Raw genomic sequence first — 72,089 nt, 5'->3', positions numbered from 1 at the left:
AGGATAATGGAATGTAGGCGAATTAAATCAGGTTATGCTAAGAGAATTAGATTAGGAAAAAAGACACTTAAATTTGTAGACGAGTGTTGCTCTTTAGGCAGACCGAGGTAGAGAGGATATAAAATGTAGACTTGTAGACTGGCATTGGCAAGAAAAGCATTTCTGAAGAAGAGATATTTGTTAACATCAAAAATAGATTTAAGTGTGAGGAAGTCTTTTCTGTACGTATTTGTTTGGAGTGTAGACATGTATGGAAGTATGGAAGTTTAGACAAAAAGTGAATAGAAGCTTTCTAAATGTGGTGGTACAGAATAATGTTGTAGATTAGATGGGTAGAACACGTAACTAATGAAGAGGTACTGAAGGAAATTGGCGAGACAAGAAATTTGTGGCACAACTTGACGAAAGAAAGGGATCGATTGATAGGACACAGTCTGGGACACCAAGGGATCGCCAATCAAGTATTGGAGGGAACGGTGGGGGGTGAAAACCGTAGAAGGAGACCAATAGATGAATATAGTAAGCAGATTCAGAAAGATGAAGGATGCAGGTTGCAGTAGCTATTCGGAGGTAAGGAGGTTCACACAGGATAGAGTAGCGTGGAGAGCTGCATCAAACCAGTCTTCGAACTGAAGATCAGCAAGACAACAACAAAAACCATCTCCTGTGTCTAGAGGTTACATTAAGGTCCTATAGCCTGTACTGGATATTGTGATTACACCATCTGTATAATGTTTTCTTTCTTTATAAGGTCATGTGTGCTGTCATCCATCTCCCATATATCTAGTGCTTACATTAAAGTCTTTCAGCTTAAGCCTTAATTTCAATTTTTCCCTCTCTATAAATATAGAAAAATTCTATTCCGATTACGTATTCCCATTTTCTCATATTTTCCACACTTCCATATTTTTCAATATTTTCCATACTCTCCCATGCTATCGATATTTTTCCTACATTCGTTGTGTAAATATAAAACTATATTTGTGCTGTTATTGCTTATCCTACCAAGTTTCCTTAGCATCCAGCAGTGATTCAGATACTCAGAACAATCCTGAGAAAATCTATAAAAGTGCGTGCAAGATCACTTATTCCTTTTCTTTTCCCAGATGTTACTCTTACCTTGTCTTTGCGGCCTTTACGCGAATGTACGTCGGTGTTAGTATAATCGCCCTGCAGCCTGTTGTAAATGTTGGTTCTTAAACTTTCTCAGTAGTATTTCGTGAAAAGAACGCCTCCTTCGGTCCAGGGATTGCCATTTGTGTTCACGGAGCATTTCTGTAATACTCACCTATTCATCGAACCTGTTGATAACAAATCTAGCAGCAAGCCTCTGAATTGCTTCGATGTCTTCTTTTAATCCTACCTGTTTGGGCCTCCTTTGTAGATGAGCCACCATTTTCTAGAATTTTCCCAGTAAACGGAAGTCGACCATTCGCCTTCCCAGCAACCGATCTCACCCACTCGTTGCATTTCATGTCACGTTGCCACGTTACGCTTACATATACAGTTGGCGTGACTTTTTCACTCAGCACCCCACTAATATTTCATTCGAACATTACAGCATTGTTTTACCTACTCATATGCATTAATTTACATTTTTACACATTTAGAGGAAATTGCTATCCATCACACCAAATCGAAATTCTGCCCAAGTCATCCTGTATCATCCATCAGTCTCCCAACGACTACACTTTCGCGTACACTATGGTGTCGTTAGCAACCAGTCGCAAATTGTTTATCATAGTTCTTGTACATTGGTCCTGTCACACTTAGCGAAGCACTCTCTGTTCAGTAATGGTTGGTATTTGGGAGGACATCGTTAATATTGATGCGAATTACCCTCCACGATGCACTTTTCAGTGGTTTGTGAAGTATATCTGAATGTAAATATAAACAAAGGACGGTAAATTATACCGATTTTGTACGTTTATGTCAGTTACTTTCTCAATAATTATCAATACGTCGAGCATAAGGAATAACGTGAGTGCCGCTGCCTACTGTACTTTTCTGGGCTACTGAGAGAACACGTTGGTAGAGCTCTCACAGTTTGCGTCGTTACTTTTTCGCGAACACTGGTGAACTTTTGTTGTGCACAACGTATCAGCTATCGTCACGTTCGTTTATTCTACGCTTTTACAATTTTTTATAAAACAATTCGTAATTTTCACGATGTAAGTTGCTCCACTTATTGTGATATGATCTCAAAAGCAACATGCGTCATATACATTAAGCGCTGTGGTACGGAATCCAAGTTTCGATTTGAGCGGAGGTTTGTATCTGGACGCAACATGAGCATAACTCGTTGGATAGCGGCCGTGCTTTATGGCCGCCAGATAAGGCCTCTCGGCCTCTGACGCTGCATCCTACCCTTTCGCATTTGTTACTTGGAATTACAGCATTGGATTTCGGTGGCTCGCAATTTTCCTGTACCAAATTCTGTTCACATGGGTCACGTCGTATCGCTGGGTCGGCTTTAATTCGGAATTTCTTCGAGTGAAAAACAACATAAATTATTAAAACCGGAAATGGGTTTAATACGTTGCGCGTATTCAGTTACTCTTCTTGGGCGCATATCACTCTTGGGAGCGTTTAATGAGATATTATCTGTGAGCGAGAACACATGAAAGTGCGGTCAACCTACTGGGTACATTCAGGTCTGAGAAGCTTCGTAGTTTCATCCCTACATCGGTACTGAGTTCAGATACTCAAAACGAATCGGAAATATTAATCACTTTGTGTTTCGTCTTTTCCTAATTTCGATTTTGCAGCGAAAAAGAAACTATGAAACTGATGGAGCACTGTAGTTACAGGGCACTTTATTTTCTCGTAGCAAGAGAAAAAAATTATAATGAAGTTCGTAGACATTGCTCTTATCGTTCGAGATTGCTTAGCATTTAATTCCCCATTTCTGTACGCAAATGTATTGGAAAGGCAATTTTCCATTGAGGTATGCCTGGATTCTCTACATCTGCGAAATTCTTTGAACCGCGTCGAAGAGTTCCATTGTTTATGTTTACTGACTTGGCAAAAACTTGAATTAAAAAGCAAATGCCTTTCTCGCCGCCACCCCGAATTTAAGAGCTCATTTTTCTTGAGGCACTGTTGACACGTTATCAATGGGATACACTTTTCTTTCTTTTTTATTGGTAATCTTCTTTCCCCCCTCGAATTCCTCCTCCCACACACAAGCTGCTTCTCGTGTTTACACCCTTCGCGTCAATCTGCTGGCGTCCCGGCACGCGGAACATAGCAGCCTTCACTTCCCGCTGAACATACACGCCGCTTCTCCATCGTTCGGAGCGTTGCTCAATGAAATTCGTACGATATTGACATGTCTTCAAAAACTCTCTTAACAAATGTGTGAAATTCACTGATCAAACAACATTTATTTCTTAAGCTTGCAAGTGCCGAAATTTTTCCCGTAGTCCTTAAAATGTGACACGATTTGGACAGGCAACTTCTCCACGTGCTGTATGTTCGTCTTACAGCGGACTTCCTATTCACGCCGAAACAAATTATATCCTGAATCACAGTCTCGCATTACTTCAACATTTTACAGTTCGTACGCCGTCGTACGTGAATTGTAATGCATTGAGACTATTTCACTGACTCCTGCGGAAACTACTGTAGTTCAGCAGATGACATCAAATTTGTACAGGTGAGTAAATTAAAACTGTAGTAAAGGGTTAGTGGAGAAAATTAGTAAGATTTTCACAGACGAGCGATATAAGTTCACTATGGTTGTTACTTATTCAAATTTATCTTTTGTGAAGCCAATCTTAAAACTGTATTATGAGTCAGTACTGAAAATGTTACTCACCAGTTGTCGAAATGTGCAACACATTTACCACAACATGTACTGTCAAACATAAAACTCATCGTTGAGAATCTCATGTGGATGCATAATACTCTCATACGTTATAGGATAGTACAATCTTTGGTAGGGGAAATGAGTTGCCTTTAGTTTTTAACTGAGCTTTTTGAGAGTTTTTTGCGTCAACATGAGATATTAGAGGAAGAGCTTTGTATGTTAGAGAAAGCATGTTGGCGTTTATCTTTTGACGTTTTTGCCTGAAGGCATAGTAAGTATAAGGTATTGTGATACTACAGGATGATATGGTTAGATTTATATGGTTGTCGGTATGTTTACTATTGCGATGTAAAGATTTCTCTTGTCTCCTATTACAATTGTTGATAGTGGGATGATGTACTCCCGAAACATATTGTAAACATCTCACACATTTTTGACAGCTGGTGCGTAATATTCTCTATACTGACTCAAATTTATATTTCTTTGTAAAATTGTATAATTCACTGAGATCAAAATACAAAATATTTTCTACTATATTACATGGTTTTCTACCTCCTCCCCTCCCCCCTTTCCCCGCATGCCATGTGTACACACCAGTGGTAAACGTAATGCTGACATGGCTGTTTCAGTATCTGCGATTTTAGTTTTGACCGACTGTATTTGTATAGCTCGTGGTAATGGTACGCATTTCTCCAGCCTGTAAATCCATATCTCGCGTTAATATGAGCTATGTCTTTTTGATTTTGTGCATGATCACAATGGTTGTGCTTCCTAACTTTCAATGTAGTACGTGCAAGAACTCATTTAATTAAGTCTCGACTATATGTAAAACGATATTTTTACACATTATGAACTGTGGGACGGCAGAGGAGCCGGAATTACTTAAATTTTGTGACGTTGATTGGTTCTTTGAACTTATTACCGAAGTCTTGTTCCCAGTTGTCAAGTGTAACGTACCAATTGCCGCAAGTCAGTTAAGGCGAGTTAATTCTGCTACACGTGTAACGCCTCTAAATTAGACAGTTTATTTAAACGAGATATCAGAAACACTAGTTCCTCATTCGGTTTGAGATTATTTGACAGACAATATTTGAAACAAACTGGTTACAGGCGCAAGAATGTTTCCACCTGTAGTGCGAGTATTATGATGTAAACTACACACAAACTGCTTTAAATTCTCATTTAGCATACACTTTTGCAATGTACTTTACAGAAACTGAGACTTACTGTGAACGTTGAACCTCATGAAACTATGACTCGTAAGTGATGAGAAGTTAAATGCCAGAAAGTTTCATTCTGGTGACCTGAACAATGTTATCTCACATTAACGTAGACATCAATAACTAGTTCACTGAGGACTACTCAGAACTAACCACACCTTTTTCATAATCTTTCTTTGCCCATGTCTTAAGACTAACTCCTTAAAAACAACTAAGACAACGCAAACGCCGGCCGAAGTGGCCGTGCGGTTAAAGGCGCTGCAGTCTGGAACCGCAAGACCGCTACGGTCGCAGGTTCGAATCCTGCCTCGGGCATGGATGTTTGTGATGTCCTTAGGTTAGTTAGGTTTAACTAGTTCTAAGTTCTAGGGGACTAATGACCTCAGCAGTTGAGTCCCATAGTGCTCAGAGCCATTTGAACCACAACGCAAACACAACAACATGTCTCTCGACAGTGCACAGGAAAGATCAGATACATTCACACATACAACCTTTTGCCGTAACTCATTATTGTTATGAGTAATATTTCGAACTTTCAAATGAATAAATCTGAAAATGATATTGATTGAGTTTAAATTTCCAAATTACAATAACGCAAAATATTGGAAACTTTAAATGCATTTAATTATTTCTGTAAGTCCCTGTAATTCCTTTTAAGAGACAAAATCGGTTCAGCTGTAGACCAGGTACAATTTCTTATCACAGTTTTAGTGCTTCAGGACTAATATGTTTTGTTACAAATTTATCGTTTGGGAACTATATTGATACAGTTAATAATTTCACTGGCCATCTCCACACAAAGTAAAGTGTATCAGTTACGATCCACTTGAAGTTTGGCAGCTTCTGTATTTTTAATTTGCACATTCAGAGGAAAGCTATCTACAGTACAGGAAAATCGATTTTTTTCTGTAGTAGGGGAAAAGGAAAAATGAACAGTAAAACGTTGTTATGTAGTTGTATCTTGTAATGTTATAATCTAATAGCAAATGACTCGTTTTAGTACAGAAGAAGTAGTTACCAAGAATAAAAAATTGTGACATTTACACCGAGAAAAATTTAAGGAAGCAAATAAAATGTAATATGAACTACAGGAATTCCAGTGAAACTGTTAGTAAAATGTCCAGTTGTCACATTACATGTCATCCTCACGGTCAAGACAAATAAAAGATTCAACATCTTCAGAATATCACAAAGTTACATATTCTTCATGAACATATTTCATGAACGTCATCAATAGCCACATATCTGAAACCTGATCACTTTGAGAGACTTTTGAATACCATGGTTCCTTTCCTTTTTTCTCTTTTGGGCACTACTAATCCTGGTTGCTTTTCCAAGCAATTTACTTCTTTAGTTTGAGAAGTTTTGGTTTTGTCCTTGGTACATCCTTTTGTTTTTTCCTTTGAACCACCAACGTTTGTAGTTTACCTCTTTACGCTGAGAAGTATTGTTTTTGTCCTTAGAACATCCTTTTGCTTTTTCCTTTGAACCACTAACGTTTTTATGGGTTTCCTTTCCTGCAGACAAAAATTTCGAAATAATTTTTCCTTGCATTTACAGCCTCGCGTCGTTGTTCTCTTTTTTGACGCAGTTTTGGGTTAGATATAACGCCTTGAAAATATGTAACGTATGCAATAGATACTGTTGATGTTTCTCTGTAATTTCTCTTTGACGGTGTTTTATAAATGTTACTGATCGAAGAAATCCCTGACATTAGATCAAGAACTTCACCAAGACCAACAACTGCTGCATGCTGCGTCATCGTGTGATACGCCACATACATCATGGACGAAATTTATTTCAATAGGACACTCCGTTAAAATTGAAGGTGCAAATGTGGATTCGACATTTTTTTTGGGATTGAAAGGAAAAATCCTTGTTCCTATGAAACCAGGTGTTAGATTAGCTGGTGTATTGCACTCAGCCAGACACTTCCAAACAGCTCCCAGTACTTCACGTGTGTGGCAGTTCTCACTGCTGCAGTTGTCACGTAATTTAAGACTGCATCGTCCCAGAAATCGTCAGACGGTTTGAGAATACACTTGTCAAGCGGCTGAAGTTCACATGTAGATTTGATTGGTAGTCAGAAGAAAATTATGTCGCTTTCTTCAGCTGCGCCAACAACATTAGCGTCCAGATGCGATTTAGCTCCATTAAAAACGAGTAGGTTTTTTTCCAGGGCTCTTGTGTTTAGAAAAATGTTCAACCAATTTACAAAGGTACCGGCTGTCATCGAACCCTTTTTCGTCATCTCAAAACAGGTACCGGCAGGTAAACTGTCACTACAATCACCCTTACGTCTCTTCCCTTTGTACAGAATCGTGGAAGGGATACTTTCGCCCACAGCATTTCCACATCAAACTATTCTTATATATTGGCGTATTCAGGAGCAGTAATATGAACCGTTTCTGGTCCCTTCTGAGCAAGCACTTCCTTTTGCCTATGAACTGTCAAGCGGTAAACCCTTTTCATCCACACTGCATATATTTTGAGGTTTTCCTATAAAGTTGTTATTAATGATTACCTTTCACAATTTTTCAAACTAACTTGAAACAATAAATCTGTTTCATTTTAAAGCTCTGCCTAAATTCATTATCTAAGTTCTACTTTTTGCAACTTCAGGATGATGCTAGAGAAACAGTCTCAACAATGCTCCATCAACTATCAAAAATGGTTCAAATGGCTCTGAGCAGTATGGGACTCAACTGCTGTGGTCATTAGTCCCCTAGAACTTAGAACTACTTAAACCTCACTAAACTAAGGACATCACACACATCCATGCCCGAGGCAGGATTCGAACCTGCGACCGTAGCAGTCGCACGGTTCCGGACTGCGCGCCTAGAACCGCGAGACCACCGCGGCCGGCTCCATCAACTATCATTTTTATTTTATCGAAGGGTGTTGTACTATTATACATTCCACTAAAACTAAAGACCTACTTTTTTAAAAGTTTGCTTGTTAGAGACACACTTACACACTGAGATGACAAAAGTGATGGGATAGCTGTATGCACACACGAGGTATAAAAGGGCAGTGCGTTGGCGCAGTTGTCATTTGTACTCGGGTGCTTCATGTGTAAAAGTTTCCGACGTAATTACAGTCGCACGTCGGAAATTAACAGACTTTGAATTCGGAATAGTATTGGGAGCTAGACGCATGGGGCCTTCCATTTCGGAACTCGTTAGGAAATTCAATATTCTGGGATCCACAGTGTCAAGAACGTGCCGAGAACACCACATTTCAGGCCTTACCTTTCACCACGGACAACGCAGTGGCCGACGGCTTTCACTTAACGACCGAGAGCAGCGGCGACTGCGTAGAGTTGTCAGTGCTAACGGACAAGTGAAATAACCGCAGAAATGCGGCAGCGGCAGCAAACGACCGCCGTTGCTAACAGCACGAGATCGCCTTCACTGCCCCTTCTGCGCTCCTGACCGTACCGGTTGGAACCTAGACAATGGGAAAATGATTCCAGTTGGTAGTATCTGATAGTAGGGTTCGAGTGTGGAGCAAAGTTGTCGGCCGGCCGGTGAGGCCGAACGGTACTAGGCGCTACAATCCGGAACCGCGCGACCGCTGCGGTCGCAGGTTCGAATCCTACCTTGGGCATGGATGTGTGTGATGTCCTTAGGTTAGTTAGGTTTAAGTAGTTCTAAGTTCTAGGGGACTGATGAGCTCAGAAGTTAAGTCCCATGTGCTCAGAGCCATTTGAACCATTTGAACCAAAGTTGTCAACAAAGCAGTGTGCAAGCTGGTGGTGGCTCCATAATGTTGTGGGCTGTATTTGCATGTAGTGAACTATGTCCTCTGGTCCAACTGAACCGATATTTGACTGGAAATGGTTATGTCCGGATGCGTGGAGACCATTTGCAGTCATTCATGGACTTCATGTTCTAACGATGGAATTTTTGCAGATGACAATGCGCCATGTCATCGGGGCACAATTGTTCGCGATTGGTTTGAAGAACATTGTGGACAATCCGAGCGATTTGTTTGGCCACCCATACCGTCCGACATCAGTCCCATCTAACATTTATGGGACATAAGAGAGAGGTTAGTTCGTGCACAAAATCTCGCACCGGCGACGACTTCGCAGATATTGACATCTATAGAAGCAAAATGACCCAACATTTCTTCAGGGGATTTCCAACGAGTAGCTGAGTCTATGCCACGGCGAGATACTGCACTACTCTAGGCAAAAGGAGGTCCGACAGGATATCAGGAGATGTCTCATCACCAGAGTGTATGCCAGACAGTCTAAATATTCTCCCACAAAGTTCCTTTCCTTGTTCCGAAGTTAGTATCGTGGGTCTACCAATGTTCCATTCACCGCTGCCACTTTGATTGTAATGGTGCAAGGTTCGTCGAGGGATTCGGAATTCCTTAGCAGCGGTAGTCACACTCCTTGCATCTACAATTGCATCTATTGCTATCCCTCAAACTCCCTGTGCCTCTGTCCTCGCTTTTTGGCTTCGTTTTTATCACTCGTGATTTTTTCTTAAATGGGGGCACAAATGTTATTAATTTAGGCTTATTTATTTCACAAATATAAATTAAAATCGGCACCTCTATTCTTCGTAACAACCTTCCCGTCAGAAAAGTGTTCACAGGTGCCACTTGCCACGTAAACCACGACTAATTACTTCAGAGGACAGTATGATATATAATGTGGTAGTAATGAAAACTAATCACTCTTAGTATTACAACAGAAGTAATAAGTAAGCTCACACAGGCCATATTAGCGACTCCCTACTTTCCCTTATCCAGTTTTTGACTGCTTCCATATCACTAACAATTTCGCAAATTTAGTTACACAGTGTTAAGGACTACTAAACAAGCTCCCATGGCTTATGTAACACGTAGTAGATTATTTATAAAGTGCTGTTGCCCCATAGAACGGAATTCTGGGTGAACGTAATTTTTTTTTTTTTTTTCAATTTTCCCCGGCAAGCATACAGCTGAGCTAAGTCAGGTTCAAGTGCAGTATCTGAAACCAGGAAGGAAAGCCAATTTTGCAAATAGTCACACAACACTCGGGCAGAGTGCGCAGAATGCGACCGCAGCAGAATGACTACACTACAACTTCATTCTGAGAGCACCGCAAGGTGAATTATGACCGCGTAACACACACGCAAGAGTGCTTCCGCAACATTCACACGTTACAGAAAGTGCTAAGCCGAAGATCTGAAACCCGCAGTTGGGACACCACGGTGCGAGGTAGAGCGCAGACAAGGCTAGAAAACGGGTCCAGAATCGCTCATCGATACGGTTCGGTAACGTCAGAGATACGAGCTAACCAGTATAAATCTTTGGGCTTCTGAAGCACAGTTGGTATCACAGACTCGTAGATACAGTGAATCTTCATCGAGCTGTTTTGTGCTGTACCGCCTGTCGTTTCTCTGATGACTTCAACTACAACACACCAACCAGGAAGCTTGATGCACTTCACAGCCGTGGATTGCCTTGCTGCCATCCTTGCTGCCACTGACGTGGGGACTTCAACACTTTCGACTAGTGACCCATTGGGGGTCAATCGAGGGTCACCCGCGAGGTACTACCCTCACGTCTTTGGAAGAGGTGCATTCGTGTTGCCCCTTAGTTGCACCTGTGAGCAGTTACCAGTGTCTTGATGGGAGCCCAGGACATTCATCCCACACTGAGCTGTTGGCCGCTGTAATGGGCGCAACCCACAATGACCACGATGCCGTCTTGGTGGAACGGTTCACCAAGCTGTTACCGTCCCGGCTGCTAGGGCAATTTAATTATCAGTGTAGTCGTACAGTTTCTGGATGTCTCTGTAAATTTATTCCGTTTATAGTAGTCAGACTTTCTTAAATGGTTCAAAGGTTATATAACACAAAGTTGTTACTTCCACACTGCCCATTTTTATATCCCTTGTTAATTTCGTTGTTTCCTGTGGTGAAACATACATTATAAGGCAACGTTTCTGAATCATTTACGGATTATTAACTACTATAAAGGGAATAAACTTACAGAGACATCTAAAACCTGTATGACTACGCCCATAATTACACAAAGGAAGACTGGAGACACTTGGGTAACTATGGCGGAAGTAAGGTATATCTTCGTCCAGAAATACCGTGTAACTCATGGCCAATCCTCACTTGTATTTTTTACGGTGTGATGCCGTTTGCTAATAGCCGCGCAAAGCTCACAGAGGGAACTTATATCAATTATGTGGCTGTCGCCTGTCTGGATACCGTTCCTGATACATAATACGGGTTGCATAAATCTAATCTGTAGGGGCAGCTGAATCACCCCGTACATTATCTTTACAACGAGTAAAACATAAATAATTATTTATCTTCTTAACAATAAAGGAGAGCATTTTCCACATCGAAGTAGAGAAAATTCCATACATCTTGTGTGCGTTTAATATTGTTTTCTCTTTTTTACAAGTTGAATCTCACATAAAGTTATAAACATGATTTTATGTAATTTACAGACAAAATTATTTGTTCTTACTCAGTTTCTGATTAGTTCTCGATAAAAGGTTTTTTTTTATTCAGGCAACTAGTCACGGTGAAGCTATGGTAACTATAACCCTTTTCACGATCGTCAGCACTTATGTCTCATCACTGCATCCATATTTTGAGAACTTTCTTAAGATTTTTAAAATATTTGTTACGTTATGGCCGAGTGGCTGACATGGAAATGTAGTGTAGCTGAAAAATGAACATGTCTGTAAAATACGCTTAAGCCCTGCTTTGGTTAAAACTTGAGGAAGAGATTCCAAACTTTTGAGTCGCTGTTCTGGTGTTTATCTGGACAGAATGACGTCATTCTGAAATTAGATGAACATGACGGAACTTGCGACCTCACTTGTTTAAGAAAGCGTCCAAATAACCTGGTATTCATACGAAAAAGTGTCTCTCAACCACCATTATTTTTTCATTTATTGATCCAAGGGAAGTTGAGGGTAAGGATCGGTTAAATCAGTTTTAGTAACTAGACGATCCATAACCTCCTCAATATACGGAAGCGCGAAAGAATTAATCATCTGATCGACGGATGTTGCTTAAAAGCCTGATTTTTCCCTTCGATTATCTTGTAATAACTGAGAAGCAGAGAACGGTTTGAAGACACCAATTTCTTCTAATATGATGAGTTCAAAAGCAGCGTTTTAGCAAACGGTGCGAGGTGTTAGGTACAGGATGTGCTTGATAAAAACTCTAGTTGAGTGTTATCTCTGAGTGATTCGTGCACTTGAAAATTCTCTGCACGTCCCAGAGTGCCATCGAACAAATGTCCATATGTTTCACACAATTAATGAACCTTGCCATCCGAAACTTGCACATCAATAACATGCAAATTGGTCTGAATATTTAATCCAAACAAACCATCTGCATCTACGCCAAAAATATTGGGAATCTAGCGTGACTGACCAATTGTAAATGGCACTGATGCAATTGTATTTCGATATCCTCCATGCAAAGAGCACAACCCAAGAGCAGAGGTACTTTCGCCGTTTTAGGCTGTAAGGCGCAGGAGTGATTTTTGCAGCTGAGGCTTTCCCAAGTTATCGTAAGTAGTTTTATTAATCAACTTGACTGAAGCACCAGTATCTAACTGAAATGCTGCAGATTGATCACAAATCTGTAAAATTATGAATAGTTCGCGGCTTGTTCTCTGAATATGACAGCCAGTTCTGAATTTACGAAGACTGCTTTTACCTGTTTTGTGAGAGACAGAGCCTTTATTGTTTGCCCATATTCGAATTAGCCAAGTTTTTGAGTGTGCGTGTGTCTTTGTGATTCGTGCGCCCACGTCTACAATTACTGTGAGTATTACCAGGAGGAGCGGGTAAAGATTCAGAATTTCAGATCATATTAACCTCCATTTGTCCAAATCTATATTGAGGGGGAACGAAGTTTGCTTTGTGCTTCTTTTGCAGGCACACTTGCTGTGTGTGTTCTGTACTGTGACAGTAACAACATTAGGCTTGGCGGAAGAACCAGTGTAGGCGATCGTGCGTGGCCCAACACTTGACACGAGACTTCAGAGCGTATGAATTTGCAGTATAAGTGGCTGGGCTCCTCGTGTCCCGCTCACAGCATGGCTTGTCAACACGAGGTACGCAAGGTGAGGCACACTGACATCAATTTCCGCGGAGTCTTGTACTTCCTGAGCTTAGACTACTTCAAGTACCTCACTGAGACAACGTCTGCGATGCTTTTGAATCTCAAAGCATATTCTTTTGTCTACAAAGTTCAGAATAATTGCATCGTGAAGCATTTCGTCTTCATAAGAAGCTTCACAAGTGCAGTGAAATGTACAGTTACTAGTCTTGCCCTTCTATTCCTTGTGAGACTGATGATTATGATGACATGAACGAAAAAATTTGAAACGAGCAGCACGTATATGAACCTGCACTGCAAGTAATTCATATAGCTTCCGAACGACTTCCCCACAGCGTAGGGTTTAGGCCTGTACTTGAGGGAACAGTTTGTTACATAAACGAAACATGTGCATTCCTATTCAGGAAAATAAGAAAAACGTCGTGAGCAACGTGCACTTTTGTAGGCTACGAAGTGTTCGTCGAGTTGCATGTAGCCCTCGAAAGTCTGTTCTTCAGTCGTTGCTGATTGCTGGGCTTCCACCAGTTTACTTATGCTTTCTAGCAAAATTTGGATTTGTTGATTCTAAAACTGAGTAAGTATAGTGAGTGCCTGCTCTCCAAAACTAATCATTGCATACAAAATTTAAATCACTTCAAGAATAGACATAACAAATTTACGAACACTGCGAGAATAATGAAAAATGAAGATATCTGGACACTTTCTGCTCCTCGCTGTTTCTAGAAAAGAAAAATTTTAAGTACTTCTACCGACACTAAAAGAGATATTGAATATTTCAGTACACAGGAAAATCGAATCATTTTCCGCTGATCCAAGTAATCACAAATCACAGACTCGGCGTTAGAGATGTCTGTTGTGTCCGTCGAGGTAATTATGGCGAAGAACGCTCTGGAACACATCAAGCACTATACAATGATTAAAACTCAAATCTATACATTTACCACGTCTATATCTCTGTCTCTGCTCTACTAGTACTGGTTATCAATATTCGTTGGCAGTCTGAGTAGCAATAGCGTTGTGCTGGGTTCGTAAAATCTCACTGGCATCATACTAGGTTCGTAAGGTGTCACTGCACTGCTGCCCGAAAACTCGTTGTGATGTGATAGTGGTATGTGGATAATCTGAGGTGAAGCTATGTGTGCGGCGGCTTAAAAAGGTGCAAGAACCAATCACGATTGCAGGCAGTGAGGTGGTGCGAATTTGTCGTTTTCTGGTGGCATGAGTAGCGCCACCTGGCGGTGCATGGCGAGCCCTCCATAGCAGCGGCTCACGGTGGGTCATTTAAATGGCTCTTCTGGGGAAATGAGAGCGGTGCGTGACGCGCCGTGTGCAGTCCACGATGACACTTTCGATATGAGTGCTAGGCATCTCACTGAGGACCTGGCTAGCCCTCGGTATTCCTAAACCAAAAGACAAAGATGGCATTAATAGAGAGAGTCAGTTGTGTTCTTTACATGTATCGGAGGACGGTGTTCGGTCGTAATTGGTATAACGTTTTCATGCATTTCCATAAGACGGATGCCATGCAAAAATCATGGGAAAATCAAAACACCAGATAATCATTGTAAAATTAATTTTGTCAGCACATATATATGAAGAGTCATGCTTATGAGCACAAACCTCATTGCTTAGTTGTGGCATTTCAGTCATCCGAAAGCAGTCACCTGCCTCCAGAGCACTTATTATATCCATGAAGTGGTTTAAAGTATTTTCACCCATCAGTGGTGATGGTATGCTGCATCTGTAGCATAAGAAAATTAATTAGATCATTCGTATACACGAACAAACACATGAACATGAAATTTGTTTGATATATACTTGCCAAGAGATCGCATGAAGGATTCATGGCTGATAGAGTAATGCTGTAGTGAATTCAAGCTTTACAACATATCCTATATATACCAACAAGTGGGTCGGCGGGTCGAGTGAAGCGGGATGGAAGATGGGTGTGCAACTACCTCATGTTGGTAGGAGCTAGGTCTTATACCTCAAGCCAGTTGGATAATATCCCACCATTTTGCCAGCCAATATGAGAAAGGATGTAGAGGGGCAGGCGGAGGATGCTGACGCATGTTTGTGTGATAATGAATGCAGCAACTGTCCAGAGGCTAGATACATCCATCATATCGTCTATTTATTTAGGTGCACTGAACTTGTGTAAACATCCATTAACGCACTGAATGCAGTTACCATCTAGAGGATAGATAGAGGACTTATTGTATGCATTTGACCTGCCTGGAGAAGCTATAAATTTGCTGACGTCTGGTATGTACTATTCAACGTCTGTACCATGGCATGTGTGAGAGCCCCTTAGTGTACTGAACGAGCCCATTGTCAGGAGTTTACATAGAGGCATTATATGGTCTAATTATGCAGATGCATCGGACTTGCAAGAGTGTCCCCTTGTGAATTAAACCAGCTAACTTGGGGTACGTTAGTTCATCACCGTGTATTACTCTGGCTGCAGCTGCTTTGTCAGGGGTTTATAATCTCTAGCCATACTGAAGCAAATACTCAGATAAGAAGTGTCTCCGCCGTCTAACAGCGAGCGTGATGAATGATATAACTCTTGACTGATAGACGAATCAGAAGAAGCTTCAGAGCACACATCTGATGAGTCGGTTGGCAGTGATGCGACTGTGTGGACAGCTGCAGTCAGCAGGGGGTCGCTGAGCAGTAACAGCCTACGGTACAATGAAGTGGCTGTCTATAAATTTGGTGCGGTGCCGATCGCCGTGTGTGCCCCTTAATGTAAGCAGGGGTGATGGTAGAAAGCCATGTAAAACAGTGGTCTACTTTGAATGGCGCACTCCTGTCTCTGTGCAGCGCATTGCGCCACTGCCTTTCTCTGTGGCCCCGCCGTGCAATGTATTTGACGCTCTTTTAAGCATTTGAACGTTAAATACAGCATACGTCTAGTACTGATAAAGTTTTCTGCCACAAACACAACCTCCTTACAGCAGCTACGTTATTTCTATAAGAAGTTCATGATTCATGATAAACAATGATAAAAGTTACAATACACCAATAATTGATAGAAACAAGCAAGATATCTTGCATTCCATACCATTTTGTATTTATGCCAGTGTTTATCGTTCCTAAACAAATAGACGAAACTCCCTCACTTTGATTTTTTCTTTATTTCCCGCCATTTTTGCACTGGACTATGTCTACTGTAATGCCATAGTGTCGGACATGGGCAGCCATGTTTGATAGACATGTCACTGTGTATCAACCATGCTGGATCATAAATTATAGTGATAAAGATAAGAGTGACATAAATATAAAGGCAGCCACCTTGGTCGCGATAAGAATAATTAATTAGGTAATAAATTAAAACGTAAATAAACACATAATCTGCCCTCCAATCAATCGGATAACACCAAAGGATCGTAAATAAACACAGAACAACAGCTGAAGTGACCTACAGGGAGAGGGGAGGATATGGAGGGAGATAGAGGGGGGAGATAACGGTGACAGGTGATATTTCATTACGTAAAGGTTATAAATGATTGTACCAACACCCGCTCTGTTCCACTACTTCAGCGTATAGTTGTTTGCATCTGTTCAATGAAATTTCTTGAAAATAAAAATGGCCTGTGCATTTTTCCAATTACTTAAAACGATTCATTTCCACAGTGACGGACTACAGCCAGGAGTGGAGTTAGATCTTTCCCATACCATGCGTTAAGTCGTATAGGTAACCCATCACATAAAGTCGCCTTTCCACTGCTCGGTGACTTCACTTGATTTTCTTATTATGTAGTTACTTACCTCGGCAATGTACTACAATCCTCCTCAGTGAAACTATTTCGAAAAATGGAATTTAGTATTTCAGTCTTCCCTCCTGTCATCCTTCGTTCCAGTGACAGTAAAGATACGTTTAGTATTTTAGCATAAGACTAAAACTTCTATGGATCTTTTGTTAGGTCATTTGATAGAATTTTACATTAGATTTCTCTGAAAGTTTTTGCTAGGTTTAGGGTTTATTTTTCAAGGTTATTAGCTTTGTTGCTGCTTGCACGACGCTGGTACTTAATTCTGTAATTATTCATATTCTCTTGAAGAATTTTTATGAATACGAATGCGTCGAATTTTCTGTCAGATACAACAGTGAGCTAGGAATGTAAACAGGTGCTCATCTGATTTAGTGCGTAGTCAGTCGCTGGAAGAGTTGCTGCCAGATTGGAAGGTTCAGTTTCACAGCCACAGAAACTGCCTAATTTCCAATTCGCTCCGTTTTGCTCAGAGAAATTTCTCTCTCGCAGTGGTAATATGTCATTTAGAAGGAAATAAATTAACTTTCTGCTCGAATTTCTGCCACCCAGGGGAATAAGTGCTCATTTAATTACAATTGTCAGCAGTCTTTATCACAGCGCTAAGACGACTGGACAGTGGACACTGCAACGCGATATTGCATATAAAAGACCGCGTAGCAAAATATGTGCAGAGTTTTGTAAACTGATGCTCCGCTAACAAAGCAGTGGTTACGAAAGACAAATACGGTTACAGTTTTTGGAGTATCTGTGCGACATTACGCAGCACAAGGTTTCGGAATGTGTTAAACGCTGTCCACAGCGTTCGCCTCGAATACAGTATCTGACAGATGATGGATAAAGATTTCCTAATAAATGTAGTTTTTATGTCGTTATTGAGATATCTTCAAATTTGTTTATTGTCCAGTGCAGTGGTAGAGCTGCGCAATGCAGGTGTCTGAGAGAGTTAGGCCGCACCTCGTGGTCGTGCGGTAGCGTTCTCGCTTCCCACGCCCGGGGTCCCGGGTTCGATTCCCGGCGGGGTCAGGGATTTTCTCTGCCTCGTGATGACTGGGTGTTGTGTGATGTCCTTAGGTTAGTTAGGTTTAAGTAGTTCTAAGTTCTAGGGGACTGATGACCATAGATGTTCAGTCCCATAGTGCTCAGAGCCATTTGAACCATTTGAGAGAGTTTCCTATCGATTATTATCCAGTACCGAAAGGGCAATACAAACTGATAAATAACTGCATGAAATTTCAGTGTGATGCTCTCAGCACTGGCTTGCTAATCATTTACTTACAAATGAGACAAAGAACGGACCAAGCGAACACGACCGCAAATGACTGCTGAACATCACATGAAGTTATGTTCTTTTTACGCGAGAAATATCAGGTTTTTGCACTCAGGAATAGAGAGTCTAGACGCCGTACTAAAAGAGATATTCGGCAATTACTATCAAATTATGTTGCAATGGTCTCTGCATGAAGCTGAAGCGCGCGGCATACCTAAGCAGCCTTTAAGAACGACAACGCGTGAATGCAAGTAATCTGGCTCTCAGAGAGTGCAAACTGTCAAGTGATACATCGATGACATTCCGTGTACTTTATTAGTGGTTCATGGGCACTTCAAAGAGCCTCGTGGCGTCAAAGTTTAGCCACATTTGCAAATGAGAATTTGATCCTCGTGTTCATACGGCTGTCGACCGCTGCAAATCCTGTTTTTTCAGACATGCATGCATTTCTGAAGGGCATCAGAAAGTACATTAGGACAACACAGGCACTGGAATTTAGTATGTCATGCCTAAAAACTGGGCTTCGACTTTAATCATAATATGTCTTTTCCTCTGCGAGACGCGTAGTACCTGAGCTAGTATAGGAAGTAAACGACAACGATGACATATGAAAGTTTGGTTCGGTCTGGGGAGCGTGTTTGGGTGCTAAGGCGGTCAAGGCGAACCCTCACCTGAAGCGGAAGATCCGGATTCGAGACCTGACCCGGCATAGATTTTCATTGTCACCCATATATAGTCAGCCAAAGTTTAGTTACATTCGATAATGCGAATATGATTCTTGTATTTCATACAGCTGTCGATCGCTGCAGTAAGTGTTCCTTCAGACATGTATGCATATGTGAAAGACATTTCAAAGTGCATCGCAAGAACACAAGCACAGCAATGTACTGTAACAGTGCAGTGTAATAAGGAAACGGAGCGCTTTATCTGACGTCCAAATGGCATGATTATCGGATTTCGGGCCAAGGGTGGAAGGATTTTCGAAACGGCTAAGTCTGTAAACTGTTCGCATGCCTCCGTGGGTTAAGTATATCGTGCATGGCAAAATGGCGCTATCCAAAATCGGCGTCGAGGCAACTGTTATTGATGACAGGGGTGAACGACAGCTGCGGAGAACGGACGAGTAACTGTTCAGCAACTGACGGCCCAGATGAACCGAGGGGCTACCAACAGTGCCTCCTCAACGACCTTTTCTGCGAATGTTGCTGGGTATGGGCCTTCGCAGCAGCAGCTGGTTTACGTACCCGTGCTGAGTGCTGCCCATCGGCGACGAGGGCTGGAATTTGCACACCAGTACCAAAACCTGATGTCCACTGAGTGGCGACAGCTGGCCTTTTCAGATGACTCGCGTTTTATGCTTTATCGGCGAGAAACGTCTGAAAGCAGTCACCCTGCACGAATTGTCGGAAGGGTCCAGGCCTAAGGAGGGAGTGCTATGGTTTATGGAATGTTCTCGTGCCATTCCTTGGGTGATGTCGTCATCCTCGAAGGCACAGTGGATCAACACAAGTATGCAACTGTCCTTGGGGACCACGTCTACACCTATATGAAGTCTGTTTTTCCTCGGCACGATGGCATCTACCAGCAGTATCGTACAATGTGGCACATAGCTTGCAGTATACGTGCGTGATTCTGAGAGCACTACGATGAGTTTATAGCTTACCCCTGGCCAACAAAATTCCCGGATTTAAACCGAAACGAGAGTCTGTGGAACCACCTCGATCGGGTTACCCTCAACCGAGAAACCCTGCGCAGCTGATCACGGCATGGCTGCACATGCCTGTCAGGACCTTCCAAAACCTCACTGACTCTTTTCCTTACTATTCAGGCTTTTGACAGATCAGATGATCACATTAATGTGACTGAACAGTGTAGGTAGCTGCATCATCTGCAAAAAGTCTGAGCTTACTATTAATGTTGTCTGCCGGGCTATTAACGTACGGCATGAACAGCAAGAGTCTGAATTCACTTCTCTGGGGAATGTCTGAAGTACTTCTACTTCTGTCGGTGACTTTCCATCCAAAACAACATGCGGCGTCCTTCATACCACTCTTCGGTCCAGTTATAAATTTCAATTGCCACCCGATTCAGTCGTACTGTTAATAATAAATAATAAGCTACTCCTACTTACATACAGGGGTGGTACAGTGAACGGAAACCTGTCGCGTCTCAGTTCGTCATCCTACTTTTATGAAAAGCAGTTCTCCGTAATGATAAAATTAAACTTGTGGATAAAAAGGTGAAGGTTTCCAGGATGCTCCGTTAGCAACACCTAAGTATGCTGACCCATCATCAAACATAAATTACGATGAGAAAATGCCAGTTCTGTTAGACGTGAATCTATGCTGGGTACTTAACAACTGGGCACGAACTATTCCTTTCCATGCCCTAGTTCACTATGATTTCTGCTGTGCATCTCTTGCGCTTGCTGTGGGTGGGATACTAAACCAATCCAATGAAACATCATTTATTCGCCATAGCCAAAAAAGTATAGTCTATTAAAGAAACGTGCAGAGCACTGAACTCTCATCATTCTTCTATGCCAAATGACTCGTGAATGTAGGAGATCAACGTCGGTTTTACTTCTCGCTATCGGCATGGACAATGCACGACCTAACTTGTTGGCTCGACTCTTTATGATATCATAAGGTCGATCACGTGCCGTCACTTTAAACCCCATATATTTGTTACAGAGTTGGTCATTAACCCTACTAACAAGGGAACCTCCCCATCGCACCCCCCTCAGATTTAGTTATAAGTTGGCAGAGGGATAGGCCTTGAAAAACTGAAAACAGATCAATCGAGAAAACAGGAAGAAGTTATGTGGAACTATGAAAAAAATAAGCAAAATATACAAACTGAGTAGTCCATGCGCAAGGTAAGCAACATCAAGGAGAGCGTCAGCTTGGGAGCGCCGTGGTCCCGTGGTTAGCGTGAGCAGCTTCGGATCGAGAGGTCCTTGGTTCAAATCTTCTCTCGAGTGAAAAGTTTAATTTTTTATTTTCAGACAATTATCAAAGTTCAGGCACTCACACATAATCAACTTCGCTCTCCAAAATTCCAGGACATGTTCAGATTTGCTTGGACATATGCAGGATTTGTCAGTCTACACACGGAAACATTTGAAAACGTAAAAAACATATGTTTTGACAGAGCACAGGGAAAACCGTGCGACTGTGAAACTGTTGCATTCATTTGTTGCAGTTTATGTGACAAACTCTTATGTTTTCATCACTTTTTTGGGAGTGATTATCACATCCACAAGAAAACCTAAATCGAGCAAGGTAGAAGAATCTGTTTACCCATTCGCCAAGTGTGCAAGTTGGGTGGGTCGACAACATATTCCTGTCATGTAACGCACATACCGTCACCAGTGTCGTATAGAATATATCAGACGTGTTTTCCTGTGGAGGAATCGGTTGACCTATGAACTTGCGATCAAATGTTTTCGGTTCCTATTGGAGAGGCACGTCCTTTCGTCTACTAATCGCACGGTTTTGCGGTGCGGTCGCAAAACACAGACACTAAACTTATTACAGTGAACAGAGACGTCAATGAATGAAGGGTCAGATCGTAACTTTGCGAAATTAAAGAAAGGACTTGAACCAAGAACCTCTCGTTCCGCAGTTGTTCACTCTAACCACGGGACCACGGCGCTCCTCAGCTTTCGTTCTCCTTGATGTTGCCCATCTTGTACGTGGACTACTCAGTTTGTATATTTTGCTTATTTTTTAATAGTTCCACACAACTTCTTCCTGTTTTCTCGATTGATCTGTGTTCAGTTTTTCAAGGCCTATCCACTGTGTCAATTTATAACTAAATCTGAGGGGGGTGCGATGGGGAGGTTCCCTTGTAAGTAAATAGAAACGTTAGCGAATAATATATAGACAAGTGAAGTGACTGCCTAAATCCTGTAGGATTAATGATATTGATGAAATCAAATAAACGTTTATTGACTCGTAAGTACGTGGTAGCCTCCTATACACTCATTTTCGGATACAAATGAGAAACAGTTAAACATTAATTTAAGTATGCAATGCGAGCGAAGTTCATTTAATTGCATATTAATTCACCAAAATCAATAGCAAACCGAACATTTTCCTACAGTTGATCGCGACGTGCATTACATTCCTAATCCACTGCGAAAACATGTAGCAAGTTCATTACACAGGAATGTAAATCTCAATTGCAGCAATTAATTATAATTCACAGCAGCTTCGAATCTTGTAAACAAAATTAAAGTTTATAAAGTCGCGCAACATCATTCACCGAAACACAGGCAAATAATCGAAGTGCAGTGATTAGTTAGAGTGCATAACTCCCGCTCACAAAATTATTGAAAGTCCAATGAAAAGTTAAACTCGTATTCACAAAAATTATTCCAAGTCCAGCGAACAGTAAAAAAGCGTGTAACTCAGGTGTTCAGTCGGTCAAACAGCCCCCTCGACTAAAGCACACAGATCACAGCTGCTCTTTAGTTCGAACAGGTTTTATTTGTCATATTTTATTCATTATAGTCCTCGGCTACTTGACGGTATTATACATTTTTGTTACTGGCCATTTGCATAACATTTAGTCAAAGCATATCAAATAGAAAATTGTGGGTACTCAGGCACTAGGAAGATTAAGTAAGCACCTAGGAAACTGATGCCGCGTGGAACTGGGGAGTATTTATATTATTGGCTCATTTGCGTCAACTTTTAAAAAACGAGTCTGTAATTCTTTATAAACATGCGTGGTTTAAAAAGTGGCTTAGAGTGTTCAGCTTCCATTCTACTTTTTATACACACATCAACAAAAGTTCTGCATCACCCCGATACGTCGTACAGATGAGCTGCTATTATGACTGCTCCTACACGATCGGAATATCACCCGTCAATTTGTTTGTAAACATTACCTTCATCGGTACACACTCGTAGAACGCAGCATTGGAATTGATTGCAGCATTTCGTTTGAAAGTAAAGCACTGGTAGGGACGCATTACAGCAGTGTATGGAACAGCAGAATGAATTTCCAACGTGCCATGAAGGACAGTCGTCGCCAGTGATCGGGTCGGCATCATCACGTTACGTGGAGAAGTCTTGTCAATCGGGAAAGCTGTTTGACTTGTGCACCGGAGTCAGGTAGATGTGGTGCGGGCATGGAATCGGTTCCAATTGACAGGATGTGTTGAGGACAAGGCGTTCACGATCGACAAGTTCACCGGATGATCAATATCTATGACTTTTGAGTCAAAGGAACCGTGGGCTGCCGGCCGATGTGGCCGAGCGGTTCTAGGCACTTCAGTCTGGAACCGCGCGACCACTACGGTCGCAGGTTCGAATCCTGCCGCGGACATGGATGCGGGTGTTGTCCTTAGGTTAGTTAGGTTTAAGTAGTTCTAAGTTCTATGGTGCTGATGACCTCAGATGTTAAGTCCCATAGTGCTCAGAGCCATTTTGAGCCGTGGGCTGAGTGCTTCAAAGCTGAAGTGGCTACTGAACGTCATGTATCGCATACAACTTTTAGGAGACGATTGCATGATGCGAATCTCCATTCACGACGACGACCGTGGCGAGCACCACGTCATTATATACGCATGCCTCAGCACCGTGGACTTCGTTAGTGACAGGCAAAAAAACATACAGAGTGGACAGCCCAGGATTGACGTCGAGTGTTGTTTATGGTTGAAACTCGGATCTATTTGTATCCTGATACTCGCAGTCAAAGTGTTTGGACACAACCCGGTTCCATCGAACGCTTCCAGTACTTTAGTGTCACCTGTGCAATAGGGCGGTGGTGGAGTGATATTTTTGGGTGGTATTACGTGGGGCGACGTACTCCTATCTTGGTTATTGAGAACAATCTCATTGTTCTACGCTACGGGGACGAGATTCTTCAACCAATAGTGGGGTCGTATTGCCAACATTTTGGTAAGAATTTCATCTTAAGGATGATAACTCGTACGCTCACCGTGCTGTTCTCGTGAACACGTAGCTTCGCTTTGCTACGATGGAGTGGCCTGCCTGCTCCCCGAACGTGAACGCAATCGAACATGTGTGGAATCGATTAAAACGAGCTGTTTTTGGACGTCAACAACGACCAAGTACTCTGCGCGACTTACGTAGAACACCTACGGAAGAGTGAGACAATTTGGACCAGCGATGTCCTGGTGATCTCATCGAGGGTACGGCACGACGGATTTTAGCCTGCATTCGAGGAGGGGAACGCTCCACACGTATTGGCGTTGCTCAGGAGTGCTGTGAAAAACCACATATGAGAAACAGACGATTTTATCGTTACACAATTGAAAATGAATATATACGCATGCCTCAGAGCCAGTTTTTGTTTTCCGTGCATTGAATTTCGAAATAAAGGGTAGCGCAAAACTTTTGTTGGTGTGTTTATTATCAGATCGATCCAGTGGTTCAGTTATTATTAATTTTATAATCTGTCGTAATTAAAACAACTGCAACTTTTTAAAATGTGCATTCTAGAATCGTGCAGGAAGCTGCAATGAGCTCGTCCCATCGTCACGATTTCTCTGGTGAAGATGTATTTTCAGTGGCAAGTTTGTCTGTATCGTAGGTTTCGTTGAAAACACAATAGTCATCCTTCGTACCAACCACTTTAGCCGCCATTTCAACCAAGTGCGCGCCCTGCAATCACGGGAAAAACCCTGCGTCCCGTGCTCAGCCACGAGCACCCAGCACAGCAAGCCGGCTTTTCCTCGAGTCACGTCTCTGCCATCATCTGCGTCTGCATCTCTACACCGCAAGCCACGAGCGGTGTGTGGTGGAGAGTACATAGCGTACTACACTACTGGGCATTAAAATTGCTACACCAAGAAGAAATGCAGATGATAAACGGGTATTCATTGGCCACATGTACTATACTAGAACTAACATGTGATTACATTTTCACGCAATTTGCGCGCATAGATCCTGAGAAATCAGTACCCAGAACAAACACCTCTGGCCGTAATAACGGCCTTGATACGCCTGGGCATTGAGTCAAACAGAGCTTGGGTGGCGTGTACAGGTACAGCTGCCCATGCAGCTTCAACACGATACCACAGTTCATGAAGAGCAGTGACTGGCGTATTGTGACGAGCCAGTTGTTCGGCCACCATTGACCAGACGTTTTCAATTGGTGAGAGATCTGGAGAATGTGCTGGCCAGGGCAACAGTCGAACATTTTCTGTATCCAGAAAGGCCCGTACAGGACCTGCAACATGCGGTCGTGCATTATGCTGCTGAAATGTAGGGTTTCGCAGGGATCGAATGAAGGGTAGAGCCACGGGTCGTAACACATCTGAAATGTAACGTCCACTGTTCAAAGTGCCGTCGATGCGAACAAGAAGGTGACCTAGACGTGTAACCAATGGCACCCCATACCATCACGCCGAGTGATACGCCAGTATGGCGATGACGAATACACGCTTCCAATGTGCGTTCACCGCGATGTCGCCAAACACGGATGCGACCATCATGATGCTGTAAACAGAACCTAGATTCATCCGAAAAAATGACTTTTGCCATTCGTGCACCCAGGGTCGTCGTTGAGTACACCATCGCAGGCGCTCCTGTCTGTGATGCGGCGTCAAGGGTAACCGCAGCCATGGTCTCCGAGTTGATAGTCCATGCTGCTGCAAACGTCGTCGAACTGTTCGTGCAGATGGTTGTTGTCTTGCAAACGTCCCCATCTGTCGACTCAGGCATCGAGACGTGGCTGCACGATCCGTTGCAGCCATGCGGATAAGATACCTGTCATCTCGACTGTTAGTGATACGAGGCCGTCGGGATCCAGCTCGGCGTTCCGTATTACCCTCCTGAACCCACCGATTCCATATTCTGCTAACAGTCATTGAATCTCGACCAACGCGAGCAGCATTGTCGCGATACGATAAACCGCAATCGCGATAGGCTCCAATCCGACCTTTATCAAAGTCGGAAACGTGATGGTAAGCATTTCTCCTCATTACACGAGGCATCACAACAACGTTTCACCAGGCAACGCCGTCAACTGCTGTATGTGTATGAGAAATCGGTTGAAAACGTTCCTCATGTCAGCACGTTGTAGGTGTCGCCACCGGCGCCAACCTTGTGTGAATGCTCTGAAAAGCTAATCATTTGCATATCACAGCATCTTCTTCCTGTCGGTTAAATTTCGCGTTTGTAGCACGTCATCTTCGTGCTGTAGCAATTTTAATGGCCAGTAGTGTAGTATCGTTCCTCCGTTTCTAAGCGTTCCCCAGAGGGTTTGGAGAAGAACGACTAGCGGTACCTCTCCATATGGGCCCAGATTTCTCTAATTCTATTATTTCGTTCGTTACGTGTGATAACTGTTAGAGGACTCATTTAGGAGCGAGCGCTCTAGGAGTTTTGTAAAGTTCTCTTTGATGTTCAATTCGATTCTTGTAACATCTCCCACTGCAGTCTGCTGAGCGTTTCCGTCATACTCTCATGTTGAATAAACCAAGCCGTAATGAATTGTGCGTCTACCTCCACAGCTAAGTGATCAGCACATCTGACTGCCATGTGGATAACACGCTGTGGCGTGTTGATAAGCAACGACACTTAGAAAGCGGTCAGATTTGTCTCAGTGGCTGTTGCCGGCTGCTGTGTGGCATCCGTCGTTCTCTACTGGCCTACGCTCACGCATACTCTCTGCAGAAGATCGTTTACTTTACACACTTACCCGGGAAATAATACAAACCGTTGCCATACACCAATTAACTTGAATTTTTGTAGAGCTTTCCAGAGTAACTGTAGTTAACTGTTGTCCGAAGTTCATATTTTAAGTAGTTTCCGAAATGTTAAAAATTTCCGGCCGGTGTGACCATGCGGTTCTAGGCGCTTCAGTCTGGAACCGCGTGACCGCTACGGTCGCAGGTTCGAATCCTGCCTCGGGCATGAATGTGTGTGATGTCCTTAGTTAGTTAGGTTTAAGTAGTTCTAAGTTCTAGGGGACTGATGACCACAGATGTTAAGTCCCATAGTGCTCAGATCCAGCCATTTGTTAAAAATTAACATAACACTAAAATTCATAACTGCCACTACAATCAGACACTTTAACATGTTTTTGTTCATGCATTCGAGAACGACAAAAAGTCAGTATACAACGAAAAGTTACTGAAACAATATTTTGCTAATAGCATAAACTGCACATTGTTCTCAGCTTTAAACAATTAATAATATTATTATTGTGTTTCATGTTATTATTTTTATGTGTTATGCTGTTTCAATGAATCGGTTAATGAACGTGACATGCATGTAAAGCAGAAATTATCGAAATTGCGTGAGCATGGGAATCTGATTGTACAGCCTTGAGGTGAGTCATTTACAGGAGGGAAAATACGAATTGTACAGGAGCCAGTTTTCAGAATTGTAGAAAAATGAAACTTACTTCCCTCCTTGAAACGATTAAAGGTGCGATCAATTTGTTTTCATTTTCTTTTTGGGAGTGCTTTATTGCGTAATCTTATCTAAAGCGACGTCTGAACGAGGAATTGTCTGAGGCTAATGGTTGTAGGACTCAAAGTACACTCTAAGACAAAATAAAAACATACCGAGAAGAAATTATCCGAATGGGACGGAATCGGTAAGTGTGCTACGCATGTACAGGCAAACAAGTGATTAGAACTTCACAATTGGATGATTTATTCGAGAGAAAGATCTTCACAAAGTGATCAAGTCAATAATGCGTTGGTCCACCTCTAGCCTTTATGCAAGCAGTTGTTTGTCTTTGCATTGGTTTATCAGTTGTTGGATGTCATCCTGAGGAATATCGTGCCAGATTCTGTTCAACTGGTGCTTTAGATCATCTAACTCCCGAGGTGGTTGGAGGAGAGATCTGGCGACCCCGGTGGCGAAGGTAGGTTTTGGCAAGAGCGAAAACAAGCAGTAGAAACTCTCACCGAGTGCGGGCGAGCGTTACCTTTCAGAAATGTAAGACCACTGTGGCTTGCCATGAAGGGAAACAAAACCGGGCGTCGGAGCGGGACTCATCACTGCAGACAATTCTACTCCAGTCAATGAGATTCCAGGCCGAAGACGTGTCTGGAGACGCCTCAGACAGCGGTGGGATACCAACCTGACCGTCTCCCCTGCACCCCTGGATACAATCATGCTCCCGTAGGACAACTGCAGACATTTTTATGTGGAGGCAGTGACCGTACTGTCTCACAGAGGGATATATTTATTAATAGTTCTGGTGATTACTTTTGAAATAATAAACGACTTACTTACTTTTTCCATTTGTCTCGTTTTATTCGACTGTCCCTTATAGGAATCTAATTGCCTCTAATGGTTTTCGGTTCAGAGACGAGATATTTCTCGTGCTTTGGTACTGGGACAGGGATTTAACGCGTAAACTGAGAAGAGCCTTATTGCGAAAAGCGATGTAGACCGAAGTTCTATGCAAGTTTATTAAGCCTGACTAACAGTGAATTTTTGGCGTTTATGATTTATCAGCAAAGGTTTGAGATCAAACGTAGATGACTTATACAGAAATCTCAGATATTTTCTGCGAGTAGTAAACCTCTCTTCTAGAGGTCAAAAATTTCGCATGGCATGCTGTACAATCGTATCCGTGAACTTTCAGAGTCCAAAAGTGATGATTGAGCGAGTCTTCTAAACCTTTAAATACCGAGTATCTTTACGGACCATTCATTAAGGAACAACTTCAGTTGGAAAGACCACATAGATAACATTGTGGGGAAGGCGAGCCAAAGGTTTCATTGGCAGGACACTTAGAAGATGCAACAAGTCCACTAAAGAGACAGCTTACACTACACTCGTTCGTCCTCTGTTAGAATATTGCTGCGCGGTGTGGGATCCTTACCAGGTGGGATTGACGGAGGATATCGAAAGGGTCCAAAAAGGGGCAGCTCGTTTTGTATTATCACGTAATAGGGGAGAGAGTGTGGCAGATATGATACGCGAGTTGGGATGGAAGTCATTAAAGCAAAGACGTTATTCGTCGCGGCGAGATCTATTTACGAAATTTTAGTCACCAACTTTCTCTTCCGAATGCAAAAATATTTTGTTGAGCCCAACCTACATAGGTAGGAATGATCATCAAAATAAAATAAGAGAAATCAGAGCTCGAACAGAAAGGTTTAGGTGTTCGTTTTTCCCGCGCGCTATTCGGGAGTGGAATGGTAGAGAGATAGTATGATTGTGGTTCGATGAACCCTCTGCCAAGCACTTAAATGTGAATTGCAGAGTAATCATGTAGATGTAGATGTAGAACCTACATCTACATCTACATTTATACTCCGCAAGCCACCCAACGGTGTGTGTCGGAGGGCACTTTACGTGCCACTGTCATTACCTCCTTTTCCTGTTCCAGTCGCGTATGGTTCACGGGAAGAACGACTGTCTGAAAGCCTCCGTGCGCGCTCTAATCTCTCTAATTTTACATTCGTGATCTCCTCGGGAGGTATAAGTAGGAGGAAGCAATATATTCGATACCTCATCCAGAAACGCACCCTCTCGAAACCTGGCGAGCAAGCTACACCGCGATGCAGAGCGCCTCTCTTGCAGAGTCTGCCACTTGAGTTTATTAAACATCTCCGTAACGCTATCACGGTTACCAAATAACCCTGTGACGAAACGCGCCGCTCTTCTTTGGATCTTCTCTATCTCCTCCGTCAACCCGATCTGGTACGGATCCCACACTGATGAGCAATACTCAAGCATAGGTCGAACGAGTGTTTTGTAAGCCACCTCCTTTGTTGATGGACTACATTTTCTAAGCACTCTCCCAATGAATCTCAACCTGGTACTTCCGCACGCATACTCCCAGATATTTTACAGAAGTAACTGCTACCAGTGTTTGTTCCGCTATCATATAATCATACAATAAAGGATCCTTCTTTCTATATATTCGCAATACATTACATTTGTCTATGTTAAGGGACAGTTGCCACTCCCTGCACCAAGTGCCTATCCGCTGCAGATCTTCCTGCATTTCCCTACAATTTTCTAATGCTGCAACTTCTCTGTATACTACAGCATCATCCGCGAAAAGCCGCATGGAACTTCCGACAGTATCTACTAGGTCATTTATATATATTGTGAAAAGCAATGGTTGCATAACACTCCCCTGTGGCACGCCAGAGGTTACTTTAACGTCTGTAGACGTCTCTCAGTTGATAACAACATGCTGTGTTCTGTTTGCTAAAAACTCTTCAATCCAGCCACACAGCTGGTCTGATATTCCGTAGGCTCTTACTTTGTTCATCAGGCGACAGTGCGGAACTGTATCGAACGCCTTCCGGAAGTCAAGAAAAATAGCATCTACCTGGGAGCCTGTATCTAATATTTTCTGGGTCTCATGAACAAATAAAGCGAGTTGGGTCTCACACGATCGCTGTTTCCGGAATCCATGTTGATTCCTACATAGTAGATTCCGGGTTTCCAAAAACGACATGATACTCGAGCAAAAAACATGTTCCAAAATTCTACAACAGATCGACGTCAGAGATATAGGTCTATAGTTTTGCGCATCTGCTCGACGACCCTTCTTGAAGACTGGGACTACCTGTGCCCTTTTCCAATCATTTGGAACCCTCCGTTCCTCTAGAGACTTGCACCGATGAGAATAGCGGTTCTTACAGTGTCAGGTCTGAGTGAAAACCTTGACGTGGCTACTAGAGAGAGATCATGACAACGATTAGTCTTTGTGGAACTGTACGCTGGGACAGGATAGCGAAATGCGTGTACAAAAAGTGACAATAGAGAACAAAATTTCTTAGCTAGGACTTTCCTTCTTTTAGTACTAGTACTGGGCCAGATCGAGGAGTGCATTAATGGACGTACCGCTCTTTATTGAATCTTTTCTACCTCTTTCTTCGTCCATCTTGGCAAAGATCCCACACTAACGGAAAGTACACAAAAATTGATCAAACGAGAATCTTTTAAGCTATCTCTAGTGTGCGTCAGTTATATGTCCTCAGGATTTTTATAATAAATTTGAGTATGGTATCTGGCTTAACCACGGTCAGGTTTATGTTGTCTTTCTAACTTAAATCAAGCCACAGTATTGAATGCTTGAAGAATGAGACTGATTCCACTGAGTTTTCGCCGACCACTCAGCCGAACGCTAACGAACCTTTTACTCTCTATAAGCGCAGTACGTAGCAGTTATCTACGACAACGTGCTGAAAAGTAATGCCTCCGAATTTTTATGTAAAAACTCTTAAAGCTTTTAAAAGGAAACAAATTTTACTAACATTCTACGTCTTTATCCTTCGTGTTTACATATTTACTTCTCAACATAGTCATCCTGGCGACGAACACATTTCTCCCAACGAGAGACAAGTTTGTTGATACCGCCACTATAGAATGTTACACTTGTCTGTCAGAGGTACAACCTCACCTCTGCTCGCACCACTTCATCACTATCAAAGGAAAGTCCTCGGAGGTGTTCTTAAAGTTTTGGAAAAAGATGAAAATCGTATAGGGGTAAGTTGGGACTGTATGGAGTACGATCGATGTTAGCGAACCCAAAGCGTCTGATTGTTGCAGACGTCGCAGCGCTCGTCTGTGTGGTCCGGCGTTGTCATGCTGAAGGAGAGGGTGCTCCGTGTGTGGACCAACTTTTCCAATTCGTGCATTCAGTTTTCTGAGGGTCTCTCACTCTCCGACATAGTTACGCTACACGTCGCTTCGTTACACGCTACAATTCGTAGCCATCTAGCGACAGAACGTTGCAACTTGCGTCAGCGAAGCGGCAAAGTCGACCAAGTAACATGCATTACATCCAGTACATCAACCGATACTGAGAACAAAATAAAGAATTCGGAGGAGTTACTTTTTATCACTCCCTCGTTCGTTTCGAATTTTTGCACCAGACGCTGATCATCTTACTTAAAATGCAGTAAAAAATGCGATCTAGCGAGACGATCGATTGAAGGCTTTCTCCTGTAACACGCACGGACGTCGGCTTAGATACAGAAATAGATGTGGCACGCACTTTTAGGTTAATTCTCAGCCATTATAATGTATTCATTTGTAGAATATACTCTCAGTTGGAATATCGAGAATCAGTATCTGCAGCAAAACTGGGAAACGGCGGGCCATTTCGTTGGCTCACAACAGTGTGAGCTAAGTGGCTGAAGGGCTCCGGCTTATTATCCCGTTGAGCCGAAGACGTTGCACAACACGTTACCTAGCGTAATCCCGCGGGATAAGGAGTTCTCATTTGGGAGAATGAGGCCGGTTCAGTTGTCTGTAGGCGAGTAGCATTTAATTAGCTGCAGTGGCCTGCGCGCGCCGAATCCCGGCCAAAGCTCCCTACAAGTGCGACGACACCGTCCCAACAAATCCGGCCGGCTTGCCCACCAACTCTAATTGATTTAATTACATTGTGTTAATTAGGAAGGCTGTTTGCGTATTGAGAGGCTCTTCTCCTCCAAAATGCATAGTGTTTAGTGCACCAAATGGTCGATTACGTAATGCCCGAGAATGTGCTGTTTACTGGGGCAAGAAGAGGCATTGAAACAGATGAACGGGATTACAGTCCCCAATTAATGACGATTCATTAATTGACCGCTCCTCTATCGTAAGTCTTATAATTCTGATTCCTCCTGTAGTAGTAGATGCGGAAGCGTGTCAGCTGTGTCCTCTTCACGACAATCGTAGGAAGCTGATAGAAGAAAGGCAGACCAGAATTTTGTTTAAACACCTTTAAATGCACGGCCTGTACTTTTTACTATATAAAAACTTCTACCGGACTTTATTTCCTCCATGTTATCGCTCTCGCTCTAGCTTTTTTTGTATATAAAATAAAACCTCAATGCCGTTTTTTCCACTCATTCTTTGGTTTTAAATTTGTTTGTTTGATCGTTTTCAGATTGCTTCATTTTCAGCGGAACGTTAAAACATAGCAAAATGAAGCAACCTCACTTGCTCTGGAATCGGTTCTGAGTGAATTTTTTCCATGTTGTAATTTGCTTACAGACAATAGTTATCTAATAAATGTCAAAATTATTTCTCAGGAGAAGTTTTCGAAATTCTTATTATTCAAACAGTAATTTATGTTTTGGTGATTCCTACAATGTAGCTTATTTTACCGGGCGATTTTTATTTTGCAAACCTATACGGATATGAAGTACTAAGGCCCCTAATTACCTATATGTGTTTCATTATACGTAATGAGCAATATTATGGATGTTTTTAATGCGAATATTTGATTGTTTATATTGAAAGATGCCAGCTGTTCTTTCAATTAGATTTAACCATACGCATTGATGCTATTGATCGCATGATTCCGTTTGATTCTGAGATTTAGTACTACAGAAAATATGGGACACATCTCTCACCATATCTAATGGACTTTTTGAAGCTACTGTGCTTTTTATAGAGAACAGACATTCCCTGTCAACTGGTAAGTTTCACTGAGTCCAATGTCGACTGAAGTTGACATAGGAATGTAATGAGATTTGGCCCAGTGATTTAGGCCCTATCGATAATGCGCAAAGGAAACTGGCTAAACGATTTCGGCACGACTGATTTGGAAAAGAGTTTCATTAATAAGTAAATAAAACAAACATTTTTCAATCAGGGCAGCTATTCTCACTAATCACAGGAGGTGGAAATGAGTGATGGAATGCACGCTGGGGAAAACACTGGCAACTTATACTCCATGAAAAAGGACATTTATTAACACGAGCAGTGCTCTCCTCGATTTTCTGCATTCATTTAACATAACAAAAATCGTCTTAATATTATGATTCCTTACGAGGGATGATTTCTTAAAAAAACTCTCTAGACACTTGTGAACGCATTAAAACTAAAAAAAAATCCCCACAACTGTGAAAAGAGTCAATACAAAAGTTCACCATTCAAAGAAAATCTTAATAATTCCTACGAAACGCCAGCATTTGCCGTAAAACCTGGCTTGTGATAATTAATTCTGCTCAAGAAAAATCGTAGAGCACAATGGACAAATCCAAAAATGGACGAATGCTGAAAACAAGTCGCCCTTCCGAAAACGGAGTTGAAATCCGATAAAATTTACGCACGCGAAATTTAGCCTCTTAATGTCCTTGATAAATAAATCGAATTACTGCACAGATTACTTACATTATAAAACGAAATATCTAGCCGGAATCTCAACCAAACTGTTTTATCCCAAGCGCACTCAGAAGCAGCACATGTTACTCGCCACACTGTCAGACCACGACTCTCAGAACACATAACTTTCTAAAACTTCCTAGACAATGTGGCCTGGTGCAACATCCCTGAATGGAGGCAGCAGGCAGCCATCTAACTGTGATTACATTATGAATAAATGGTAACACTGGATGACGATATAAAATAAAATCAGTAAAGCTGGTTCCCTATGAAATCCTTCTCCAAGACATGACTATATGGTAAGCAAATAATCGAAAAACAAAAGGAAGTGTTACTCATGTTAGCTGTAATAAATGTTTAACTATGAAATTAAACACGAGTAAGAAGTTGTAGAGGGTGTCTTGAGGAACAAATTGAGGATAGGTACCTGTTATCGGGAATGTCATCCAGCGACGCTACAGAGTGTTGAAGTTAACGGCGCCAGCGCCTGACGGTAGGCCACCCCTTCATCAGCAAATGTGACTTTGCACGCTGACGGACCGTAGGCGCATCGTCTCTCAGAGTTCGCGACTGCCGCGAGTGCCAGTGGAGAGGATGGAGGTAGCTTCTGGGTAGACAGGTCTTGTCTTCAACGAATGCGATGCTCTGTTGCCTAGGTGGATGACATTTCGGATACAGGTGTTTATCCACAGTTTATATTTCTCCTAGAACCCTCTAAAATATGTTTTTCCGTATACAGGAGAAAAATAGACTGTGGATGGAAACCCGTGTCCAAAACCGTCTTCCCACTGGCGATCGTGGCAATCAGTCGCGATCACTGAATAACGAACAACATTGCGAGACGTTTCACCTACAATCCGTCAGCGCACAAGTTCAAGTTTGCTGCAGAAGGGGTGGCTTAGCGGCAGACACCGGCGCCTGTAATACGGAAGCTGTGTAGCTTCGTTGAATTGCGTTTCCAGACACGGGATTATATCAGCAATTTGTTCCTCAAGACACCCCCTGAATGCCTTAGAAGCCTGTCGGTATCGTTTGGTAACACCCTGTATATTGTCCTAAGAGCCACAGGAAGCTTTTGGTTTTTGCAGTCGGAAGCTAAGTCTAATCTTGCCTGAGTATGTGAGCCGAGTTTATTTGCGTCTCGCTCGTTCCTCTTATACGGGGGTTAGAACTTAAATAGTGTTAACTATTTATTCACAACCGATACAAAAGAGTTGCATGTTTGCACCTGTTACTGTCCTTCAAAGTAGTCACCAGCGTTGTGTAGCAACCGTTGCCAGCGATTTGGAAGGCGTAGTTTACTGTTAGCAGAGCCAGTTCTGTTGATGGTGCGTAAAATTGCAGAGCGATATGAAGTGGGACAAGCATGTAATGGCAGTTGTAGGGAAGGCTGATAGTTGTCTTCGGTTCATTGGTAGAATTTTGGGAAGATGTGGTTCATCTATAAAGGAGACCGCTTATAAAACACTAATACGACCTATTCTTGAGTACTGCTCGAGCGTTTGGGATCCCTATCAGGTCGGATTGAGGGAGGACATAGAAGCAATTCAGAGGCGGGCTGCTAGATTTGTTACTGGTAGGTTTGATCATCACGCGAGTGTTACGGAAATGCTTCAGGGACTCGGGTGGGAGTCTCTGGAGGAAAGGCGTTCTTTTCGTGAATCGCTACTGAGGAAATTTAGAGAACCAGCATTTGAGGCTGACTGCAGTACAATTTTACTGGCGCCAACTTATATTTTGCGGAAAGACCACAAAGATAAGATAAGAGAGATTAGGGCTCGTACAGAGGCATATGCAGTCATTTTCCCTCATTCTGTTTGGGAATGGAACGGCGACAGTAGATGCTAGTTGTGGTACGAGGTACGCTCCGCCACGCACCGTATGGTGGATTGCTGAGTATGTATGTATATGTAAATGTAGAATGGAGCGGTCTACTGCCTGTCGAATCTCTGGAACAGTTCAAATGTTCAAATGTGCTGCAGTCATGGACTGTGCGGCTGGTCCCGGCGGAGGTTCGAATCCTACCTCGGGCATGGATGTGTGTGTTTGTCGTTAGGATAATTTAGGTTAAGTAGGGTGTAGGCTTAGGGACCATAAGATTTTACACACAGTTCTGAAGTGAATGCCACGAAGTGGTTTCTTCATCTTCGGAATCAAATCAAAGTCACAAGGACTTATTTCCGGGGAGTAAGGTGGATGGTACAGTACTTCCCAGTCCCATCGACCGAACAGAGCAGCAACAGCTTGCGCTGTATGCGCCCGCGCATCGTCGTGCAAAATGATGGGTCGGTTGCGGAGAAAGTGTCGCTGCTTCTTTCGCAAATGTGGTCGGAAGTGATGCTCTAAAAACGAACAGTAATAGTGTGCATTGACGGTCTGCCGTGGAGGAACGTAATGCGTTAGGATAACACCATCACAGTCGTACACGAGAACCACCATAACCTTCACCATACTGGGGCTCTGACGCACTTTCGACTTTCGCCGCGACGATAATGACGCCATTCGTTGGATTGGCGTTTCAGTTTTGGCTCGTACGATGTGGCCCATGCGTCCTCTAGTGTTACGATACGGAGTAAGAAAGCCTCTCCTTCGCGCTCATAGGCTCCAAGTGCGTCTGAGCAGCGTCGTAACGCATCCATTTCTGGATTTACGTCAAGTCATGCGGAACCCATCGTGATGCAATTTTTCGCATGCCCAGGTGTTCCTTCAGGATGCGAAGCACAGTCCTATGCGCTAGTCCGGTTTCGTGGGCGAGCTCACGAATCGTATGGCGTCGATCACTGTCCACTAACACGGCAACAGCACGCACTTCTTCTTCAGAGACGCTAGGACGACCTGCCCGATGCATGTCTGCCACAGTTTGCCGACCGTCGTTGAAGGCTTTTACCCAACGTGCCACTGTTCTGTACGGCAATGCCGATTCCCCGCATGCGTCTTGAAGACCTTGATGACACTGTCGTGCTGTACGACCTCTGGCACATTCAATCTTGATCCAACTCCATTGTTCCTGTTTCGAAAACATAGTGACACCGTTATGTTAGACCGCTCGCTCACAGGTGACTGTGTTTCCCTCGATTGTGCCCACGCCGGTGACGTGGGACGGAGGTAAGGTAGGTATGTCAACAACGTGTACTGTCAGCGACAATAGTAGATTTCATTGTATAGTGCCTCCACAGCAGTGTTGCCACTATTCAAGTTCCAACCTACGTAAAAGCAAGTTCCTTCCTACGCAGCTATCAATTGTAGCACTGATCACGGCACCCCTATCTACATCCTATTTAGTCTACTAGCTGACCATTTTGGCATATCGTGGTTGGTATTAGTTTTATTTTATATTCGAGATTACATAAGAATTCATGCTTACAAGATCAACAGTGTCCAACGTGTTTCCATTTGCGTAAGCCACCGCAGACGCCGAGCACTGGTGTTTCACGAACGGAGGTCACGTCGTCTGCGTAGATATGCACTATGTGACCACTTGGCTGAAAATCACTTACAAGTTCGTAGCGCCCTCCACCGGTAGTGCTGGAATTCAATATGGTGTTGGCCCACCCTTAGCCTTGATGACAGCTTCCACTCTCGCAGGCATACGTTCAATCAGGTGCTGGAAGATTTCTTGGGGAATGGCAGCCCATTCTTCACGGAATGCTGCACTGAGGAGAGGTACTCGTATCTATGTCGGTCGGTGAGGCCGGCCACAAAGCCGGCGTTCCAAAAAATCCCAAAGATGTTCCATAGGATTCAGGTCTGGACTCTTGCAGGCCAGTCCATTACCGGGATGTTATTGTCATGTAACTACTCCGCCACAAGCCGTGCATTATGAACAGTAGCTATCCCCGAATTGCTCTTCAACAGTGGGAAGCAAGAAGGTGCTTAAAACATCGATGTAGGCCTGTGCAAAACAACAAGGGGTGCAAGCTTCCTTCATGAAAAACACGACCACACCATAACACCACCGCCTCAGAATTTTCCTGTTGGCACTACACACGCTAGCAGATGACGTTCACCGGGCATTCGCCATACCCACACGCTGCCATCGGATCGCCACACTGTGTACTGTGATTCGTCACTCCACACAACGTTTTTCCACTGTCCAATCGTCCAATGTTCACGTTCCTTACACCAAGCGAGGCGTCGTTTTCCATTTGCCGACGTGATATGTGATTTATGAGCAGCCGCTCGGCCATGAAATCTTAGTTTTCTCACATCCCGCCTAACTGTCATAGTACTTGCAGTGGATCCTGATACAGTTTGGAGTTCCTGTGTGATAGTCTGGATATATGTCTGCCTATTACGACTTACGACCTTCTTCAACGGTCGGCGATTTCTGTCAGTCAACAGACGAGGTCGGTCTGTACACTTTTGTGCCTAACGTGTCCCTCCACGTTTCCACTTCACTATCACATCGGAAACAGTGGAGCTAGGAATGTTTAGGAGTGTGAAAATTTCGCGTACAGACGTGTGACACAAGTGACGCCCAATTGCCTGACCACGTTCGAAGTCCGAGAGTTCCGCGGAGCGACCCATTCTGCTGTCTCACGATATTTGATGACTACTGATGTCGCAGATATAGCGTACCTGACCGTAGGTGGCAGCACAATGCACCTAATATGAAAAACGTATGTTTTTGGGGGTTTCCGGATACTTTTCATTATATAATTTATATCAACAATGGACCTTGCCGTTGGTGGGGATGCTTGCGTGCTTCAACGATACAGATAGCCGTACCGTAGGTGCAACCAAAACGGAGGGGTATCTGTTGAGAGGCCAGACAAACGTGTGGTTCCTGAAGAGGGGCAGCAGCCTTTCCAGTAGTTGCAGGGGCAACAGTCTGGATGACTGACTGATCTGGCCTTGTAACACTAACCAAAATGGCCTTGCTGTTCTGGTGCTGCGAACGGCTGAAAGCAAGGGGAAACTACAGCCGTAATTTTTCCCGAGGGCATGCAGCTTTACTGTATGATTAAATGATGATGGCGTCCTCTTGGGTAAAATATTCCGGAGGTAAAATAGTCACCCATTCGGATCTCCGAGCGGGGACTACTCAGGAGGACGTCGTTATCAGGAGAAAGAAAACTGGCGTTCTACGGATCGGAGCGTCGAATGTCAGATCCCTTAATCGGGCAGGTAGGTTAGAAAATTTAAAAAGGGAAATGGATAGGTTAAAGTTAGATATAGTGGGAATTAGTGAAGTTCGGTGGCAGGAGGAACAAGACTTTTGGTCAGGTGAATACAGGGTTATAAATACAAAAGCAAATAGGGATAATGCTGGTGTAGGTTTAATAATGAATAAAAAAATAGGAGTACGGGTAAGCTACTACAAACAGCATAGTGAACGCATTATTGTGGCCAAGATAGACACAAAGCCTACGCCTACTACAGTAGTACAAGTTTATATGCCAACTAGCTCTGCAGATGACGAAGAAATTGATGAAATGTATGATGAGATAAAAGAAATTATTCAGGTAGTGAAGGGAGACGAAAATTTAATAGTCATGGGTGACTGGAATTCGTCAGTAGGAAAAGGGAGAGAAGGAAACATAGTAGGTGAATATGGACTGGGGCTAAGAAATGAAAGAGGAAGCCGTCGTGTGGAATTTTGCGCAGAGCATAACTTAATCATAGCTAACACTTGGTTCAAGAATCATGAAAGAAGGTTGTATACATGGAAGAACCCTGGAGATACTAAAAGGTATCAGATAGATTATATAATGGTAAGACAGAGATTTAGGAACCAGGTTTTAAATTGTAAGACATTTCCAGGGGCAGATGTGGACTCTGACCACAATCTATTGGTTATGAACTGTAGACTAAAACTGAAGAAACTGCAAAAAGGTGGGAAATTAAGGAGATGGGACCTGGATAAACTGAAAGAACCAGAGGTTGTACAGAGTTTCAGGGAGAGCATAAGGGAACAATTGACAGGAATGGGGGAAAGAAATACAGTAGAAGAAGAATGGGTAGCTTTGAGGGATGAAATAGTGAAGGCAGCAGAAGATCAAATAGGTAAAAAGACGAGGGCTAGTAGAAACCCTTGGGTAACAGAAGAAATATTGAATTTAATTGATGAAAGGAGAAAATATAAAAATGCAGTAAATGAAGCAGGCAGAAAGGAATACAAACGTCTCAAAAATGAGATCGACAGGAAGTGAAAAATGGCTAAGCAGGGATGGCTAGAGGACAAATGTAAGGATGTAGAGGCTTATCTCACTAGGGGTAAGATAGATACTGCTTACAGGAAAATTAAAGAGATCTTTGGAGAAAGGAGAACCACTTGCATGAATATCAAGAGCTTTGATGGAAAACCAGTTCTAAGCACAGAAGGGAAAGCAGAAAGGTGGAAGGAGTATATAGAGGGTCTATACAAGGGCGATGTACTTGAGGACAATATTATGGAAATGGAAGAGGATGTAGATGAAGATGAAATGGGAGATATGATACTGCGTAAAGAGTTTGACAGAGCACTGAAAGACCTGAGTCGAAACAAAGCCTCCGGAGTAGACAACATTCCATTAGAACTACTGACAGCCTTGGGAGAGCCAGTCCTGACAAAACTCTACCATCTGGTGAGCAAGATGTATGAGACAGGCGAAATACCCTCAGACTTCAAGAAGAATATAATAATTCCAATCCCAAAGAAAGCAGGTGTTGACAGATGTGAAAATTGCCGAACTATCAGTTTAATAAGTCACAGCTGCAAAATACTAACGCGAATTCTTTATAGACGAATGGAAAAATTGATAGAATCCGACCTCGGGGAAGATCAGTTTGGATTCCGTAGAAATGTTGGAACACGTGAGGCAATACTAACCCTACGACTTATCTTAGAAGAACGATTAAGGAAAGGGAAACCTACGTTTCTAGCATTTGTAGACTTAGAGAAAGCTTTTGACAGTGTTGATTGGAATACTCTCTTTCAAATTCTGAAAGTGGCAGGGGTAAAATATAGGGAGCGAAAAGTTATTTACAATTTGTACAGAAAGCAGATGGCAGTTAGAAGAGTCGAGCGGTATGAAAGGGAAGCAGTGGTTGGGAAAGGAGTGAGACAGGGTTGTAGCCTGTCCCCGATGTTGTTCAATCTGTATATTGAGCAAGCAATAAAGGAAACAAAAGAAAAGTTCGGAGTAGGTATTAAAATCCATGGAGAAGAAATAAAAACTTTAAGGTTCACCGATGACATAGTAATTCTCTCAGAGACAGCAAAGGATTTGGAAGAGCAGTTGAACGGAATGGACAGTGTCTTAAAAGGAGGATATAAAATGAACATCAACAAAAGCAAAACGAGGATAATGGAATGTAGTCGAATAGGGTCGGGTGATGCTGAGGGAATTAGATTAGGAAATGAGACACTTAAAGTAGTAAAAGAGTTTTGCTATTTGGGGAGCAAAATAACTGACGATGGTCGAAGTAGAGAGGATATAAAATGTAGACTGGCAATGGCAAGGAAAGCGTTTCTGAAGAAGAAAAATTTGTTAACATCGAGTATAGATTTAAATGTCAGGAAGTCGTTTCTGAAAGTATTTGTATGGAGTGTAGCCATGTATGGAAGTGAAACATGGACCATAAATAGTTTAGACAAGAAGAGAATAGAAGCTTTCGAAATGTGGTGCTACAGAAGAATGCTGAAGATTAAATGGGTAGATCACATAACTAATGAGGAGGTATTGAATAGAATTGGGGAGAAGAGGAGCTTGTGGCACAACCTGACTAGAAGAAGAGATCGGTTGGTAGGACATGTTCTGAGACATCGAGGGATCACCAATTTAGTATTGGAGGGCAGCGTGGAGGGTAAAAATCATAGAGGGAGACCAAGAGATGAATACACTAAGCAGTTTCAGAAGGATGTAGGCTGCAGTAGGTACTGGGAGATGAAGAAGCTTGCACAGGATAGAGTAGCGTGGAGAGCTGCATCAAACCAGTCTCAGGACTGAAGACCACAACAACAACATGGGGTGATCGATGATCTCTGCCGATTTATTTGTGTACCGTGTGGTACTCATTGCTTCCGTGTAAAGACAAACGCACCACCTAGGCTTCAAAAGCCGACGACTGTCTAGTGTCCATTTGACGACATCTCGACACAGAGCTCAACGACTGGCATAGGCACGGAGTTATTGTCACTGGGCCATAGAGCAGCGACGTCCAATGAAACCCAGTTTCAGTTGTATCGAGCTACTCGGTGCTTGTGAGTGTGGTTTATGTCCCATGAAGCCATGGATCCAGCTTGTCAATAAGATTGTGTCCAGGCAGGAGGTGACTAGGTTCGTATTGAGATTAGTGCGGTGTATCAGATTACGTTAAGCAAGAAGTTCACAATCTTAAAAAATGAAAACTATGCCAAATTCGTTTGCTGTGATGTAATATCTACTAGCGGAGTACCTGGTGGTGCTCTGGTGTGTATTTATTCCAATCTTCTATTAGTCTGTCTCTTCCTTCCCCCTCCTCCTGAACGTCTCCTGTTGCCCCCCCCACCCGCCCCCCGTCTCTGTGAATATCCCCGTACCTCTCTCTCTCTGACCATTTTTCCTCCCCCCTCTCTGTCCATCTGCTCCTCTCCCCTCTGCCCATCTGCCCCTTCCCCTTCTGTCCATCTCCTCTGTCTCCCTCTAAATCCATCTGCCCCTCCCCCTCTCTTTCCTCATCTCCTCCTCCCCCCTCTCCCTGTCCATCTCCTCCTCCTCCCTCTCGCTGTTTATCTATCCTCCCTCTTCTGTTCGTCTCCTCCTCTTTCCTCTCTTCGACTATCTCATCTCTCCTTTCTTCGCCTCTCCCCTCTTTCTGTCCATTACCCCTTCCAATTCTCTGCCCATTTCTTCCTCCCCCTTATCTGCTTCCATCTCGTGTTTTCCCCTCACTGTATGTCCATCTCCTCCACGATAGAAGGCTGGTGTTCCTTATACCCACAGTATTTCTTTCCAGGTCTTAAGTAATATGTTTTCCATATTTGATTGAAATCGTTGCAAGGGTCTAGGATAAGCTTTCAAATTTCATTGAAATCGTTCCAGGGATTTAGGATAAGCTTTTTACCCGTGGCTTTGCCCTTATACGCGCATTTCAAATATTTCACTCGTATTTGTATCAAGTCTGGCTGAAATCGGTCCAGTGGCTTAGAAGGAGATGTGGAACATACATACATACATACATTTACATACGTGCATCCTCTTTTTTAATGTATATGGATTTACGTTCCAGACGCGTTTAGCCTTTTGTGTTATAGACATCATCAATAAATCTTTTAGCTACTTGTTTGTCTTATACCAAAATCTGCATTTTTTCTTATCTAGTAATAGATTAGTTGAAGTTGCACCCATTAAACTATGACCAGATGAGAGGAAACTCACATTTTGGCAATCCGCCGAAGACGCCTGTAATGTTAAAGGTGAAACACTTCTGTAACGTAAAGAAATAATAAACTGCAGCGCGAGAAACGAGTTTTGAAGCTATAAAATGAAAGGCTATGTCGTCTTACTCAAAACAGTAAGAGGATGAAGAAACCAGACAGAAACTTTTATTGGGTGGACATCGGACATTATCATTTGAGATGTCGGATTCTACAATGAGTGAGACAGAGATAGTTTCACAAGCATACCAAGCTTTTGAAATGCTTGTATAGTTCGAGAGATGAATCAGAAACAAAGATAGTTAATAGCGAAAATATCCGCATCACAGAAGTGTTGTCAGACGAAGTGTATAACCCCATATGAAATAAGATGAAAGGAAATACGCCTGAAAGAGAAGGTGTCCTATGGAAATATTTACGGGATGTCTCCGGATGAAGATGATTCTTCAAAACTGGAAAAAACGCTATATTTGTTCGAATCCACATGAACGAAGCCAGGCAAGACATAAGAACTATAGAAAAATCAGCCACCACTCAGTAATGTACAATATATTCACTAAAATTAGAAAAATCAGCCACCATTTCGTAATGTACAAGATATTCACTAAAAGTATCTCTATTAGTATAGGTAAATACCAAGCAAAGGAAAGAGGTGGTTTAAGAGGTGAATGTAGCACAGTGCACAACTTGCAAGTCGGAAGTGAATTTATAATACCAAGTAATGAGTACAAATTGACACTTTTTCTGGGATTGACACATTTTCAGAAATATTTTGACCCAGTTTCACCAAAATATACGTTAACGTCCCTTGAGAAACAAGGCACTGATTCAACCTGTTTCTGTATAGTGAAGACCATGTACATCAATGTTATTGCTTCTGATGGGCATTCTGAGGATAGTGGAAAATGCAGTATTGAAATAGGACTTAGCTGAGAAATTCCATATCATCGAAACTATTTTCAGCAACAATAAAGTAGTCTTTCAAATGCTAATACTTGGAAAAGTAAGAAGGAATACTTTCCTTTCGCTGACAACATTGTATTGCTTAACGCTTCTGTGAATGAACGTCGACAATTTATATAAGAATTTAAGGGAGAAAGTTTGAAAGTATACCTGAATATCAATTACAACAAGACTAGAATAAAGTACAATCAACACACTTAAAACAAAATAGGACAGATTAACAAGGAACTAATATAAGCTCTTGATGAGTTTTTTGGTCTCATAATTAAAGAAAGAACGAGTAAAATGACCTGGGATGCTTTTTGTATAATGAATGAACTTAAAGAAATATATTGCCAGTGGGTCTGATCAAATTAAATGTCGTCTCCAATACAATGCTTTCGATGTGTCTGCAGTCAGTATGTATTATTAGTTTTAACATTAGCCTGTGAGACATGTACTTTTAAAGCGATAATCATTCAAGTACTGAATGTAACTCAGCGAAGAATGGAGGGCTTGGTTAGAATAACTTGGAGAGACAAAATAAGAAACAAACAAATCATTAACAGAATACTGGAGAGGGAGAATTAATTATGGCCGCAATGAAAATGAAATGAAGGTGCGCTGGACATGTAGCACGCGAACCGATGGAAGATGGACTGAATTCAGGTGCATAAGAAAATACTGACACAGCTATCGAAGATTAGCAGGGTGAGTGGCTTTAGAAACCGCGATGGAGAAAAATTAGCAAGTAACGCTGAAGACCACATGCATGAAAAAGTCTAAAGGAGGCATTTATTTAGCAGCGGCTGATCAAGACGATTTTGCAGATTGTGCCATATCACTAGTGATATGCCCTTAGTCACGAGATAATTCCTTCTCGAAACTACGAATGCTGAGTAATATGACTCTCTTTTTTACACTTAGGTACTAAATAAAACGGTAACTGAGACATCCTAACGAAAGAAACCCATCTGCCGGATCTGTACTCGAACCCAGAACCCAGCACTTCCCGCGAAATGTTCTTGCCTACTGAGATAATCAGGCACGACACACAGGTTCAGTTCTTCCGGAAGATCTTTCTCACCTTCCAAACAGCGTAGAAGCTTTCCTACAAACCTTGCGGTGCTCGTACACCATGAAGGAAAGGTACGGTAGACAAATAGCCTACTGACAACTTAGGGAACTGTTTCCAGGATGAATATTTCACTTAGAAGCGGAGTGTATATGATCTGTGGTCGAGTCTAAGCAGGCACACAGTTTAAAACAGCGCACAATTAGATTCACAATGAAATATTCATTCCGCGGTTAGTAGCTGTTCCTTCAAACGCACAAAAAAGATAGTTCTTTCGAAATATTTTAGACTGATGACAAAAATGTTCAGTTAAAGAGTCAGATGAGAAAAAGATCGAAGTACAGAGTAGCGCTAGTCTGTACTTTGATGTCTTTATCATCCGACTCTCACGTATGATCTGTAGTTTACATACGGCACGTTGCCAGTTAGCTATATAAGGCAGCTTCTCTAGTTCGTAGTTTTGGAATTCATTGCCCTGTCTTTTTATGGTTTTAAAATTAGTTGGACTTAGGCACAATCTTCTTGGATTTTATTCCTGAATTATACCAATTACGTAGGATTTGCCTCCGACAAACAACACGTTGCTAGTCATAGATGTAAAGCCGGCCGAAGTGGCCGTGCGGTTAAAGGCGCTGCAGTCTGGAACCGCAAGACCGCTACGGTCGCAGGTTCGAATCCTGCCTCGGGCATGGATGTTTGTGATGTCCTTAGGTTAGTTAGGTTTAACTAGTTCTAAGTTCTAGGGGACTAATGACCTCAGCAGTTGAGTCCCATAGTGCTCAGAGCCATTTGAACCATAGATGTAATGCAGATCTCTGCCTTGTAATTTTAATGTCATTGTTATCTTTTCAACTTTGAAATTAATTTGGACATAGAAATAAGCTGTATAAGATTTCTGGTCTAACTCTTTCGACAGGTCTACAACCTGACTTTCTCGTGGTGATGTTTTTAAAGGACTTGCTGTTATTGTCTTGGTATCTACGAATGCATGTTATTCTACGACTGTAGCTAATGAAGCTTTTCACTGTATATTCACCACGTTTCCACATTTTGAACGGTTTGATTTGTCAAATGTTCACTTTTATTTTAGGAATTGGCTCTCTATTATATTTTTGCTTAGCTTTTTTGCAGTGTTTTTGTATTCTACTTGACTGGACATAATTTTCTTACGCTACGTTTCCTCCATATCTTACAGATCTGAAGATGGTTGCAGATAGCAACCGAAACTAGTTATTGTACTTTAACTGTGATAGGAAAATTGCGGTTTAGGCATTAAAAGATTTTTTTACTTAGAAAAAATCGTTTAATAAACACATCAACACCGCCATCTCCTCACTGACAGTGTTAAACTTCACTGATGTTCTAGGCTACAGAGCGATCTAACAATCCGCATTGTCAATCGACAGTGTCTTTAACACTTCAGCCATTCTCCCAGAATACAGTTAATGGTGCCGGATGTTAGGTGGCCCACGTCGTTGGTGCCGACAAGAGAGTTTAGATGCTTCCGGGATGGCCTCTACGATCTGGAGTACGATTCCCCCTCGCATACACAGCGGATGGTCATTTCATTCATTTCCTTCTTGTGACACCACTTCCGTAGGTCTGTTGTGGAAAGCTCAGCTTCCCAACATAAGAGAAGCTTCATATCTAGACTCTTCCAAAAATAGACTAAAGAATGTGCATAAGTAACTGCAATCATGTAACTTATTACCTCCTTCCGCTACTTTGTTTTCTCTCTCTATCTCGGTCTGTACCTAACGAGTTGGAACAGCGTCTAGAACACTGTTCTCGTGCCCGGACTTAAGCCCCTGTCGAGCCACTCTCACGCAATTTTTCTCAAACCCTCGCTGCGATAGTTCACCTCAAAAGAACTCACGGCCAAACCTCTGTCCTACACTTGTCCAATATGAGCTTACGCAGCATATCCATTCTTAGTTATTACGAAATGTAGGAAACTGTGAAGATAATCGGTGCTTTGGAAAAGATTATTTACTTATTTGTTTATTCTACATAAAAATGCGTATATGTAATTCTACAATGGATCATATTATCTGACTACAGTTATATTTCTGCATTCACTGTAGCTAAAATAACGACACAATGGTTAAAATAAAGAAAAATATCACTGTAATTATTTTTATACTGGAACTTACTGGCAGATTAGTAATGTGTGCCGGACAAGCACATACTTTTAATATCACATAAAGTTCCAAACCGGGGCAAACTACGTTGCAAAGTGGACGAGTCATTCCGGATAATTCTAGTTTTACCACCGTCACTATTGCAACTACTACTATTTCTATCTTTGTCTACCTAGTTAATTATTATTTGTGTTTCTATTGTTTTGGATAATCGCAGAAAACTGCATATCCACAGAGTGTGTGTAGTGTGTATTAAACAGGGGATCTAGAAACGACGGAGAGACTTCGTCCCGCCTTAGCCTTCAGTGGTTCACAACCCCACAACAGGCCACAGCAGTCCACCCACTGCACCTCCCTCCCCACACCGAACCATGGTGCTTGTGCGGTTAGCCCCCAGTGGACCTCCCCCCCCCCCCCCAATCCTGCTGTATTCGTGACGTTGTTGGAAACGGTTGATTCTTCTCGGTACTTGTACAAACGTCCGTAATAAAAGCTGACTTATTGCTTTCTTACAAGCAGTAATATATGCAACAGAGCTACAAGTCGACATAGTCCGGTCATGTACCGATTTCATTAGTGATCTGTTATCCCTTACGGGATAACTTCTTACTATGTGGAAAGGTGGAAAGATCTTCGCTAATCGATCTGTTCCCAGTGGATATGGGGTCACCTCGACATAATGGACAACGAACTTGCTAGCCAGCTTGCCAAGACTAGGTAACAACTCACACCCATTTTAATATCCTTTCAGCAAAGTGACTAATAACGACTGCTTGCAGCTAAGACAAAGGGAGGCTATAAGGTAGATGTTAACTTCAAAGGAACATGGTACCAACCTATCCAAGAGCCTACATCTTAATTCTGGTCTCAGGCAGAACATGGCTGTCAACATCAATGATTTAAGAGTAGATCACACACACACACACACACACACATATATATATATATATATATATATATATATATATATATATATATATATATATATATATAAAATGAAAAACCTTTTAAAGTTAACACCCTCTTCGAATTACTGTTAGTTTGCAGTTGAAGAGGGCGTCGTGTATTTCTTTAGTTGAATGTGTAAGATACAACAAAGGGAAAAAGCACATGATGTTATTAAAATCGTTGATTAGTTCTTAATCCAGTTATTTCTAAGTTCTTTGACAAATCAAGTTATAAATGAATATGCATGGCCAATAGAATTTTTTAAAAGAAATTTTACTGTTAACAAGTTTGTTTGTGTGGCCATCTTTTTTGTAAAGAAAAATCTCCTATTTTCTTCCTGCAATGTATTTTATTTGTTCCGGACACGTTTCACCTTCTACGTTAATAAATCTTCATTGGAATCTAGGATGATACAGTTTTGCTTTGATATGCGATATTTGTAGATTATAAGATAGTAATGTCTTATTTTTTACGTAAAATGTGATTACTTCGAGTTATTCGAGTTTGATTGGCATTTGCGTTTCCTCACAGCTGGTCATATGCTGGAAGTCGCTCTGTAACTTCAGTTACGGAACATAAGCATATTTTTACGTTACGAACTTTTCCTTCACATTTCTCATGTTCTTTGCGCTAACTGCTGTTGAGCACTGTTGTTCCTGTCACTCTCTGTACATATTTTACCGGAAACTGCGGTTTAAACTACTGTGTGTTTCCTTTATGTGTCTTCCTATTTGGTTTGTGTATGTATATGTTGCCAACCTAGTATATGCTGAAAACTAATATCTTTTCATTTCTTTACCTTATATATATATATATATATATATATATATATATATATATGTGTGTGTGTGTGTGTGTGTGTGTGTGTGTCTGAAAGAGAGAGAGAGAGCGCTGTGGGGAGAGGGGGGGGGGGGGAGGGTTAGTAAGGGCGAGCAGTAGAAAGTTGATTCTGATGTTAAAAGCTGTCAGAGAGTGTTTGGAAGTTATGGTGTTCAGTTGATTTGAGTTTTGGTTTAAATGTTTTGTGGAGGAGTTCATGGAAAAGTTACAAAACTAGCTTTGCTGTTAATTTAAGTTTTTACTTTATTTAATTTGATTAGTTTCTGGTAAATGTTTAGTTTTGAATGGCCCAATTTTCACTGTCTTCATATTCAGGGGAACACAGTGTATGAATCTTACTTTAATGTTTTTGCAGATGCTCATTTCCTGTTTACGAAGTCACTAAAATTTAATCATTTCTCATGTTTTCTTAGTTTTGTATTTGGTTGTATGGGCCATTATCCGAAAGCATTTAAACTAAAATAAATAAATAAATAGCTGTTGAACTCTGGAGGGTAAAGCACTGTGGTGATCAAACCAACCTTCTGCTTGATTACCGTTTTCCTTTTCGTACACAAATGAATGAGAACTAATGTCTGTGTTTCAGCAGGTTGCAGCCGAGGTAAGTCGGACAAAGTATGTGTGGTGTTGCCAATAGAAGCCGCTTGCACATATAATAGGATTCATGTTGCACGCTGGCGAACACACGGAGCAGCGAGGCCTACGTCAGCGGAGGCGGGCGCAATGGCGCGGGATGCTCAGTGAGGGCGCGAGTAAATCACCACACCCCTTGCCGACTATCTCTTGAAATCCACCCAAATTTCCTTTATTACCAGAAGCCGATCAAAGTTTCTCTCTGCCTCCCTGAGCTCGTGCTCCCTTTTTAAAATATCGCTTCACTTTCAAGTGTTTCGCAAAATAAACTCTATATCTTCTTTTCCACGCCATAAAATCCTTAAAGAATGGGCGCACCAAGACAATTGTACTAAATTTCATTACAGATTATCGCCATATATATGGGATGAGGTTAGAAAATGCCTAAATAAGTGCAACTGGTGAAGGCGGCGTTGATATAGTGTCTAGTTTACGAGGGAATGCATTTTAAACACGATTATACGGCGGCGGCGGTCTTATTATGCGGGTTAAATTATAGGGGGCCCAGCAGCATGCAGCCACTGTGAAACAAGAACGAACGCTGTTATTTTTCTCGAGATTGAGAGAAGTCAAGGACGACGCTTAAGTCGAGGTATAAGGCGGATGATGTAGTGTCGCCGGCGGCAATATTCTCTCAAACAGCCGTACATCACAAACACAGGCGCTGGAATAGAATTTGCATCGCGAGAAGCGGTAATGAGGTCTTTCGGGACGCGTATCGCGTTATATGCGCACACATACTTTACTTCCTTATTAAAGGAACTGCGCGTCAAACTTGAGCCGTAATAGGCTCTGTCATAAAAGTGAAACATAGTTGCGGCCGGTGCCCGCACGTCGGCTACAGATACAGCGCGCATTTTTTTTGCGAAATCCGATCCACTCGCGCACAAATTATCTACTGTTTGCACAAGTACGGTGCAATGAAGAAGGACATACGCATAAAAATTTCATTCAGTGAAAACTTTATTTCATAGGTTTTTGGGTGGTCATAATCAGCCGTCTACAAACGTATTAGATCTTTAAAAAAATAAACTAAGACAATGCGTAGTAGATAAGTACATAATTTCAGTAGCATAATAACTGATGAAAACTATAGTAAATAAGATTACAACGTTAAAATCATTTCATAAATGTCTGTTACACAGTTACTTTCGCTTAAATTTTAAGTAGCTGTACACGATGACTCAAGTAAAACTTGTACCTCTTTTGTTTTGTGAACAATTAAATATATCGTAAACAATTTGTCGGCAAATAATAATAATAGGCACAGGTTCACATTATTTTCTTGTTTGGGTAGTACTTTTAACTATTGTACCAACAGAAATATCGAAGCAGTATTTTTTTATGGAACGACGTACTGTTTTTAATGGCATTCGAAAGTTCTTGAAAACACGAGCACAGTGATGTAAGACTAGTCAACATTAGCGTCGAAACTTTTCCAATAAATGTCCGAAAAATGTTCTAAAAGTTAAAAAACGAGGCGGCTGAAATTGGCTATTGCAGTGTAAGTGGGTCTGACTCCACCGTTGTACCAAGACTTCCACAAAAGTTGTTTCGTAAACATCAGTAGGCACACTCATTTAAAATAGTTTTCCTAAGGCCATAGACTAGAATTTGGCGTATGGTTAGCTGACCCTGTGTCTGTACAATATAAAGTAGGACCAAAAGGCAACGCGTTGTATCTCAGCATCTTTTTGCTGTATACAACAGTGGAGATTGACATGAGAGCTACACTTGGCAGTGTTTACAACGTACCAGCCAATTCCGACAGCCTCGTCTTTCAATTTTAGCACATTCTTTGGATATTTTTACAAAATGTTTCATCCTCAACAATAACGAGCATTATATCACTGTACTCGTATTTTCAAGAGGTATCGAATGGCGTTAAATATTATATCGTTCCATTGGTAATAACACGCTTACTCCAATATCTCGGCTGATACAAGAATTAAAAGTATTGCCCAAGCAACTAAATTACGTGCACCTATGATGATAACTTAGTTTCGGTCTCCTGAATAAAATGGGTGATTTAGCGTGTATAATGTCACATACGAGGTGTGTTTAAAAAGTAAGGTGACTTTATATTTTTATGAAAACATATTTATTTCCGCATCAATAGTCACGCTGTCCCCTTCAAAGTAATCCCCCTCCGATACAATACACTTGTGCCAACGCTTCTTCCAATCCTCGAAGCACTTCTCATAAGCACTTTTTGGTACAACCTTGAGTACTTTCACCGATGCAGTTTTTATTTCATAGGCCTCTTCAGTTTTGGAAACAGGAGATAGTCGTAGGGGGGCAAATCCGGTGAACATGGTGGCTGAGGCATAATTGTCGTCTAGTTTTTGGCAAAAAAATCTCTCATAAGCAACGATGACTGAGCAGGTGCAGTGTCGTGATGCAAAAGCCACCAATTGTTTTTCCACAATTCCTGAATTTTTTTGCGTATTGCTTCTCGCAGACGGCTCATAACGTCAAGGTAATACTTCTTATTGACGGGACGACCGTGAGGCAAAAATTCATGGTGAACTACGCCACAGCAACTGAAAAAAACAATGAGCAAAACTTTGACATTTGATCGAACTTGGAGTGCTTTTTTCGGCCTTGGCTATCCGGGATACTTCCATTGGGACGATTGGGCTTTTGTTTCGAAGTCATAACCGTAAACCCATGCTTCGTCACCAGTTATGGCCCTTTTGAGCAACTCAGGATCATCATTCACGTCATTCAAGAGCTCCTGGGCGATGCTCATGCGACGGTTCTTATGATCAAAATTGAGAAGTTTTGGTACAAACTTCGCTGACACACGTCTCATACCCTAACCATCCGAAAAAATTGCATGACACGAGCCGACCGATAGGGCAACATCTCTTACGGTAATCTGACGATTTTCCAAACAATTTTCTTCACGGCCTCGCCGTTATCATCTATTGTTGAAGTGCAGGGGAGTCAAGAGCGACGTTCGTCGTTGGCATCTTCGCGGGCACCTAGGAAGAACTTGTACCTCTTGTAAACTTTTTTTTTTACTTAGAGCAAAGTCGCCTATGCCACTGTCAACAATTCAAAATGTTTTAGAGCACTTGATTCCATTTACACTTAAAATTTCATGCAAATTCATTGCTCCATTTTCATAATAACTGAAAATCGCCGAGCAGACTAAAACACGTCTAACCTTTCTATCTGTCAAAAACAAAGTATGCTGTACACTTGAAACTGTGAACATATGGTCGGGACATATGTACCAACATAACAAAAAAAGATCGATAATCGAATGTACGTTGCTCGTGCAATTTGAAAAGTCACCTCACTTTTGAACAGCCCTCGTACATTAAAAAGTCTGACAGCACAAGGATTCATGTTTCATACAGCTCTTGTCCATTATTAACAATTTATATGCAACCAAAGAAAAGGTGCTTTGTATCTTACTCTTCACCGAAGACGTACACATGTGACGGCATGATGTTGTTCCTTGGAAGGTGTTTTTTGAACAGATTTTTATCAAATGTCGTTCAGTATTTAAAGTCACGCTACCGAGGTATGGTTGGTAATATCAGGGCACAGTGACTTGCCCTTATCGTCTGCGGGTCCCTTCTTTCTGTGTCCCACACTTTTCTGGCTCCATACTTTATCCTTGGATCAAATCTTCCGATGGTACTAATTTATGCCCTTCTTCGCCATCGTAAATAGCTTTCGTAGCAGGAGTGAAAACTATTTTATTGCCTTTAATGTCGGTACGTGCTTTTATCCAGCTAACTGTGTTATGGAGTTCCTTACTAGTGTCTCGACGCTATCGAGTAGGCTTTTAAATTATTTGAATTCCCTTCTTCAAGTTTTGAAGCACGTTAGAATGATGACACGCTTTTCAATTAACATAGTAAGGCGGAAGTGAGTTCCGCGTCCGTGATGGAGGCGTCATTATTCATTTTTAATTGTGATTCGTACCATAGTGTTTGAGTCCCACGATGCAAATCTAGCGCCATAGTTGTCCTTTGTCAGATCCGTATATAATGTTCCAGCTTGCGAATGCTCTGTTAGTGGTCCACTGAGCTTAGTCATGCCTCCAACTTTTGTAAAAGAAGATTGATTCACTATTAGGTCTGTCTCAAAGACAGCATCGCAGAATTCTTTCTCAAACTGTAACATTCGCCGGGCGGATCATGATGAGTGTACGTCAGGGATAACATGAAAAAATAAAAACTAGTTCCGTTTGCAAGTAACGGCCACGCATGGCATGGAATTTGATCATTTAATTGCCAGTAAACTTTCATATATTTTATGTTATCCACTTTACGGACTTTACTGAGACAAAGTTTCTCGAATCATTTGTTATATTTATTTAGCGCACAGCGCACACTAAATGAAATTTAATATACTACTTTTCATTTTCTGGACGTTCGTTGTCAATAGAAATCGTGGTTTCATATGTGCATCATAAAACTTCATTTTTACTCGCAAGGATATTTTGTTGTATAAATAATTAGAGTACGAGGAGGACTTTTGTATATATGAATTCCTAGAGTAATGGAATCTTTGTTACACACATTTCGTAACGTTAATCTATTTATGTTTTTAAATTTATTGAATGTGTTAATTGATTCAGTTTCTGTTTTCGAAAAGTCATGAACAATGGTTTTTGTCGTAGTTATCGATCTTTGTTTGTAATATGTTCAGACTGTTGATTTGTTGTATCGCTGACATTATGTTGTAGGACCTAAGTGCAAGATCATCAGTAAAAGCGAAATAATTAATTCTAAATTATAATATTGTCCATTCTCACCATTTATTTTCATTTGTGTCTTCCGATAAGTGAACAGGTTTTCAGGATCTCTGTTACACTGCTACGGAGATGCGCTCTCTCCTCATAACTCAGAATCCTTAGATATCTTTCTCGAAATGTATTTTTAATATTGATTTGTTATTTGATCATTGTTTCCATAACCGTTCAAAACAATGCTAATTTGTGAAACAGAGCAGTTCTATCTACAGGCTCAGATGTCTCACATCTTCATTCATTTTAGTGGTATATCTGGTTTATTTTTAGATAGACGGCTTGCTCGTAAATCATATATTTTACTGTAGGCTCCATGAAATTATTTGTTAATATGTTGTTGTTGATGCTGATATTGCTGCTGATGATGTGGTATTCGGTCCTTAGACTGGTTTGATTCGGCTCTTTACGGTAGTCTGTCCTGTGAGAACCTCTTCGTCTTTTATAACTTTCGCAACCTACACCGACTGAACCTACTTACAATAGTCAGTTCTTGGTGTACCTCTACCAGTTCCCTTCCCCACTCTCATCATACTCCCTCCACTAGTAAACTGACTTTCCTTGATGTCTCAGGATTTGTTGTATTAACCGATCCATTCTTTTAGGTAAGTTGTACCATAAATTTATTTTCTCCAGATTTCTATTCAGTACTTCCTCTTCAGCATTCTTCTGTAACAACACATTTAAAAATCGTTTGTCCTCTTATTGTCTGAACTCTTTATGTTCCACGAGCCGCTTTCACTCTGTAGATAAATATATTCAGATTATGCTTCTTAACAGTTAAATTTGTGTTCCATTACAACAAATTTCTCTCAGTTGAGGAACACTCTTCTTGCCATTGAGAGTCTGCACTTTATTTTCTGTCTACTTCTGCCATCGGCTATCATTTGACTGCTCAAATACCAAATCTCATCTACTCCTTTTAGTGTCTTACTCCCTAATCTAACTCTTTCAGTGCAGACTGATTTCATTCGAGAACATTCTATTACGCTTGTTTTACTTTTGTTAATATTCATTTTATGGGCTGTTTTCAAGAGGCTACACACTCCATTCAACTGGTCTTCCAGGTCCTATTCCGTCTCTGATAGAATTACCCACAATTTTTTTTATTCCTTCACCTTAAACTTTATTCTCCTTTCCAGATATCTTCCTGGTTTCCTTACTGCTTTCCCCGTAGTACGGTTTGATTAACAACGGAGATACGCTACAATCCTTTCTCACTCTCTTCTTGTGTACTGCTTCCCTTTTACATCCTTCGACTTATCTGCGCCACCTACTCAAATCAACATCGTCAAAAGATTTCTGCAAATCTACAAATGCTATGAACATAGATTTTCCTTTCTTTGACCTATCTTCTAAGATATGTCGTAGAGTCAGTATTGTTCCGTGTATTTGCTACATTTCTCCAGAACTCAAACTGATCTCCCCCATTCTCTCTGTTATTCTTGTCAGTAACTGTTCCACAGATCTTATACAACTCAGAGTATGGATTAAAAATGCTGTTAGAATGAGGCTTTCATTGGAAGTAGAGATGACAGCCTGTTGTTCTAGGGTTACCGAACCATTTCTCACTGAGTAGCGATCTAAAGGCCTATGTGTTATCGAAAATTTTCTCTTATGGGACACTGTTTGTCCAGTCCTGCCTGTCTGCATTTGCGATTTATACCGACAGCTCTGACGAGATACTTTTAATCAATATGTTTCAGGCTATGTCGTAACTTTTACTTGTTAACATGATTTATATAATACTTTTTCTCCTACTTTACTCCTGCTTTTCAGTCTGGTAAGGATGCCTCATGTCTGTTCACCCTATATCTTGCGGTGTACTGCTATGTTTTATTAAGAACTATGACACGGTACACTGAATCGCTTTGTGATCAGGCCACGTTGAACATAATGACAGTTAATACGTTTGGACGAAACGTGTCAGGAAATTATTAAAACATTTTTGGCCCAGACTAAAATACAATTAAATTATGAAAGAACACGCTGAAGGGCTACAGAGGGTGAACATCAATAAAATTGACAAACTACAGCGACGGATTGCTGACTGGAAATGGAGAAGAAAAGGTCTTACAACAAATCTTTCCGGAAGATAGTATAGAGCTGTATCGCATCCACGTGACAACCGATGTTCACACTGGTTTCCACGGGATTGCAGGTGATAGGGATGGTAACGGTTGCCATGCAGGATACACAAAATCGTACTTTGGCTCCATCCCTGGAACAAACGAAAGTAGTAATTTCTCGGTGTCAGCAGAAAGAGCATGGCGAGGTCGTACTTGGTTGACACATTTGTGGCACAGTGTGCCGTCCAGAAGCGTCAACTCGACCATGAATCCGACTAGGAATTTTGGATATTACTGCCAGGAACCAGTTTTGGTGACCCACTTTTCTAGTCCATTTGGGCTGTATTAATTAGGGCGATGCAATTTTTGTCACAGAAATCTGATGTAAACTGGGAATATTGTCTGTGGCAACGACGTCAGACAGTCCTTTAATGGGACAAATGCAAGATAAGGGGTCAATAATCTGACTAGTTGATGTGGCGGACATGTGGGAAGCATATGGGACCCACTGGCCGCATCTGTTGCAATGAGAAAGGGTGGCTTAAGAAAGCTCCCCCGAAATCTGAATGAAGACTGGACCAAGGCTGAGTCTAGCCAAGGGAAGAAATGGTGTGGAGGGGCGGCCTGCTTGCTGTTGGAGCTGTTGAAACAGGATAACATTTGAGTTCAAATGGCTCTGAGCACTATGGGACTTAACTTCTAAGGTCATCAGTCCCCTAGAACTTAGAACTATTTAAACCTAACTAACCTAAGGACATCACACACATCCATGCCCGAGGCAGGATTCGAACCTGCGACCGTAGCGGTCGCGCGGTGCCAGACTGACGCGCCTAGAACCGCTCGGTCACCTCGGCCGGCAACATTTGAGTAATAGTAGTGTTTCTAATAGGCATGGTGATGGGCCAGACGTTTAGTAAGCACGCGGAGAAGTGCTCCACGTGGAGAAGTGACATAACTCGCTGCAGGAGAGATTTAGGGAAAACCACCCGGGTGTGACTTTTTTCTCCTTGAAACATGTCATTCGCCATTGAGAGCTCGCTCTGATGGTGCCAGTAGGCCTGAGCCACCGTCTGCCGCATCTGTTTGCGGCCTGGCAGCCATGCACGCATTCCAGGTGGAGGATCTCTCTGAAGGCCATGAGCTTGGCGTCTAGTGAGAGGTTGGCCACAGCTTCTTCCACAGCAGTGTCCAGGTGGAAACACACTTTGTGACTCTTTTCGAACACCACTTCCATACCCAGGAATAGGCAGGAAAAAAAGCTGCAAGTGGGTGCTGTGTTTAGAGCGACACTGAATATCATAATTATAACTAGGCTGGAAAAGGGCCCACCATTGATGGCGGCGTCTGGGACTCAACCTGAGATTTTTTAGGTCTCTGTGGTTGAAGAGAGTAAAAAATGACTCTGATGTGAGGAGAAGGATGTGGATGTGATTTTAATATAGGGATGAGACTCTGGGTTGGCTTTTTGGCCTGCTTTAACGCTTCTTCACGTGTTTACATGAGTTTGCCGAATAGCACATAACCTGATTTATCATTTGAGTACGTGTAAACGTAGACGAGGCTTGTGACCTCACACTATATCTAAATGCTCCAAAACAAATACCAGAACAAATGGCCACACCTATCTGTTATAGTTAGAGTATACAGAGTAGATGCCCTTCAAACCATGAAAGCAGCCAGCTCCTATTGCTCTAAGCGAACTCTTAGGTTCAGTTACACATGAAAATGGAAATGACAACCAGAGATGAGTAGATACAGGCAAATACACACAGGAAATCACTAACATCAGACTAGAGGTATATACAGGCAACTTTTATACACTTGTGAGCCAAAAAGTTATGACCACCTGCTTAATAGCTTGCTTTCCGTCACTGATTGTGCTTGTCAGCTATCCGACAGTTTGTTGGAAGGTGTGTGGAGGTATGTGGCATTGGATGTCTCCTCACAGGTCGTGTATTCGCGCTAAATAATGGGACGCTAATCTGCGTACGCGGTGATGGCGTCCGATAACGACCCAGATGGGTTCCATAGGATTTACATCAGGCGAATTTGGTCGCCGAGACATCAACGAGAGTTCACTATAACGCTTCTGAAACCACTTAGCACGGTTCTGGCTCCGAGACACGGACAAGTGTACTATTGAAAGATGACATCGCCTTCGGGGAAGACATCAAGCATGAAATGATGCAGCTGGTTCGCATCTGTGAGCGTGTCTTCGATTACTACCACAGGTCCCACGCAAGCGGAGGAGAACGTCTCCCACAGCATAATACTGTTCCCACAAGCCTGTGTCCGTGGTGCGCTGCACGTTTCAAGCTGCCGTTCACCTCGATTATAGCTTTTCTGGGGACGACTATCGACCTACTGCAGCAAAAATGTGATTCACCCGAAGAGCCGACACGTTTTCATCGATCGACAGTCAAATCCCGATGGTCCCGTGTCCACTGCAACTGAGGTTGTCGTTGGGTCAATATGTGAACACGTAAGGGTGGTCTGCTGCGTAACTCCATGTTCAGTAATGCACGAAAAATAGTGTTCTCCAAAACACTTGCGCTTGCACCAGCATTGTGCTCTTTCGACAGAGATGCCACAGATCACCATCTATCCTACTTTACTGAGCAGACAAGCCTCTGGGCCCCACGTTGTGTGAAGAGCAGTGGAGTTCCAACCATTTAGCGGCTAGTGTCCTTCTACCTCTTTCTGTAGATGCTCGCAACAGTAGCACGTGAACATTGGACGAGGTTCGCCGTTTTCGAGATATTCGTTGACAGGCTCTGCGTAATAATAATCTGCTCTTTAAAGTCGCTTGTCTGAATGGATTTCCCTATTTGCAGCCCGTATCTTCGCTAGGGTGATCCCCTTCCGTGTCTGTTCCGCTTACATACATTTGCTACCGTGTCACGTGCCCGCAACACCACCAGGTGGCATCCAACGCCACGGTGGGCAGTGCTCATAATGTTTTGGCTTATCGGTGTAAGTACTTTGCAGTGTCCAAGGTCAACTGACAAGGGGAGGCCGCCAATTGTGAAATTCAGATTCGATTCATACTGCGCATAATACACTCCTGGAAATGGAAAAAAGAACACATTGACACCGGTGTGTCAGACCCACCATACTTGCTCCGGACACTGCGAGAGGGCTGTACAAACAATGATCACACGCACGGCACAGCGGACACACCAGGAACCGCGGTGTTGGCCGTCGAATGGCGCTAGCTGCGCAGCATTTTTGCACCGCCGCCGTCAGTGTCAGCCAGTTTGCCGTGGCATACGGAGCTCCATCGCAGTCTTTAACACTGGTAGCATGCCGCGACAGCGTGGACGTGAACCGTATGTGCAGTTGACGGACTTTGAGCGAGGGCGTATAGTGGGCATGCGGGAGGCCGGGTGGACGTACCGCCGAATTGCTCAACACGTGGGGCGTGAGGTCTCCACAGTACATCGATGTTGTCGCCAGTGGTCGGCGGAAGGTGCACGTGCCCGTCGACCTGGGACCGGACCGCAGCGACGCACGGATGCACGCCAAGACCGTAGGATCCTACGCAGTGCCGTAGGGGACCGCACCGCCACTTCCCAGCAAATTAGGGACACTGTTGCTCCTGGGGTATCGGCGAGGACCATTCGCAACCGTCTCCATGAAGCTGGGCTACGGTCCCGCACACCGTTAGGCCGTCTTCCGCTCACGCCCCAACATCGTGCAGCCCGCCTCCAGTGGTGTCGCGACAGGCGTGAATGGAGGGGCGAATGGAGACGTGTCGTCTTCAGCGATGAGAGTCGCTTCTGCCTTGGTGCCAATGATGGTCGTATGCGTGTTTGGCGCCGTGCAGGTGAGCGCCACAATCAGGACTGCATACGACCGAGGCACACAGGGCCAACACCCGGCATCATGGTGTGGGGAGCGATCTCCTACACTGGCCGTACACCACTGGTGATCGTCGAGGGGACACTGAATAGTGCACGGTACATCCAAACCGTCATCGAACCCATCGTTCTACCATTCCTAGACCGGCAAGGGAACTTGCTGTTCCAACAGGACAATGCACGTCCGCATGTATCCCGTGCCACCCAACGTGCTCTAGAAGGTGTAAGTCAACTACCCTGGCCAGCAAGATTTCCGGATCTGTCCCCCATTGAGCATGTTTGGGACTGGATGAAGCGTCGTCTCACGCGGTCTGCACGTCCAGCACGAACGCTGGTCCAACTGAGGCGCCAGGTGGAAATGGCATGGCAAGCCGTTCCACAGGACTACATCCAGCATCTCTACGATCGTCTCCATGGGAGAATAGCAGCCTGCATTGCTGCGAAAGGTGGATATACACTGTACTAGTGCCGACATTGTGCATGCTCTGTTGCCTGTGTCTATGTGCCTGTGGTTCTGTCAGTGTGATCATGTGATGTATCTGACCCCAGTAATGTGTCAATGAAGTTTCCCCTTCCTGGGACAATGAATTCACGGTGTTCTTATTTCAATTTCCAGGAGTGTAGAAGCTCATGGCCAGAGGTGTAATGTGGCAAAGCACCAAGATGCACTTCCCAGCCGTTGTCGAGAAAATCGACAGTTAAAAGAAACCGTTGCGGTGAAATACTCTCTACGATTAATAATTTTCTACGGCGTCGTGGCGCAGCGGTAAGCGCTCGGGTTCGTAATCCGAAGGTCGCCGGATCGAATCTCGCGCGATGCAACCGTTTTTTTTAGTATTTGTTTTTTGTAATTCAAATGTACACACACACACACACACACACACACACATATATATATATATATATATATATATATATATATATATATATATATATATATATATATATATAATTCCCGGCAATCAGTTGCAACAATTATGCATATAATAAGTTGTTGAAAGTCGTTTGTCGTGGAAAAACCGCAAACAAAGTTGTATTTCACAAATGTTATTAATTGTCTTCATAATGTTAACCACGTATAGTTAACGGAAGACGTAGAAACGATATTCCGAAACGAATACGTATAGCGTAAGTCAAACCTTCGAATTAGAATAGAGACCCCACGAACACAAATTTGCTGTGGCAGGTATGAAATATAAATTCCGTTACTCGCTCGTTACACTTGAAGGACAGATGTTGAATGGGCCGAAACGAGCCGCCGCATAACAGCGTAGTTGCCTGCTAACTTCGAAAGAAGGTAGATGCGATCCCTAGCGCAACTTATAACATCGTCGAAAATCAGTGCGGACGTGAGAGCTTTGGTACACCCTGTTAAACAAACGGAAAAATGGAGGCGGTACAATTGGAGAGCGATCCGCCTTCACCAACATGCATAAGCAATTCATTAATAGTATATATATATATATATATATATATATATATATTTGAATTACAAAAAACTAATAATAAAAAAATTTGCATGGCGCGATATTCGATCCGGTGACCTTCGGATTACGAACCCGAGCGCTTACCGCTGCGCCACGACGCTGTAGAAAATTATTAATCGTAGAGAGTATTTCACCGCAACGGTTTCTTTTAACTGTCGATTTTCTCGACAACGGCTGAGAAGTGCATCTTGGTGCTTTGCCACATTACACCTCTGGCCATGAGCTTTTATTATGCGCAGTATGAATCGAATCTGAATTTCACAATTGGCGGCCTCCCCTTGTGAGTATATATAATTCTTCTCACTCACGTAATTCCTGTTGTTGGCTGATAATTACCCGAGGTGCCGCAAGCCTCGAACTGCATGTGATCATACACGGTCCAGTAACATTAATATCGCGACCTCCTATGTTCACTGTTAACGTGTAATAACCACTCACAGACGACTGGTCGCAGCACTAGCAGTGGAGGGTATATAAAGTATGTAGGGGGGACGCAGAGAACAGTGCAGTCCTTACTGCAATGCGGAAACTGAGTGATTTATCTGACGTCCAAAAGGACATTATCATTGGCCTTTGGACCAAAGTCGTAAGCGTTTCAGAAACGGCTAAATTTGTAAACTGGTCGTTAGCTGCTATGTTTACAGTATACCATGCATGGCAAAATTGCACTGAGACAACTGTGGTGAACCACGGGCCATAGATCAAAGGATTAATGACGGCTGCAGAGATGTGTACGGGCGAATAAAAGTGCAACTGTTGAGGAAATCACCGCCCTGATGAACCGAGGGGCTGTCAACAGTGCCTCCCTCAACGACCACGCAACGAATGTTGCTGTGTGTGGCCCTCCACAGCAGATACCTGGTTCGTGCATTCATGCTGACGTCTGTTCATCAGCAATGAAGGCTGTAAGTTTGGACGTCACAACTGCAACTGAAAGGCTGCTGAGCGGATACAGGTCTCCTTTTCAGATGAATCCCGTTTTATGCTCCATCAGACAGATGGACTTTGGCATGTACGGCATAAAACATCTGAGTGAAAAACACTCTGCAACCAGGCGGGAACATTAGAGTCTGAAGAATGTTTTCGTGGCATTCCCTGTGTGATCTCTTCATTCCTGAAGGCACGATGTGTCAACAGAAGTGTGCATCTATCCTTGGGGGTCCATGTCCACCCATACATCCAGTTTGTTTTTCCTCGGCACGATGGCATGTACCAGCAGGACAATGCAACGTGTCATGAAGCTCACAGTCTATGTGCAAAGCTGGAAGAGCGCAAGAATGAGTTTACCATAAATCCCTAGCTGTCAAACTCCTCGGATTAACATTCAGTCGAGAATCTAAGGGAGCACCTCGATCGGGCTGTTCGTGCCATGGATCCTCAACTGAAAAACCTAGCGCAGCTGTGCACATCACTGGAGTCGGCATGACTCCACGCCCCTGTCAGTCTTCCAGAACCCCATTGGCTGTCTTCCTGCACATCTCGCAGCAGTCTGCGCCGCAAGAGGTGGTTATTTATGCTTTTGACAGGTGGTCACATTAATGTGACTGCTCCTTGTAGCATCCCTAATTCGTTGCCTTACATTCCTTATTAAAACTCCTTCTCATCTGATGCATCTGGTGAATTTCCTCCTTAAGTTCTCTTATGTTGTCATCATAGTTGTATTGTACTTTGGCCGGATCCCACTGTATTATGCCAGGAATACTGCGTAATCTCCCGAAAAATAATTCAAATGGCGTGAAACAAGTCGATGATTGTAGTGTGATGTCATTGAAAAAAGTGGCAAGAAACACCGATTCATCCTAGTTTCCCTGCTTCATTCCCAATTTAATGATGTAGATGTTCGGTTAACATTCGATGCTTTCTTTCATGTCTCCAGTTTCTATGCATAAGACTGAATCTTTTCAATCTCCGCCGGCCGGTGTGGCCGAGCGGTTCTAAGCACTTCAGTCGGGAACCGCGCGACCGCTACGATCACAGATTCGAATCCTGCCTCGGGCATGAATGTGTGTGATGTCCTTAGGTTAGTTAGGTTTAAGTAGTTCTAAGTTCTAGGGGACTGATGACCTCAGATAAGTCCCATAGTGCTCAGAGCCATTTTTTTTTCAATCTCCAGTAAATGAGAAACTTTTTTATAATGACACTTGGGACATTTGTCCATAGGTTACACAATAATACGGCGGTATTCTGTAATTACAGATTATTTTCTGTACCAAGACTAACGCTATTGTGTCGGCATGCTGTTGTACTATAGGCTCTGCTACAACGAATTTCACGAGGGTGTCGTGAAAAGTTAAGATGTAACTATTTCCTTTCACTATTACCTGAAGCAAACTGGCCACATTGATATCAAATGAATAAATATATGCTTAAGTATTTTGATCAGCACAAAGGGCATCTTGTCCTTATTACGAGTAATTTTGTACTTCTGACAACTCTCACAAGTTTGAATGCACTCTGCTATGTCTTTCTTCATATCACTCCATGAAAGGGGAAAGGAGGGTTCTGCCCCAGTCTCCATAGTTGGCAGATGTATCTAAGATGGTGGCGATGAAGTCATCCAAGTTAGTAGTGTGTAAGCTTGGCAACAGTGCATGAAGTCATCCAAGATGGGGGCGATGACGTCATTCAAGAAGACAGATTTTGGCGGGAAGTTTGAATTTTCTCAGGAAGATAGATTAATTGGGCTACTCCCACTAACCTAACCCCCTCCCCCAGAAAATGACTACAAGTTCAGATTCCATGAGGACAATGCAACATCTACTAACCTAAGAAAATGGCGGGAAAATAGGTCACTTGGGCTACCCCCATTAACCTAAGTCAACCGACAGCCACCTCTTCCTAGGGAATGGCGTGAAATTGAATTTTGGCAGTAAAGAAAGGTCACTTGGGCTATCTCCACTAACCTAAGAAAATAGAGGGAAAGAAAGGGAATTTGGATTACCTTCACTAACCTAAGACATCTGACTACGACCTGTTCCTAGGGATTGGTGGGAAAAGGACCCAGCCTACACTGAGCTGCTGGAGAGAGGAATGAGTGTACTTTATTTATTTTGGGACAATTTATTTAGGGGTGGATTTTGAGAGATAGTATATTAATCACAGTGATACAGAACACATGCTCTGACTTTCCACACAGCCTACAGACCTCCAAACAACTCGTAAATGGTTCAAATGGCTCTGAGCACTATGGGACTTAACATCTATGGTCATCAGTCCCCTAGAACTTAGAACTACTTAAACCTAACTAACCTAAGGACATCACACAACACCCAGTCATCACGGGGCAGAGAATATCCCTGACCCCGCCGGGAATCGAACCCGGGAACCCGGGCATGGGAAGCAAGAACGCTACCGCACGACCACGAGCTGCGGATAACTCGTAAATAATGGAGTACATTTATGTCCTGAGAGCTAAACAACTCGTAAAGTGTCAAAATAATAATCCATCTAAAAGAGTCTGGAAACATGCTTGCTAATCGTCCACTGTCCAAATCATGCACCAGTCTTTATTTAAACAATTTGAGGCACTACCACAATCCAGTGTGTTCGCCATGAGGTCCAGAGCCCAACTGACCTAGTACACAATACCACCACCAGAGGATGCTGTCGTCCATGACGTAATCCAAGATGGCGACCATGACGTCAGCTGATGGCGCAAGTTCCATTATCCAAGATGGCAGGAAACAGTGTGTTCACCACGAGGTATGGAACTAGTACACAGTACCACCACCAGAGTGTGCTGTCGTCAGTTGCATGACGTAACCCAATATGGTGGGGGAAATGGCAGGAAACAGAGTGATCACCACGAGGTACGGTCCTAGTAAAAAGTATTGTTACCAGAGGGCACTGTTAACCGTTCCATGATACAGCCCAAGATGATTGTCTGGAGGGGAAAATGACTCAGCCTGTGCTGGGCTGCTGGTGAGAGGAAGGTGTGTACTTCATTTACTTTGGAACAATTTATTTAGGGATGGATTTGAGATAGTATATTTATCACAATGATACAAAACACATACTCTAACATTTTTGGGGTCACGCCACACAGCCCACAGACCTGTATACTACTCCTAAATAACTCTCTCCAGAGATGCAAACAACCTGCTCAGGCACCACACTGTGTCCCCTATCGACTGAGTCGCATAGTAGGCTACCGCACACACTCCCAGAAGTCGAGATGCACCGGCAGCTGTCAAACCACACAGAGATGCCCACAAACATGAGGCGGCGACATCCCTTTCATACTTGACACTTGAGAAATTCCTCTTAAAATACGTGATCATCTAGGTACCATTGCTGACGCAACCGGACTAGAATGAAGACCTATTTGCAGAGCGCAGACACCGGCGTGAGCAATTACTGGACGCAGGCAAGCGCGAGCCATCGCTCTCACACTGCTGAAGATGAAAGTTGGGTCTATTTTCGGGTATACATTTCGCTCACGCCAGTCTCATACACGAGACGCCTCTGGGCAGCACTTGTGTTTACCATTGCTAATGGAATGACGGATAGCTGCGGTACAGTCCAGCGCCGAGAGAGATGTTCCAATGCTTCCCTGAATAGCACAGGGTGCATTGTTCCTAGTGATCCTTTCGCCATTGTTCTCTACAGTTGAGAATTTCAGCGGTAAAATTATTTTACACACACCACTAAATTGCAATGACAGTTAAACCACGCAAAAGTTGTCTACACGTCATCAAATACATACTGGTACAAGACTCACAAGTCTATTGGAAGCCAGGAACTAATTAACTGTGTAACTACAATTAAATATTACGACTGCTGATGCAGTCTGACACTGATCGATGTACAGGTAATGTCTCCTCTTGACGGGTGTGGTTCTGCAACGAATCTCAGTATCTATAGCGGAAATTGCATAGTGTCCCAGAAATACTTAACATGCGCTTTTGTAGGAGTTTTCATGATGTCTCGGCATGTGTGGACGGAAATTCTTGCCCTATCAGAACCTGTTTTTGAAAATAGCGCAGAATAACGTCGAATGCATTCTTCCTCGCGGTCCTAACGTGGCAGCCCGTCCATCACATGTTACCCTTCATGCTTTCAATATATGCAAATGTTCTCACCGCTATGTAGAGACTCCTATATCCCAGCACAAAGGATGTCTTGTGAATGAATCGAGCATTATGATTGGCTCTTATCGAACTTAACCTCTAAATTACTGATGCCGCCAGTGTGGAAGCATCGTCCGCTTTTCTTTCTTTCTGCAGCTGGGACTTTCAGAGGCAAAAACTATTTTACACAGTTCGCCATATTGCATCGACAATTAAACCTTGCAGAGTGCCACTACATATCATCAGATATGGAAAGACTCTTACTGAATTACACTGCTCTCACACTGACGACAGGAGCTTAAATATTAACGTGTGAAACCGATCTCCAACCCAGCAATATATCACCGCCTACCGTCTCGATGTAGATGTAGTAAACATACAATTCGTATCCTGCGCCGTACAAAATCATTCCTTTTACATTAGTCGTACATATACCGCGAAGACATACAGCACCGTATATACCCCTCGCAGCACTAGATATTTTCCTGCGAGGTCGGCGATCATCCACGCCCGTTGGGTGAGCAGAACGCCCTCAGCGGACCAAAGTCACTCTCAGAACAGTTCTACAAATTCGGGCTCGCTTTCCCTCGGCACAAAGGCGTTACTGTTTTTGGCCCGGACCTGACTGCTTGCTTGCTTTTCTACACCCATCTCTGGATTCTGGGAATTCAAAACAGATGTATTTTCGCTTGGTTTGCGATAATATTACACCATTTTCGCGGTACTTCTCGATATCAAGCACACGGCAGCATCGTAGCGATTGCTTGCACTACATAATTCCCAACATGTAGACTGGAAACTATTCCTCTACAAACCCCAAACTTTAGCGACGTGGAGAGTGCTCTAGACCACTGAATAACTAGACACTTATCCAGTGTGCGAGGACCTTTACGTGAAAAAACTCGACAAAAGAACAATAAAGGAAACTGATATTTCCACTCGCTAACACCGATGTCGGTGATGTAACAGATTCCAAATCATCCCTATAATTTAAAAAAAGTCGAATAACGTTTTTCTCATGTCTAGAGAACCAGCAAACGTGTCTTTCGCCTGCTAGATGCACACACCTCAATCAATGTTCCCTCAACTAAATAAAGGCGCGAAATGTGCAGAAGCAATGAACCGAACAATTTACATGGGCGGGAATAAGGGCTCAGCGCAAACACAAGCCCATATTGAATTTTCTCAAATTCTCACCCAATCACAAAAGCTATCCAACACATACTAAGTATCAGTTCGCTATTCTGCCGTATAGAGGATTACAAAGTTAATGCAGCTACATTCCTACGATCCAACAGGCCTCTCCATTCAGACAAATCCTACCGTTAATGGGAAACGTGAATTAGGCCCACCACAGACCACGCACAGACAGAATCATCGTAGACAACCGGTCACAGATACTTTTTTTCATTGTACTTACTATTAAATGTTACGATCGCGGTCTGAATTGAACGATATTCTAGAAAGAGCAAAGGATCGCTGATGGCTGTGTCTCTAGAAATAGAAATATCTGTACCATTCTTATGACTTGACATACTCCTCCCTCTATCACAGTATTCCACAGTCATCTCCTTTGCACATGTCGGAACACAAACACATACTTCATAAGCCTTATGCTCAAGGTGAACCTGTCACGCATACCCTACTAATACTTGACCAATAAATGATTTCACACGTTACAAAATAATACTGAGAGAAAATCATCAATGGGGGGACATGTCTCATAAGTTTTTATTGCGAGTGCTACCACTGTGTCTTAGAAAGATAGCGTAATTGGCCAGATGTTAAAAAACCCGATATCAACAACTACTGTATGTTACTGTCACAAGCGGTCTTGGTTCTACAGGTGCACACAAGCATCCGTGTCAAAAGCTATACTGGCTTTATAAATCGAGGTATGGCATTACCTACAAATCACGTGGTTTCTCCGGAAAATACCGAGATGATGTTCGTAGGAAAGTATATCATCATACCAGCAGTCAGGTTACACGTAACCCACGATGCAACATCGTCATGCAAGTGTTTCGGCTACGGAATGTGGTATGAAACCGCTATCTGCAACTCCCTCACACCGCTAGATATTTCTCCTGTATGTGTAACGTATTCTGTCTCGATACCATGTCAGAGGTTCTGCGCTATATCCACTGAGTTATAGGCGATGACTGGTTCAGAACGATCACAAACAGTAGTAGATGGTGTGCTGACTGAGGTCGTAAGAAATGTACATTAGCTTTTCAGATCTCTAGTATTACGCTATCTGCTAGAAATAATGTCAATGATTTGGAATCAAGTGTCTCCATTCAACCACATACCTGCATTAGACCCTATGAAGAAGTCCTCTAGTAATTACAGTCACTAGTTAATCGTATTTCTGGCACTCTGATATCTCAAAACGAGACACGTTTCTCGAATCTGTCTGCTACAGTAAAATTCCAACGTGGTTTTAGTCAGTCTCTACGCATCCTGCAACTGCTCCCCATTTCTGCAGCTATGCGCATTTGATTGTTCCAATTTAAGTCGGAACTGAGCAGAAGTCAGAGAAAGCCATATCCAGCATCTTCTGCAACACGTGTAGAAGAAGAAGGTTTCATCACCCGTACTGTAGGAGGATGGCTGTATCGCACAGACTATACCGTAAGTCAGAAGAGACGCTCCTTGTGAACCTGTGTCGTTGTTTGAAACATTGTTTTCTAACACACTTCGTACACTGCCATACATTTTCTTTTTCTGCCACGACTTCGAGGTCTGTGTCAGGTCCTAAACTGACGTTAAGACACTATGATACACAGCCTCTCGCAGAAAACTAGACATCGCCCAATGTAAACCATATTGTTACTGTGGCTACCATAACACACCACAAACACTGGATGATTTTAAATAAAATAGAGTTACAACATAAGCAAATTGTGGCAGTTTTGCGGCATTGTTTATGGTTTACAAACTACAGTCCAAAAGTGATTCACGAACTCTAAGTTTAAACTCATCTGTCATAGTCATGGAATAGCTGATGACTCTATGTTCCGTTTCGACTGAATAATCATATTGCAGTCATGTACGCAATCACAGTTTCGGGCTATCCACCCCAGAAGGTGTTGCCCCTCCACCAAAACTCTTTCTCCAACTCAAACAAGCAATGTCAGTCAATCATTATGTGGTAACCCGCAGCGTGCCAGTGGACCGATGGGGCGGAAAAGACAGATTTCAAAGTGGCGTCGTGTAACAGCGGATGGTTAAGAAGAACAAGAAACGGATGATTTTTATGCATGATGGAGGTCCAGACAGATGGGGTTCGACGCATTTTTACGTAAATGCAACCAACCTATCAACTCTAAAGTATTGTTCTAGAGTCTAGGCTGAGTACCTGGAAGAGAGAACACAAACACACACACTCCCAAGGCTACAACGTTCTGCACTTAAAACAGGCTATAATGTTAGATCGCTTGCGTTTCCGCCGGCCGCGTTGGCCGTGCGGTTCTAGGCACTTCAGTCCGGAGCCGCGTGACTGCTACGGTCGCAGGTTCGAATCCTGCCTCGGGCATGGATGTGTGTGATGTCCTTAGGTTAGTTAGGTTTAAGGAGTTCTAAGTTCTAGGGGGTTGATGACCTCAGATGTTGAGTCCCATAGTGCTCAGAGCCATTTGAACCATTTTGAAGCTTGCGTTTCCGACCTATCAGTCGTATGGAATGTTGCTCTGTTAATATTCCAATGTATGAAATATATTTCAAATGGATGACATAAATCATTCTTCCCAGTTTCTCTACGATAATGTTATTGAATGGTAAAACGAAAAAACTACTTCCTTAAAACATTGGCTCTGTGTGATACGAGTACAATATAGCTTTCCGGAGACATATAGCACCCATTGTTCACATCCGATCACAGTTCAATCTGTATCTATTCCCCGTCATTTTTTGCAATTCTATCGATTTTATGTCAGTTCTATCTGTGCGATCATGACATAACCTCTCGTTCTGTGTTCTAAAATTGCTTGTAAATGTAGCACAGCTGCCAACACCTAGTCCAAATGCACTGATTGCATGGTGTAGTATAGCACTGTACTCGATTTTATGCAGTCGCCTCCACATTTGGGGAGCGTTTCCCCTGTTTTCAGTATGTCTGTGTGTATACATGTGTTGCGGGAGGCTCCCAGGTCCCAGTCTCCCCGCTGCTGGACCAAACTTCGAACGTAGAACACGTTTTCGTATGTAGCGTGTGATCGGTATATATATATATATATATATATATATATATATATATATATATATATATATATATATATATAGTGTGCGGTAGATCCACACTCCAACGCTAACTCGGGTCTAGTGTGGGTCCTGGGATCCTTCCGCAACACATGCATATACACAGATATACAGAAAACAGAAGAACGCTCTCCAAATGTGGAGGTGACTGGATACAATCGAGAACAGTGCTATACTACATCCCGCGATCGGTGCGTTTGGGCTAGGTGTAGGCAGCTGTGCTACATTTACAAGCAATTTTAGAATACAGAACGAGAGGTTATGTTATGATTGCACAGATAGAACTGACATAAAATCGATAGAATAGCGAAAAATTATGGGGAATAGATATAACTTGACTGAATATGCACCGAAATGCGGGAAAATTGAGGAAGTACTTGAGTATCTTCTGTTTCGCGCAGAACAATTTGTACATGG

The sequence above is a fragment of the Schistocerca nitens genome, chromosome 3, assembly GCF_023898315.1.
Source record: "Schistocerca nitens isolate TAMUIC-IGC-003100 chromosome 3, iqSchNite1.1, whole genome shotgun sequence".
Lineage (NCBI taxonomy): Eukaryota > Metazoa > Arthropoda > Insecta > Orthoptera > Acrididae > Schistocerca > Schistocerca nitens.
The sequence above is the reverse complement of the archived record's forward strand: the minus strand, read 5'-3'. Positions refer to the sequence as shown.